The sequence below is a fragment of the Corvus moneduloides genome, chromosome 3 (genome assembly GCF_009650955.1).
Source record: "Corvus moneduloides isolate bCorMon1 chromosome 3, bCorMon1.pri, whole genome shotgun sequence".
Taxonomy (NCBI): domain Eukaryota; kingdom Metazoa; phylum Chordata; class Aves; order Passeriformes; family Corvidae; genus Corvus; species Corvus moneduloides.
This window is the reverse complement of record NC_045478.1, coordinates 102,001,306-102,073,394: the sequence shown is the minus strand read 5'-3', so window position 1 is coordinate 102,073,394 and position 72,089 is coordinate 102,001,306. Positions and strand designations below refer to the sequence as shown.

Sequence of the window (72,089 nt, the reverse complement as noted above, 5' to 3'; positions counted from 1 at the left end):
TAATTTATTTGCTTAGCAGAGGTGAAATCTGATTCAAAGATGCATTTGCCATTAGTAAGTGCTTGGCAGTGGTATTTAAAACATCTCTTTTCTATCTGTGGCAGCTTTTACCTTTGCTTAAGCCTCACAAACCCAAGATTTACAAGCTAATGAACCCTAACTGACAATACGTAGACGATACCCTGTGCACTGGCTCTTTGGTGTAGATAACTAAGGCTTGTGAGTTTACTCTCAAACTGACTGCCTAAGCCTGGATATCTGCTGAGATACTTTATCCTTTTATGAGGGTGAATCCAGAGTGCACTGAGTAATGCATAATAAAATTAGTTTGAGAGGGGAAAAAAGAGAGCAAAAAGATAAGCACAGTAAAATAAGCTCAAATGACTTCACTGTTCAGTAATGACTCCTACCAAATAACTGCATTGTAGTTTTATCTTTCCAACCAAGACTGTGTTAATGCTCTAAAATTAAATCTCTTGTGAAAGTTATCTGGAATTTCTCAAACAAGTTTTAAAGGGGTTTATTTTTTCATCAGAGGTCATGCCTCAAGAATTTGTAGGAATTCCGCCTGGAAAGTAATAATCAGTGGAAACTGGCAGTCAAAGCTAATTTATATTACTCTTCCAGATAAAAATTCCTTCCATCTTAGACCTGCATTTCAAAAAAGATGATTATCACTCTTGAGAGAATACATCAGCGAAAAAAGAGAAGGAATGACTTAAGAGATGTCTCTCCTGCATCTGTAGATTTGGGGTTTAGGGTGGCTTTTTCATAATCCTTCCTCCTGAAATGTGTGAAGGACAGACAAAAAGGCAGAAAAGCGAGAAGGAGAGGTATGTATGAGGAGACACCAACTCAAGCTTAAGAAATCAGCTGTCAGGTAATTCTCCAGGAATTTCAGAAGTGACTTCAAAGCAGATTCTAAGACACTTCACCAAATAGAGATGCTAGAGCCTATTTTTTTTTCTTATTCTGCTTGTGGTATCATACCTCGTCTGTCACTACTGTATCTGCCTTTCTGGCAGCACTCAGTTTGATAGGTTAACTGCTGCTAGAGGAAACATAAAACCATCTCTTCTTTACTTAAAAAAAGATTCCAACTTTGCATGCTGGTGGGACAGCAGTCATTCACTGGCTCTTGAACTCCTCCCCACACCACCAGCACCAGGTAGAGGCTGAAATGGCAAAGCTCCTGATGCATTTATAGAGCAGATCCTGGACCTGTGTGTTAAAGAGACTCAAAGGAGAGTGTGCTCACAAGGTCAGAAGAGCAGGAGGTGGGATGAAATCAAAATGAAGGCATCTTTGGCAATGGCACCTGAGGTGTGTGTCCCGTGCCTTCACATGCGCCTTTTCCATTTGTTGGCCCTGCTGGCAAACACTGCTGCCTTCAAAGTCCCAAACCATCATCAAAAGTGCCATCAGTGCCTTCTGGTGTTTGATGTTCATCATCTCCTGCAGGGCAGCACAGAGGGATGGGCAGAGCAGCTTGTGCTTGGTTTGTCAGCAGCCTTGCAGCTGAAGCACTGACCAGCTGACAGCAACACCAGCTCACAGGACCTGCTTGCAGAAAAGCATTTCAAACAACCCCACACAAAGCACGAGGCTGTTTGCTAACTGGATCTCAGCCTGAGATGCTGCCAAGTGCTACACAGCCCATATGCACATCACAAACCAACAGGGTTTTGCTGTTCTCCTGCACAGTTGTGCTAAATCAGATATTTTCCTGTTCAAGCACAAAGCAGATCATTGACAAATATAGGAAGCCTTCTATTTATTACAAATTTTATCTTTTTTTATTGTAATGTTTCAACAGGTTTTTTTCCTTAGATCTGCCAGTGTCACACACATGTCTGTGTGTGTGTATTTATTTTTTCCACAGAATTCCAAATCATAATTCTGGTGTAAGGCCATCTATAACCCCATGAGCTTCAGAGAGTAGGTAATCCTTTAGGAGTGGAAACAGAAGACAGATTTGCTTCCAATGGTGAGCTCATTCCTAGGTCACCATTGAAAGCAGAGAAAGAAACATGCTCCAAAATAAACAATGGTTTGAACTCGAAAGCATTTTTCTTTTAGGGTGCCCAGGTTTGCACAAAGGAATTCCTGAGAATTCGCCTCGACTGTTTTGAGGGCTCTTCTGGTTTCCCAGGTCATTAGTGTGCATTTTCAGGAAACACGGTGACAATGCACTGACTCTGTGATACACTTTGAAGAGCAGCATTTAAAAGAAACACGTAAACAGATCCTCACACTTGCAGCTACTTGGAGGACTGAAGAACAGTGGAGTGGACACAAAACCAGTTAGGAACAATGCAAATAAAGACCATGACTTAGTGAGTGAGACAAACCTCAGTGAGTGCCAAGCAGATTAATTTCTTCTAACGTAGAGTTTAACAGCAGCTATTGGCTAGCAGACAACTGTGTAGATGTGCATTTGTAGACACTTGGGATGCTTTTCCAATTAATAAAATATTAAATAAGCTGTATTAAATAAAATACAGTTCCAGGTAGGTGGCATAGACCTGATTAATGAAAATTCCAAATTGGTTGCCCTTAATAAAGCAAGAAAAGGCACCTGCTTGTGAGGGCCACGCATGTGAGGAGTACCAGGTCGTGCAGTACCTTGTGACAACTTCCTGGAGGGACTCCTTACCATATGGAGTGATTTCTGTGGCAAAGGAAATCCCAGACGTGAAAAATCCAGGCAGTTTTCCAGTGACCTGACTTTCATTCAAAGCACTATGCGCCTTTTGGAATTCCAGGTCAGCAGCTGGTAGGATATGTGTTGCCTCTGATTTTAAGGCAGCTAGTTGCCAACTGGAAGCAGCAGGAGAACCCCCCTGCCCCCAACAGAATGAAGTATTTGGTTTATAAAGAAGGAGAATAAACAGTTGGATGAGGTCAGATACTCCCAGTGGAGGACTCCAACACAGGAAATGGACGGACTCATCTGCAGTGACCAAGCAAACCCATCGTTGGTGAGGTTAGGCAGGAACCAGGATTCACCTCTAGACAAGCACATGGACAGTGATTGTGGTGGAGTTATGGTCCTTTCTCTGAAGGGACAGAGGATGGGAAGGAATTAACACACCTATTAACCGAGTACAAGGTTTTTCACTTGCATTTTTAGGTGTTTAAAAATCAGGGCACTTTGCTGCTGTTGGGAAACAGGCAGTCTTCAATTTTTCTTTAGAGTTGGATGCCAAATTATGGGAGAGTTCCTTTCAGAAAAAAAAAAGCAGAAGTTCAATATGACAGTGTCGCACTAATTTGTCTTGGCTTTATGAAATTGGTCTTGCTGATTTTTTTTCTGAAGTTGAAATTAGAGTATGTCTTTCCTGCATTTTTTGAATGCAAATGTTTTATTATTTGATAAGGAAAACTGCTTTTCATTTCAAATATCACCTACTTTTAATAAACTAAAAAAAAAGTGAATTTGAAACTATGGAAAAAGAAGAGGTCAGTGAATAAGAAAAGTTATTCATACATTTGTTTCAGAGACCTTAATCTCAAATTACCCTCCTGACTCACGCTCAGCTTTGTCCTGCTTAGGCTAAAGTATGCTTATGGGGTTGAAAGCTGGGTCCACTGGGGGCCTCTTTCCTCCCTCCTGAATGGAGGCACAGGAAACTTGTCTTAAATGTATTTCCTTCCATCCAGCCATCTGCCTCGGAGACAAGGAGTGGCCTCCATCCAACTCATTCAGCGATCTGCTCTCAAAGGTCTTTTAAAATATGCTGTCAAATAAACAGATTATTTAACTCCTGCTAATCAAATCAAATAACCCATAACTATCTTTAAAAAATAAATACTTTCTCACATAGTGATTTTTTCATTCTCAGCTCTCTAACTACACCTACCATCACTATCTAGGACTTTGTAACAATAACATCCTATTCTCTTTATAATAATAATTGCCATGATGGAGATTATTTTAACAAAATAATAGAGCTATGGAGAAGAAGTGAATCATAAAGGTGCATAAACATTAAATTTAACAGGTAAGTCCTCACTGGAGATATTCAAGCACCATCTGGACACAATCCTGTGCCATATGCTCTGGGATGACTCTTCTTGACCAGGGAGGTTGGACCAGTGACCCACTGTGGTCCCTTCCAACGTGACCCATTCCGTGAAAAATTGTTTAAGAAGAAAAATTGTTTAAGAAGATTTGTTTACATGCCCTCCCCCCCACCATATTAGAGTTTGGACGGAGTCATCACCTCAGAGAGATTACAGGGGATCTGCTGAGACCAGCCAGACACTCTTCCTGCAGAGGATGGCTTTCCTGGCTTGTGACTCCCTTGGTAGAGACAGCCTGAACTACTGGGAGGAGAATGGCTTGTCTTTGCAGTCACTGCTGGGAAGGGGAGATGTGTCACTGGTGTTGCGGCAGCCTGCTCTTTCCTGAATGGCTTGCCACCTTGTCCTAGACTTTTTGTTCTTCAGGGCTTCCTTTGTCACCAAGGTTCTACAAATTACTGTTGGTCATGATTAGTTACTTTTTAAATGCCTCAGTTTAAACTGCAATCAGTCTTCTTTGAATCATTCTGATCATGGGAGAAAAACCTGTCACAGCAGGACTGAGGAGAGACTCTGAATTTCCCAGTATATGATAATTGGTTGGGTTTTGTACCATTTGCTGTTCTAAGGGGTTAAACGAAGAGATCAACCATGACTAATGATCTTTGTAGGTTCTTTGTAGACCCTGGGACTGTGGGCTTGAAACCTGGGCTTCAACCCAAGCTCTCATTTCTCCTGCTGCTGTGCAGGTCTGGCCTGCACCCCAGTGGGAGTAGGCAGAGGCATAGCAGCTCCTCAGACAGGCAAATAAAAATACGGTTTTATGACATGTTTGAAAAAAGTTATTACTGCCACAATCTTTGGATGGTCATATAGAGAATTCAAGAAGCTTGGTAAGGCTAACAAGCAGTACAGACAACATCTTTGTGAACATTTTAAAGTCCATTTTAAGTCTGTTTCTGTGTTTTCAGAGCAGAAAGCATGTGGGATTTTTTTTTTTGCTTTCTAAACGTTTCTTTCTTCATTCTCTTCCCTGACTACTGCAAAAATACACTGAACTCTTACCTCTGTTTTCTCGTGCTGGCCTCCCACTCTCCAGGGCACCTTTGACATTTGTACCTGCCTTTCAGCAGAGAGCTGGACAGTCAGCTGAACAGCCCATGTTCTGTATTTATTACTGCCAGAGCGCTCCCGGCAAGGTCACCACTCAGGGTGAGGAGAGAGACGTTCACCCGGGAACCTCTGGCAAATGACTTTATGCGTGATATAATCCAGTCACAGATCCTGATTTATGGAAGGGAACTGGGCTGTGATGAGCAAATTACAGCTCCCACCACATATTCCAACTTCTGCGTTCAGGCAGGAGCTTTCAGGGATTAATTTGTACTTCCCTGAAAGCAGTAACATTTTCTCCATGGGGAATAGGACGGGAAGAAAGAATTTTCTCTCTTATGTTAAGATTTTTTTGAAAGACAGCAGGTAGGATGAAGAGAAGTCACTACAGTTCAACTCCGGGGGTTTTTTCTGTCCCACCAGTCTGTTATTTTCATTCCTCATTTCTGCCTGTTCCTGAACTGTTACTGTCTGCACCAGAAGGTGAATCAGGGTTTTCCTTTGTAATTATATCTCAATAAAGAGTCATGGGTACATTGTCTCATAGTGTCCAGCATCATTCTGAATCAACTGGCAAAAACTTCTGTAAAAACACCTGAGACACATCTAGGAAATTATGGCATTACAATGATAATAAGGTGATGATTATGTTCCAGTTCCATTCTGAATACCGGTGATACATAAGGGGAGGCAGATCAGATCCTGTTTTAATAATTTCTGCAATCTCAAGTTATTTTCACCATTTGTTTCTGTCTAGGTTCAGGACCAAAGATGCCATTACATCATTTAAAATGAATTTAAAGGTGTTTTAGTCAAGGGAAGCTACAAAAAGAAAAAAAAAATTATAGTCTATTTTTAGCTAAATTATACATATAGGATTAAGAGACCCATTCCAGAAGGCACCTGACTTAAAAGTAGTTTTAAAGGGATGACAGACATAGTGACTGCAATGGCACTTCACGTTAGGGGTAAGAGATTAAAAATGAGAATATTTTTTAAGATTAAAAAATCTCATACATTCACATAGAATAATACCCCTCTGAGAATTACTCAGCACTGGTTATAAGATCTACAACAACTTAATGAATTATTATTTTCTATAGAAATGTAAAAATATACTTAAAATTCAACAGTTATTTTCTGAAAGACAGAATTTGTAATGTGCTATTAAAAGCAGACAAATATAACCCAAACTGAAACAGCAGAACCAAAGGGTTTGTTATTTCCCAACTCACTGTAACTCTATATTTCAAAGCTTCAGCTTAGCCATTGTACCACAAGAAGGTCAATATCTGGATTACAAAAGAAAAGGAAAAAAAAATAATAGTAAACATGGCTTCTCGAATGAAATCTTCTTGCAGATAAGAAGTGATTGTGTATTTTTATAACATTTCTGTGCAGGAAGAAGTAAAATGATTACTGCAGTACTTAAAAATAGTCCATATGATACTGATTTTGGAAAAGAATCATAATTTGATTTGAGCAATTAAATTGTGGTGGTAGCTCTGCCTAAGGTTAGTACATGGAGCTGTAACAAGGCTCCTGGTTTATCTAATTCCTCCTGTGATTCACGGACAAGTCCCTTAATATTTTTATTCTCTCAGGAAATTTTGTAAAACTCCCCTTGCTAATAGCAGCACTGGTAGCTGAGTTACTGGTATTTCCCAGGAGGAGAGGCAGCATCTGTATCATATTTCCCTTGTCTGCAAATTATCATCTACCTCATGCAAAAGCTTTGAGACTCAGCAGATTAATGATGGAATACAAAAACGAAGCAAAACAATTTTAATCAAGGGTCAGATGAAAGCTACCACATGTGAGGTAGAAAGTGTTAATCATGTTTTATCATTAGTACTTTATGGCTGGCATTAAAGTTTTATGTACAGTCCCCTCTCTCAATCAAGGACACCATGAGGAGTTCAAACTGAGAAAGTCTTATTAAATATTGTTAAGGTATCATCTTTAAACAAATGGAAAGGTCTGCAGTGAGTGGCTAAACCAAGACACTCAGCTTGCCCTGCAGACTAGACAAACCCTCAGGAAATGACTAAAGTGGGACATTCATGCTCACAGAGGCTGGCAACAGGGACAGAAGTCAGTGGGCAAAGCTTCTGGGGTTTGGATGACTGGCTGTGGTCACTTCACGTTGTTTTCCATTGCACTCACCACTTACTTTCAAAATACCCCTTGGCACGCAATAAATAAATAAAAAATTAGGTTCAGAGCCTTTACAATAAATTCTAATGCTTAAACCAGTCTCATGAGAGTAGGAATTCAGTCACATAGTTGGGGGCTGAATAACTTCAAATGTCACTCTGTTTCTGTAATGTCTTTAGAATGAACAAGAAATTGCAGTTTCTGTAGGAAGAATGCAATGTTTTGTTTTTCATTAATGCATCCTTTGTCAATATTGTACCTGTTCACAGTAAACTATCCCTTTCACTCACTATCCTTAAAAAGTGCTGCTGAGAAGACAGAACAAACCAAAGAAAACAAATGTTATTTTTTAAACTTTTTTCCATTGTAAGAGAATTCATAGCTCTACATTATCCCTGGACAGTTTCAGCCTTTACTTTTTGAGAGTTTTTGAGAGTACTCCATGAGGTGGGTGTTTTACAATCTGCATCACCTAAATGGATTTTTCTTTTACCAGCAGCATCTTAGAATTAAACTCCTGCAAAGGCTGTCAGATTTTTGTGAAAGTGATGTTCCTTTCCTTTTTTATCAGACTTTGTAACAGCTCCAATATTTATTTGTGGCATTAAATACATGCTTGCAGCAAATATACTCCCTTTGGAACAAAACATGTCCTCTGAGGAAGGTGGCAATTTTCTGATCCTACAGGAAATCACTGCTACATTTTCATGGAAATATATAGTGTCTTTTGGAACTGGATTTTGAACATATTAGAATTACATTTCAATGGCTTTCAGGTGCTCTTCTAAGGATGCAGACATGTTGGAGCAGATTTTTCAAAAAGTGCCTAGACATATGGGAATCCTTTCTCTGAAAGAAAGCTTTATTAGGATAGCACTATTTCCATCTCTGTTGGTGATTAAACATAATATTTAATCCATAAAACCTTGATCAACTGGCTCTCCACATAAAAGATCTCAAAATATTCTGTAATATGTTAAACACCCTGTTCCCTTCCTCCACCAAAATTTCCTAGGTTCTGTGGACAGCAGGGTGAAATTTTAGGCTGAAAAATATTTTCATCTTTCTTTTATTTTATATTGACTGTGTAAAAATTCTGTTTTTATGAAAAAAAGGACAGTGACACTTAAAAACCTCAGCCTCACAGAAATCTTATGTGATCTCAGCCTCTAGGACCTAAGGGGATCAGAGAAGTGAGGTGTGGTCTTTTTGAAGTTTTTTTACTTCAAATCATTGAACTAAACATATGGGTGCCTGTCTTGAGACATTATGGATGCTTTAGAGATTTAATCAGGGAAAAAGGTTTATGGCAATAACCTAACTGGATCTACGACATGTTTTATCGTCTCTTCTTTGTCACTGTCTCACTCCTCCTTGGAGCTTAAGCGGCACTTTGTAGGGCTTTGTCAAAATCCCGGCTGCACAAAGGCAGCTATGTCCTGTTCACTGAGGGACTGCAGATCTGTTTTGTGTGGAGCTACTACTGAGCTAATGTGCTGTTGCTGCTTTGGAAAGCTGATATATGTGTCCTGACACAGCCTTCAGCTGAACAGGCAGGGGACTGAAGCTGCTTTATTGCCCTGAGCAGCGGTTTTCCCAGGAAGGAGGCAGGCACATAATGGGGATGCTGATCTACTGTACTTCTGATCTCCCCTGAATGACCTTACTGCTGCACACAAAACTCTGTGCTTATAAATCCTTGCCTGTGCACAAATAATGCTTGGTTTCAGCTAAACTGCTTTGAAGGGTGTAAATTAACATTTTGCTTATAACTGAGTTTGTGATCCTGCTATTTATCCAATGAGAAAGCAGATTAGGATAATTACACAGAATGCACCTGCAATACCAGATGGAAATGATCATCATTCTCAATGCAAATATAATTTTAGTAATTATAGAGTAGAAAGTATTCATTTCACACTCTGCAAAAAAGATGGATCATGGAAATATTTTTTTAAATTTCACCTTACTAAAAATTGAGAGCACTTCGCCAACAACACAGGCTCTTGGCAAGATAAAAAATATGCACAAGGAGCAGAAAAACTGAGAGCAAAGAAAGACAGCTCTACTGTCTTTTTTCCTCCTTCTTTCAACAAATAATTTTGTTCATTGTACCCTTACTCAAAGATTTTGACTGTATAGTATTTGAAATTAATTTGATTTTTTGTTTAATCAAAGACTAAAGATACACATGAAAAGCAATGAAAACACTGAAGAATGCAGTAGTCATCATCACCCCTGTTATGACGATGCTGTTGTTATTCTGCTCTCTGTAATACAGACTACAACCTGGGGAGGAACCTCCTGGGCTCTTGGGCCACTCAGTAACTACATTATACAAGCTCCTTTCTTAACTAACCATGATCCCACTGAAAGTAGGTCAGTGTTTCACCCATTTCTCCTGGCTAAGGGATTGTTCCAGACCCCATACTTAAGTGTCTTCTGAAAGCTTCGTTTGTTCATGAATTGTTCAAGCTCATTTGTTCACTGGCCAAGAATATCCTCTAAGTAATTCTTTCCTTTCCCCTTAATCCCCATGACTGGCTCACACAGACCAGCCATCACTCTCAATTTTCTGTGCTGGACAAACCAGGGCTTACCCTCCCCTCCCAGAACATGCATGCTGTAATTCAGTTAATCTTTCCAGAGCACAGATTACCAGAGCTCTGGAGTGCAATTTTGATGCCATCTCACCAGAAGCCTTCACAGTGGAGGTGTTCCTTCTGTTTTTTTTGAAATTCTGTGAAGCAAATAAGGTTGAAAGCTTCTCAGAAAAGTTTATCAACAAGGATATCAATATCAGCCAGCTCCTTACATTTTAGGGAATTTTAGAAATGTGAATCCCTACTTGATTGAAAATACCCTGTTGATGAAAGGGACACAGTCCTGACCAGACTTTTAACTGATTAACTACTCCCACTATAGGCAATTTAATGCTTTTTTCAATTTTAACTGTCATTTAGCTAGGGAGGCCAGGAGTTGGAAGGCAAGTTTTGCTCCTGATTCTGCAGTGCTCCAACAGCAGCATTGTTTGGAACAAGTTCAGGGATTCATCTGAAGGTAGTTACACAGTAATGGTCAAAAATCCATTCTGCATCAGCTCTCCTCTCAGGTCAGCCAGTGAACTTAAGGACAAAAAATGAGTTAAAAGGCAAATATATTCCAAACAAACAGTAAAAAAAATTCAAGAAAAGTATTAAATTAAAAATAAGATTCATAAAAATAATCCAATTTCATCTGAAAACATTTTGTCATAAGAAGCAATGTGTTGCTTCATTCTCTAGCTAAGTTTTTAAGACATTATTTTCCTCTAAAAGCTGAGACAATTTTTTAACAGAGCCTTGCTGATGAGGTAGTAATGAAAAGTGGCTAGCAACTTAAAATGGAAAGTAAAAATAAATTGCATTTCAAAAAGGCAAAGAAATGGGCATTTCTCGAAGGAAGTCTTGCATTTTAAAATTTCTCATTGTGAAGTACTTGGATGTTTTCTAAATCATTCCTGTCCTCTTTGGGATCCAAAGTGTGTGTAAAAAACACAGCTGCTCAGCTATACAAGAGCGCAGGACAATGCAACCCAACTTCAAGGTCATGGAATACACCACCTGACTTTAGGCACTGACTTTGCTGCCATATGAAGGCCTCTGCAGCTGGAGAAGTTTGCAAATGTGGTTACAAAGCCCCTGAGGCAGCTGCTTCTGCAGGCAGCCTGCACAGCTGGGGGGTTACCCAGAGAACATGGGAAAGCCACTTGTGTTCTGATCAGAGAACTGACTGCTCTGAGTCAGGATACGGCCTTTCTTCAAAGCCTGTAATTGTTAAAGAGCAAACTATTCTGTGCTGAGAGAGCCAGCAAACTTTCTCTCAAGTTTGAGTTCCTTTTGGGACTTTAAAAATATTTAGATGGATCTGAATAGAAATTAGGTAGAACCTCATCTGGAAGATAACTTGTTCTGTCGTGTCTTTTGGAAAAAAAATTGCATAATGTCCGTAAGTTAAATATGCACCCTCAAGTGCTGGAATCCTTTGTAAGCACTCTGCTAATAGCTGTATGATAAAAGCACCCCTAACCTGTTACAAGAAAAAACCCCACAAACAAACTACCCCCCAAAGTTTTCTACTTGGCTCTCTGGTGTTCATGAGCACAGGTTTTATGAAAACTGCTTGGTCAGTATGTAAGTCAGGTTTGATTGGGTGTTTGAATGAATAAATGGATCATGAACACATTTTTACACATGTAGAAATAGAAAATATTCACTGGCAAGACTTGTAATTGCAGTTGTGACTGTGCAAAAGGGGTTTAAATCATCTTTATTGGGTTTGGTTTATCTTTGTATTTACTCATCTCCATCTCAGAGGAGACTTAAAAATAGACAGAACTATATTTCTTGATATTTTTTTTTCTTTTTAAAGCCTCTTGCCCTTTGTTCTTCTCTTTCCTAATTTACTGCAACAAAGCCTCAGGAGTCATGGACTTCTACTCTGCTTATACCTCCATTATTTTCCTGGAGAGATGCATTTCAACACAGAAAACTTTTCATAAGTTTCAAAACTTCACATCTTCAACCAAGGTGTTGAAATACGTGCTAAATATTCCTTTGTGGTCCTACAAAGCACAGATTTTCAATCATAAACTGTGACACAAAGCAAGCGATCACAGATTAAAAATGGAAGAGGAAATGAAAGTCAAAATCAAACATGGTTAAGCACATGTCTAAGCTTGCCTCTTGATGAAATGAGGTAAAAGGACAAATGACAAATTAAAGTTAAGTCTTCCCTCACTGTTGTTAAAATGCAGGTCCTGATCACCCCTGGAATGAGGGGAAAATAATGAGATGCAGATTCTGTATGAGCACCATCACCATTATCATACAGCCTATGGTGATGCTTCTGTGGTTGCCAATGCTTTCTTTTAAATGCATATATTGCACCAGAGCTTAATGATAGAAGGGAGTGTGACTACTTTATCCAAACCAAAAAAGATCCTGTTCCACAGGCCTAAATGTTTTGAAGGGTTATTATAAATGGATGAGTGTGGTTTTGTTCTAAAATACTGTTCCACAGTAATCAATAGGTCAAAGTTGATTTTAGTCAAGAAATGAATCCTAGAATGGCTTGGTTTGGAAGGGACCTTAAATATCATCTACTTCCAAACCTCCTGCCATGGTCAGTGACTGCCTTCCACCACACCAGGTTGCTTAAAACCACGTCCAACCTGGCCTTGAACACTTATAGAGATGAAAGAAAGCACCCAAGCTTAGAGTTATCCCACTAGTTCTTACTGCTGGTGAAAGATTTTACCCCTGTAGATCTTTTTGGTAACATGGCTACTGCAATTAATTAGATTTCATTCTAATTTCTTTCTATGCTAGAGAAGTTCTATACTTCAACCATGTCTTTCGCTTATATTTTTAAGACCAATGACAAAGAGAACAAACAATTGCTTCATGCTGACCCAAAGCAATTAAGAAAGTGAGATTCCAGCAGTTAAGCAAGTGATGCAGGTAGAGAGAGCACGCAAAATATTCAGTACAGATGGGTGCACTACAAGGGAGAAAGGGAAATAATATGGAAAATCAAGGCATTTATAATCCCTGCTTTTCTAAAACTCTCAAAAAAATTTACTGTGTTTATTGTGATGTTTTCTAACTCTTATTTGAAATATTTTTTTCTCAACTTATCTTTAACTTGTGCGTAAATCTGTTTCAAAAACAGCCCTTAGCAATCATCAGTTTATTTCCTGTACTGCCCCATTCTAATTCAGGTTAATGCTGGTGGTGCCACTGTCAGATGAAGCCAGCCATAGTTTAACAGCTGTGAGCTTATTATACAGTCATTTGCTGAAGCAATGAGCTGGAAGCTTTTTTCTGCATCCTACCAAGAAGTTACAGAAGTATGGTAAGGTACAGTGGCAAATCTAATTAATGATTTTGAGGGAATATGTGGAGTTCAAAGACATAACCTTTTCAGGAGTTGGAAAGCAATGTGTGCAATCAGCTGGTTCCAAGGGGTTCAACACAAGATTATTTAGTCAAGAGAAGATATTTCTGATATTTCAGAAAAACAAAATGAAGGTGACTGATTTCTACCAACAGTAGAGACATCCACAGAGACTGAAAATTCTGGCAGGTTCCCAGATTTTTCTTTCTTTGGAGAAAGTAATTGAAGCTGCACCAAGCATAAAAATCAACAACTGTCTATCACATCCAGGATGAAGCAAAAGATCCCAAATATTAACCTAAGAAATGCTCAGAATTAGTCAAAGAGATTAAGGAGCTGATGAACATGTAAGCACCTTCTGAAGCATTACAGGATATCTTACACCCATCAGAGGGCTGAGTTTATCAGTAACTACTGCTGAGGATCCACTTCCAGAACGAACTTGTTTTCTGGTTCTTCTCTTGCTTTTTGCTCCCTATTGTCAAGAATGACTCCTCAAGCTCAGCTGCCGTGGTTTTTCTTCACTGGCCTTTGCAGTAAGTCATCCTGGATTTCTTCTTTTTCCACTGTGTCAAAGCCCCCCAGGTTTATTTGTTCTCGTTGTTCTTCATACTGTAGCTGAGGGCTCCACTGTGTGCAACATTTCAGCCTCTACAGCCACAATATTTCGCTTCCTCCCATGTAGAGCACCCATCTTTATCTCAACAGAGTTCGAAATCTGTTCCTTTCTTTAGATCATAAACTTTGTCCTTCCCTCATCATCCCTGGCATTTGGCTGTATGCTACCTAAATTCATTCCTTTCTCAGTGACTGGAATACATACCACTAATTACTGGGAGTAACCACAGCTTAAATAATTAACTGACGCCCCAGTCAGAGTTTGGGGCACCAGACTGCGAGTTAACAAAAAAAAATGTCTTGTCTGGTGGAGCTTGAGTCGAAGAGTTTAGTGAATGACATAAAGTAGCAAACCCTGCAGAGAATAGGTAAAAGCAGAAAAGTGTTTAGATTGTGATGCTGCATTAGAAGCAGTAACCCCAGAATTAACATTTCTGACATGGAAGGACAAATATTGCTCTTATAGTTATATCTTATCCCAGATTGATGAACTGAGAAATTTTTATGGGAAATTCTGTGGAAGAAGGTAGTAAAGTGTCCCAGACTAAGCTGGGTATCTCAGCAGAGAAGCTGAAATCACCACCACAGCTGAAATGGGAAATTATGACCCCAAACCACACAAAATAAGGAAGCCTAGACACAGACCAAGTTTTTTCTCTTTGGTCTGGGACAAATGCAACAAAGGGGATTATTTCCAAACTATCTTGCTGTCACCAGGCAAATTACTTTAAAGCCACAAGGTCATGCTTTGGAGAACATAAAGACAACAAAAAATAGAGAGGAAACTCTGCCAGCCCGTCCCACTGGTGTCCTAAGCTGACAAGAGGCATGCTACAAATACACACAAATCATACAAATACCACATTTTATAGATCAGCTTTTGCTGTCTAAGGGAAAAGTGAAATCACAGTGAGGATCCCCATCATGAATGAAGGGTATTGAAGTAGCCTACATGTGCCCTGGTATTGCCAGATGACATCATAGCATAGCTCAAGATGGATTTCCCATTGATGTAAAGCACTGTTTAATTTCAAAAGTGTAGGTATCTAACAGCTCTAAGACTTGCTTCATGGACATTAAAAGAAATGTTTACTTTTGCTAGCAATTACTTGACTTTCCCAATTATCCAGAAAAATGACCTCATTGTAGCACATAAATGTGCATTGGAGACTCTGTATGTAAGCTATAAAAAATACAGCTTTTAAAAATAGATATGCAACAGGACTGAGATACTTGAGCCCTAGACACATGCAGTAGTGAGAATAAAAGGAACTTTTCTGCAGTTGTTACCAATCAAACCACACAGAACGTTTACAAAAACATAAGAATATCACCTAAAATATTTATAATGGTATCTGGCTTATTTGAAGATAACCAGCCAGGAGGGAGGAAAATGACCAAGATTTTGCACTGTGTGAAAAACAAGACTTTAGCTCCAACTTCCTCCTACAGCCCTCAGACAGCTCTCACTGTCTGCTTTGTGCTGGCACTTTGTTTTGCTCCACCTTGCCAGCACATAGATAAGGTCATGGGATGAGACTTTATTGGATCAAAAAAAGAATCTGAGCTACTGCCTCCCTCAGGCTCTAAAACGAACATAGAGAAATCACCTGGGGCTTTCATTAATTCCACTTACCTTTAAAACTTTCTGTAGATGATATTTAGTCATTCCTTGCTACAGGTTTAGTAAGAAGACAGCAGCTATATGTTCTCCCGTGGAAAGGTATTTGGTGCCTCAGTTTGAAAGGTTGACAGGGCCTCTGTATTCACCATCAAGACAAGCACTATTTGAAAGTAATTTTTTGAACAAGAGGCTTGCTACAGAAACTACTATAAAGCTAAGTAAATGCCTGCCTGAAATAAAATGGACTTACCTGTGCATGAGCTGCCATAAAGTGAAGTTAACAGACATTTCCTAAAAAATGTTTTGTCCTTGCAACCCTCCATCCTCGTCCACTCAGCCATGGCCTGTCTTGTAAATCCTATGGATTCAATATGTGCAAATTAGGAAGGAGTAAGCAAAGGCTGAAAGACAGTCAGTGATCCCAGCTACAAAGTACTTCTCACAGTCTTCAGCAGCCTAAAAGAGCCACATAGGCAGTAGGTGCATGCACGTGCAATACGTGTTTGTGAAAAAAATGGGTTATGAATCAGCTTACAAAATAGTTATAGGGTTCAGATCAGTCCTGTAGGTATTCATTCTTGCATGAGACGTTGCATATATTTTCCCAAATAAAATAATACAGCGGAGACTGAAAGGATAAACTCAGGGGTGGCACTGAAAAGTATGATGCAAACATAAGCTTTCACTACTGTCACCTTCTAACGCCTCTCTGTAAAATATTAAAAGGAAAAATTCTCATCAAAAAAAGTTTGCATCCAAGGTTTTGACAGAGCTGGTTAATACGCACAGTTGTCCCAATAAATCATTAAATATGTTTGCAGCAAATTCGTAAATCACTATGTGAGGCATTGAAATAACTGGCACTACTGTTTTGGCTCACTTACCAGTATTACATCAGGGACTTATTTTCCAGTTTTTTTTCCTCTAAGTCGCTGTAATCATGTGCTGCAGTTGAATCTGAACTGAATGGCATGCACAATAAATATGCTCCCTCACTGAGATCATGCAAGCACTGTAAAATGTAAAAGAAAACAGTAGAAGGCACTGAAGCGGTTCACACTGTGACCTTTCATAAACCAAGAAGAGAAAAACAGCAGAAGAGCAAAATTTGTCAGATTTATCTGCCCCTTTTGGCTCAGTAACAGAGACTATGTTTGCTTGTCTTGTGAGGACATCTACGGTGCAGGAAGAAGCCTTACCTGAGCAGGAAAGAAATCCCAGCTCAAAGCCTTCTTTCATCCACTCACAGATGTAACCCTGCTGTGTGTTTTTTTACAGAATCTTCCACCTAAAGGGATGACCCTTTTCTGCAAAAGGAGACACTGGAGAGAGCAGACACTGACTTGCAAAGTAAGCAACTTCCTTGGAGCCTGAAGACTCATTCTGTACCTCAACAGCAATCCTGCCTGTCACAGCCCTGTTATTGTTTGATCTTATGCCATGTAAAACCCACAAATCTTCAGAAAACAAAATAGCTACAGATGCCAGAAGGGACATTAGCATCTCTCAGTCTCTTCCAAATGTAAACAGCTACAAATCAAAAGCTGGTCTTACAAAGTGCCCTTATCAGTGTTTAAAAACAATCAGGGTCCTATAACACAAGGTTATCTGCTTTCAGTTGAATTTAGTTTTTGTATTAACAACAAATATAGCGAGCAGGCCAGAGGAAAGTGAGTCAGACCAGCCCAGAGAAGACCTGGTTTCTGATCCCAGATATGCCTTTTGGCCTCCTGTACAAGATAGGCTCCACAATGGAGCAACAATTACTGTGTCCCTGGTTGTTCATTCATCTGGTCAAACCTGACTGTTTTACAGGACAGGTGATCTCTTTGGCAAGCTGTAGAGTAAAACCAATGCAAAGCATCAAGACTGATTGCTGTTGTGAGAAGGTACTAGCAAAAGTCCAGTTCTTCAAATTTCTTGCCCTCCACAACTGGCCTTCAGCTGAAGCAAATTAAAAAAGTCAGTATTAAGTGTAAACCACCTTAGCTGTTCATAATGCTATATAAAAATGTTCATAATCTTCTGAGAGTTCTATTTCCCAGAACATCCTATTTGACATCTCCATGCCCACGATTTTTAAAGTGCAGAATTATGTACATTGGTTGAAAATGTATAAATCAGTTTATATATATTTAACACACACATACACAAAAGCTGGCAGAATGTAATTTTTGTACTTTTCGATGTATATTAAGAAACATTACAATCGTTCTCTGTTTTGCAAAGGAAATATACTCTTCTTAAATAATGGTTTACTTCTGAAAAACAGGAGCTAAAAATATTAAGCTCTTCTGATTCAACTGTATTTCTCACTTTCAGACTCTAAACTATTGCTGATGTTATTTTCCAAAGGAACACTAAACCACTAAATTAAATAGCTGGAAACCTGTTTTTCTCATTTGGTCATATAGATAGATGCCCATTTCTCAAATCCTCAATTTTGCTACTTCTTTTTCTTCCATATTGATCCTACCTTTGGTAAAATGAATTCAGATTCGTGGAAAAAAAGTAGGTTGAAGGAACCTAACATCCAACTTCCTCAGAGCAGCACCAGCTTCAAAGTGGGGTCTGGTCTGGTTGAGGTTTGAAACCCCCCCCAAGGAGAGCTTGATTTTTCATGGTGCTCCTCCACTCTCATGATGAAGAATACACTTCTTGCATCCAAACACAACTTCCTTTGTTACAAACTGTGATCATCGCCTCTTGTCTGTCTGCCATGGTGTCCTTCAGAGAGCCTGATTACATCTCCAAAAACTCCCTTGGATAATGGAAGATGGCAACAGGATCCCCTCAACCACCCATAACTAAGCAAACCCTGTTCTGTCAGGAATTCCTAGAGCCTCTCATGCTCCAGCCTTCTAACCATTGCAACAGCTCTCCTCTGGACTTGCTCCAGTTTATTGCTTTCCTTACTGTGGGCCCAACACACAGCTACTGGAATTCACCTACAAAAATCAGCTGGAACAGCTCAGCTCCTCAGTGAAGGCTAAAGAACTTTTCCTGCAGCAGATTATGGAGCAGTCATATGCTTCCATCCAGGAAAGACCTATAGGTAGTGTAACTTCTGGAAAAAGGTAGGTACAACCTTCAGCCACACCTGGGAAGGAGTGTTTATCTCCTGATCTGGATCCTTTTAAAAGGGTATTTATCTATGACCTTAAGGGCTAATTTTCAGGCACCTGTCTCTCATATCTTGATTTGAAATCATTCCTATTACAGTCCAAGGAAGTTTACCTGCTGCCCAAGAACTCCAGAAGTCCCAGCTGCCCCAACAGCCTGGGGAGTTGTTACAGGGCTGAAGGCAAAACTGCCTGTAAAAAACAACTAAATACAAACCAGCTAGGAATATATCATGTCCCTGAGTTGTTCATGCCAGAAAGCACCACAAATCCATTGGGATGCAGTAAAAGAAATAATAATAAACAAAACATTTCATCTTCAAGGAGGGACCCAAACCAGAAAAGCAAGGTTATGTTATTTGCTTATGCCCTGGCTCCATAATTTGTAATAGCAATACCGTGGGGCCAAACGAGTGGCGTTGCAAGTCTTGCCCTAAGGACTGAAGTAGCTAAACAGATCATTTGCAGATGGCTATAAATAACCCACATGTTGATCTTCAGCTTCCTGCAGCCTGTGCCAGTATGAGAAATGACTCCAGGAATAATTCCAGAAAAAAGCCCTGTCCACTTGCTGACTTCCATTCTGCCTTTTGCTTTCATATCCACTTTCAGATAAAATTGCTCCTGTTGGAATACTCTAGCATATTGCAATGCTATGAAAAATCACATTGCTGCTCTGTTTCTCCTGCCTTGGGAAAGAAAAACAACCCTGATATTCCCATCTTGAAGTGCTTTTTCATCCATTTGGTCAATGGGTTTGGATGGTGTCCGAAAGAACTGTTCCTGTTCTGCAGAACAGTATTGTAAGAACCCTTATCACTTCACATGTTTTGTGACTCCCGTAACACTCATTCCAACCCCATTTGCTGTAAATTTCTTCCATAAATCTTCAGTGTAACTTTCCTCAAGCCAGCATTACATTCCCCAACACCCTCTGCCCCAGAAAACAACACTTTGTGTGAGCATCCCCATTGGTAAATCTACCAATTGAAGGAAACCAATTGCAGAGTCAACAGGAAAAAGTCCAATGGCAACATAGGAAGTCAGGAAACACTGGACAGATCCAGCAGAAATTACTGGGGGGAAAATCAAATGCCTGTACGGAAAGTGTTGTAATTTAGTTTTATTCCAGGTCTAAAAGTGGAAAAACTTAAGGCTTCATACTACTTTACAGCAGCGCCGTTCAGCGTCTGCCAATGTTTCCATTATGAACTGCAATTTTCAGGGGTTTATAACTCAGCCATAAAAATTTGCTTTGGTATGAAGCTAGAAATAAAAGCTCTCCACCCAAAAAAAAAATTCTCCTCCCTGCCCCCCCCCCCCCCGCCTTTTTTTTTTTGAAGGAGAGAGTTAAATTGAATTTGGTTATTTTTAAGACAACTCACTTTAAAAAAGGTAATTGTTTTTGTTACTTTTGTACTATCACAAAATAAAGATGAACTTGGGGGATTTGGAGTTACAGAATATGACAAACCACATACAATTCACTATCATTATGCTGAAAGAAGGCAAAGTTCTTTTTGGTTTGCATTAAAAATGTGAACAACATTCCTAAGAGATGGGCAGTAGTTATTCTGTGCAACTTTGCTGTTGCAAGGTCTCATCCAGAAGACTCTAACCAAGTTCAACATTGGCAATAAAAATTATATAGGCCTACAAAACATGACACAAGGCAAGGCTGAAGAACTTAGATTTCATCTAGGAACTGAATACCAAGGAATAAGTGACAACCACTTCCCCAGTATAAAAAAAAAGGAAAAAAAAATTAAGGAAGATGGTGATCAGATGCTTTCCAGGTTCACTTCAAAAAGAGTAAGGAAAAACAAATGTTTATCTGCAAGAATCAAGTTTTAAGTTACATATCTGTGAATTCACATGGCAGTGAAGTCATGCAGTGGAATCACCCTCATACTGACCTGGTCATATTACTTAGCAAATATTCCTCTTGAGGCTGGGTAGTGGCTTTGAAGTTGGAAGTGAAATGTAGCACTCAAATACAGGTTACTCACATATAACACCCACATATATACCCCAAGGTTTTACGACCAGCTGAAAAAATCCCTACGATATCTATTTTACTGAAGAACATTTGTTTGATTTTTTTTCTTTGCTTTGGATTTCTAGAGTTTTTAGAGCATATTTTCAATTCTCATGCAATTCAGAATATAAACTTGAAATACCAATAAGCAAAAATTCTCACAGATTCATGACTTTAAATGAGCTACAGCTTTATGAAATACATCACAAAATCATGCCATTTGCAATAGAATGACACAAGTTTTTAGCTCTGCATTTAGTCCATTATGAAGCTGGTTTACTTCCCACATCTTATTTGGGACAGAGAAATTAGTCTGAGCAGTTTCTTTTTTTTACAGTGTGTCTTTTGTTTCACTTTGCTAAACGAATATTAACTAACATTTCAAGAGTCTTTTAACCAGCAATCTTCTAATCTTTATCCAAGGAATTATACCCTATATATCCAAAGCAGCAGTTATCCACACCAGTTTGAACCGAATGTGGGAATCAATTTTTTCAGTCTTTTGGGAAAGAATTAAGGACTTCTTCTGACATTATTAGCAAGAAATATTTGCTGGCGTCTCGTCCTTTATCTGGTGGCTTATCACAGAGGCCAGGAGTTTATGGTAATTTCAATACAGTGTAAAAACACTGGTTTATAATTTAAAAGATTACAAAGCTTTGAAAAGCTTCTGACCACGTTTAAAATTTGGCTGAGGGATCAGCTGACAATGCACTTTATTTAATGCACATCACATAAATTTTAAATATTTCTGATTCTTTTCTAAAGAGACGTTTATCTCCAAGTGGTGGCTGGGAAACCTTCTGGCCCTCTCAAAGGCTTCTGACATTTCCTACTGCCCCTCTGGCCCCTTAAGTATTACATCTTCTCTGAAATGTGGTTATGTCCCTCAGAGTCTTTCCTCTGAAGGTTATTCACCATCTCTGCTGTCCTCCCTCACCCCCTCCAAGCATGTCTCATTGCATTGCATCACGCCTGTTATCTCTGATATCTGATTCCCAAGTACTGACTGCCAACTTCAAACACTATTCTGGCTCCCCATATCATTCATTGCTTTTGATATTAAAATAAAATAAAATAAAATAAAATAAAATCCCAAACCAACCCACAAAACAGAACAGCAGTACATGTCATTTTTCTTCCTAGAAGTTCATATCCTCTGGGATCCTGTTTCTCATCCATGCATACTGCTATGACAGCTCATCTCTCAGTGCACCTCAGGTCTCAGGTTGCAACACCAGATCCAAACACACTCAAGACCTAGAGGTTTTGTCTCTGCATCTGGACCGTGCAAGTAAAGCCCATCTTATCTCTGACTGAATGGGCAAGATCCCAACCTACTTGCAGCCACCCAACCTCAAAGCATGTTGACAGGCTCACGTTACTCTGATGCTGACCCCACATGTGATACCCTGGTCATCCATGTGCCAAATGTGCCCCTGCAGGCAGTAAGAATCTTCTTGAATATTTGATTCTTGCCCTTCCACTCTCACCTCTACTCTGAGTCCAAAACACTGCTTGCACAAAGCAGGCATGGAGAGAGCTGGGCTCCAAGCTGGAACACTTTGGGAAAGGGACTAAATAACTCTTCCCAGATAAGACCAAAGGGAACCTAGGGTGAGCAGCTGAACAATTCAGCTTAAGTGATCTTTGACAGGACAGACTACACTGAAAGTTTGGGTTTGCCGTGAAACACTTCAGTCACCTGGTCTGAGACACGAGCCAAAGTTCTCTAACAAGAGCGCGGGTTTAAGTGTAAGGTGGCAGACTTGGCGCACTTACCTGGTAAAGACAGTGCACAAAGTCCATGCGCCAGCAAACAGGTGATGACTGAGCTTGGATTTACACAGTGAAGTCCCAGAGCTGCATGGATCCCTCTGCTGTGGGTCCTGCTCTGGACGGTGCCCTACAGAGCACAGTGCTGCAGTACAGACACTGCTCCATGCTCCACACAGGACTCAATGTCCCCAGGCTGCCTCCACTCCTCATTATCCCCTTCCCACCAAGATTTTAACAAAACAGACAGCAGGCTGCAGTAGCTGCACAAAACTCTAATTTTCCAGTCTAATACTTGAGGTTCCCTAGACCACATCTCACCTTCAGCTGAGGAATTTTCAAGAGAAGTAACAAAATGAAGCAATACTATTATAAGCAGCCTTTGGGTGGGTTACAAGTCATGCTGCCGATGACTGAGTAATTTTAATCACCTTCAGAGCCCTGCAACTTCCCTGAAATAACGCAAAATGTTATTATGAAATGGAATTTGTACGCAGAAAGCAAGAAAACCAGACTTTTTAATTTACCAGACTTACAACTATGATTAGGACTATAATGGTGGGTCAGAACATTCCCATTACATCAGTGGGTCTATAATTAGCCCCTAACTCTGTTTTTGAGGGAGTAAGAACATCTTTCAGCTTGCCAGTGGTGGCTGTATCAATTCCAACACAAGTGCCCCCTCTCCAGCTGTCAGCATTATGCCACCATTTCACCTACATTTTCTTGAGGCTTCTAAGAAAATAATAATAAAAAATCGTACTACTGAACTGCCTCTTTGACATCCTCTACTACTTGATGTACTATCCAGGAGAAGCAGATCCTCAGATGGCACAGGCTCAAGCCCCCAGTAACTCCATTCATGTAAGGACGCTGTCTGATGTATTTTGGCACAGTTCAACTGGTCCTAAATGAGCTCCACCAATTTACAGATGGAACTGGCACAGACAACTCTGCTCTACTCTGTATAGCATTAGCAGGTCCTCCTAATTATTTATTGAAAGAACATTTTATTTTCCTGCTGCTCTCCCAAAGCCAAGTCCCTCCAAGGTGGTCTCCATCCAGTGCCTGGAGCTGGATGTTAAGCTGTTTTTGAATGCCTGAAAGTTCTGTGTGCCACCATCAGGTAACCTGACGAGGTCTGGCCAGCCACCCAGAAGCTAAATGTGTTCAAAGGTCTGGAGATGATGTTAGGCACAAATCTAGGAACACAGTTTGTGCCACTTAGTTGTCTCAGTAAGCCAAAATACAATTTTGACTACAAGAGACATCAGCACACACAGATCTACAAGTAAATCATTGTAACATGCTCACTTGTGGTTGCAGCATTGGAGGGAACTTGACAAAGTAAAATGAGGCCCATCATTTTTAGCACCACTTCAGCATTTGATTAAGTACAAAGGGAAGGTTTTAAAGAAACTGTAGTGAGTTAAATTTAAATGACTTGAGGTAATTACAGTAATTTTTAATGCCTACTTTAATAGTGACTGCTATGGAGGAACATTGTATTAAGCTTTGACACTTGAGTTTCACTACAAGAAGGGAATGACACTGGTTTCAAATACTACTACATCCAGCAAGCAAAGCACAACAGCAAAGACCACAGACAAGGATCTATGCGATTACTTCTGCTGCAAGTGTAATGTAACCTGTCGTGGCAGCCCATTAAAGTTCTGTGGTTAAAAATATGATGGCTGAAGTAGCTTTGTCAGTACTGCTTCCTGTCAAAGAACACAGACTGTCACAACTAAGAAAAAAAGGCAGTACTTTCTGAAAAATAATTTTTCAGAAATATATCTATTTCTATAGTAATAATTTTAATATTATAAAGAGGCAAAGGCAAGAATATTTAACTGTATTACCCTGTCTTTCATTTACCTCCCCTTATATAAATTTTTCCTGGTAAAAGACAAGAACTAGAAGAGAAATGAAGACAAGAATCCCCAAAGGAATCAAGAACCTCTGTGGCTTTTGAAGAAAAAATAAAACTCTTCTCCAGGGTGAAAGGAAGGTTCCTGGGGGTGGGGGGGTTGGGGAAGAGAGAAGAAAAGCTTTAGTGAAGCAAATTTTTTAAAAACCCCAAAACTAACAAAACAGAACTTGTTGCACCATTAGTCGCATTTCAAACCTCACACAATAAGGGCAGCCAGCCTGCAAATCTGGAAGGGAATTCGGCCCATGTTATTGGTGGATGATTTCAACATAGCCCCAAGGGGAATGCATTTAAAGATCCATATGTTTGCTTGGCACCAAACCAAGTTCCATTAAATAACACTGTATTGAGCTACACAACAAATTTACTTACCATACATTTCATATGAGAACTAATTTGTTTGATAGCAATATTGCTGATGTTTATATTGGTTTACTGTAATGAAAACAGTATTTTCCAAACTATGAACAAATGCATACCAGTAGTTTTACAGTGGCTTAACCAAAGTACTGGTAGTACTTCAAGAAGGGAGTTTATACAATACGTACGTTTCTCAGTGCTGCTCATGCCAAACATCGTAAGGGGGTTCCACTACGAGGATGGAACTTGCTTTTATCACCGGGAGAGCCGACCTAAGTCCCTTCATGGGCCATGGGGAGAGCTGCAGAGGCCAGCAGGACTACAGGCAATTCCAGGCTTGACAGCTTGCTGGGTCCAAAAATGCCTTCAGGAAAACCAAATATTCAGAGCTGGTGGAGTGGAGCATGACACAAGGCTCTCCCTTCTCATGACATTACAGAAATTATGAAGGCAATCACTTAACCACTGTTTCAACTGAATGTTAAACCCCTAATTGCAGATATGAAACCAAGGGCCTTTGTATAAAATGTGAAATTCACATACCATTGCCTGTCTGGTCAACAAAGCTGCCAAGTATTTTTATATACACAAAAACATTGACAACCGAGTTGTGCTATGAAAACACTAAAACATCTTGAGGATTTCACTCAGTAATTCCATGCAGTCTGGCATTAATCAATTGGACATCTTCAGAAAAAATATTATTTCCTTAGTGAGGAAAAAATCCAGTTCTTCCAAGAAAGTCACCTTCAGTGTTTCACATGTTTATATTTTTGCTTAGAGAAGCATCATTTAAAAAAAAAACAACTGAGAAGGAGCCAAGGATGATTTAATGAGGCACTTACTGAAACCTCTGCAAATTGTCTTTTTTGTCAGCTTTCAATATACAAAATCTGCCCTGGCACTTTTAAAATTAATATCCATTCTTTTCACCAGCACAGTTCTGACTTCTGGTTATGATTCACGCTAAATTATAAATACAAACAGAAACAGGGGCCACAGTGTTTCCAAAAAAACATATCAACATATTATTATAAATACTGGCAGCACCATCCTTCATTTGCCATCCAGTTCATTTCTCAGGAAATTATGTTAAATTAGCACATGGCACTCCACATCACCTCTGTACATGCTGTGGGTGGCCATAGTACAAAAGTCTGTATGGTTCTAAGTGTAAATCTAATTGATTTGTCATGGAATGAAGTGTTTCTCCACAGGCTGACTGGCCAAAAGGATAGGGAACCTACTTCGAAAGAAACTTCTCCCTTCCCAAACCAGTGGGGAAGGAAAGGTGGCAGTCAGATAGTCACCTGTAAGTCCTAACTGAAAAATACTCTTGCAAACCAAAGAAAGGTTTAATTCCATTTCTGAACCCTGAGTTCCTCACTGGGCATTTATTTAGCCAATTTGGAGAGTAACCTGTTCAGTGGAAACACTGAAAAACATTAATTTCTCTGTAAGGTACAGGATTGAGGCTTAAGTCAAAATGGCTCTATGGGTAAACCTGATTTAAATTATTGTGCATTTTGGAAAAATCCTAGCAATGAAAATGCCATACTTCTTTCCCAGAAGGTCATCAGTCAGCCATTACTATATTTCTGCAGTGCAAAGACAACAAAGGGAAATTCTGTTTTAAGTATAGATGAAGTTTGCTGCCTAAATCATGCATCACATTAACCTCCAAATTATTCCAACTTCCACTTCATAAAAAGGTAAACACAAAAGAGGAACTCTCCTCTGATATATAAGCATACCTTAAGTGGGCTACAAATTAGCACTGGAAGCTCTGGAAGGGGAGCATGGTGGAGCACTCAACCATTCTTACTACTCTGGAAGCATTAAATCACTGCCTTTGCAATTTTGGCATACTAGTGTGACTAAGATTCATAATTATTTTGGCTGCCCCTCACAAGACCTTGGCTACATTAAGAATGCCACCCCAAACCCTCCAAACTCAAACAAAACAAACTCCATCTTTGAAGCCAGACTTCCTACATAGATCCATCAGTGGGAACCATAGGCTCTAAGGCAGCAGAGATTGTTCACATGCTTGAATCAGTATTTGGCTGAAATGTGCCCCAGAAAGCATTTTTTCCACTAAGATCAATTATGACAACAGGTAATGCTTGCAGTCATTCATTTCTGCATATTTTAACGGCCAAGAAGCAGCAGAAGATATATTTTTTACAAATTTTCTACTGTATACGTGACATCTTGATGGCTTCCTTGATTGCAACTATGATCTGATCTGGGTACTTGATGTCTACCACTGTACACTCGTTGTGGTGACAAACACCTTTAGCTAACCAAGACAGTGCAAGCAAGCAATTAATTCTTCTATGCTTTTATTAGAGTTGCACACTATTAGTATATTACTGCTTCATGTGGCATTTAATTTAAAACAGTAACTACTTTTAAGAAGCCAGGGTAAAATATCCACTAACCACAAAGTACTGGCCTTATGAACTGGTGGAAAAGTTCTAAGTACACTCTCTGGTCAATTTTGAGAGTCTCCACTGTGTATTAAGGCACAGGTTACAAAGTCTCATTGACTTTGTTCTCAGGAATCATGACAAATGACAAATTCCTTGTCACTACCAACTAATGATCCAAGAGTAATGTTTAACACTCATTAAACGACTGTTTTCAAGCTCTTAATGAGGAGATACCAACTTTTCCTTGCATTTTTAAAAGAACCTACAGATTCACACACTGAACCCATGGAAGATTTTAGGTGCCTCCTCACCAAAGCAGTGCCTACAGCCGTCACATACTTAACAGAGGAGTGGAATTTCTGTACTTCAAACTCACAAAACTTACCTTGATGACAGCAGGTTAGTAGGCTCAACACTATGCCATGGGGAATAAGAGGCCTTGCTGGATCCACACCACTGGCTCTTCTAAATTATGATTTTTTAAATCTAACTGTTCTGTAAATACAATACTCACCCAAGGCACAGCCGGGTGCTAGATCCCAGTGCAGTGTGCAGAGAAACATTTGAACAGACAACCTGATATTGAAAATAGAATTGCTCGTTTCTCTTTCTTCTGAGTAGCCGTAACAGGTTCCCACAGTGGAAGAGGATTTGGAAAAGAAACAGAAGTAGGAAACTGAATTGGTAACTGTTACTTCCTTTCTCTAGAGTACTCTTAACCAGCTGCATCTCAAAGGAAGGTTAAGTCAAGCTGGAAAACTTACAGAACAAGTTTATTTTCTAAGATCTCCTGAACAATCTTCTCAGCTGTCCTAGAACGTGTCAACTGCAAAGTAAACTCATATCCACTTTCCTCCATCTATGTCCTAACAAATTCTGTTCTAACACTGTCCACTAGGTTCCCATTTCCATGTTTTGCCATCTGGATCTCATCTTTATAAATAGAAGTTACTTTCACCCACTTGGCTCACTTCATCTGTGGAGACTTGTTAAATGGCTTTAAAGATGATTTACTAAAAAAGCAGTGAAAGATCTAACATGAGAAGAGATTAATTTAAGCAGAGAATTTCTTGCTTTAATGTCAAAATTATGTTACCAATGACTTCTGGCTTACCACATTGCTCAGTGAATTTCTGCCTTATTCATATTTGTTCTCTGGCTTTATACATCTATACAAGCACATGAATAACTCAGAAGGCACCCACACTCACAGCAATGATCTAGTCACAAATTTCAAACATCTGAAATACAAATGTGAAGTATCAGAAAAGTAAAAAGAAAAAAAGAAGTCCAAACACTAGTGCTTTGTTTGTGAAGCAGTATGGAACACCTTAAGTGAGCCCAAGAGTTAAAAGTTTTTATTAAACTAGTTTTCTTTTGCCTACTGAATTGTGTTTCACCAAAACAGTACCAAGCTCCAAGAAAATAACATCAACTTGAATGGATTTACTCAGTCAGTTATTCCAATTGTATTTTTAAATGGTATTGTAAGTTTGGACTTTAAAGCCAGACTCTTATCTAACTTTGAAAGGAAAGAAAAAAATACCTCAAATGAATTACAGTAAAAACAGAAACCAGCATTGCCAACTAATTGCTCCTGCCTCTTCTGGAGCAGGATGGAGCTGCCCTCTTTCTAGTGTACGTTCTCATATCTTCAGTAGCTCAAGTGGTACAGATCCAGGCTTGGCACTTAAATTTTGCAATCTCTTCCTCAAAATGCTGTTCAGGACTGTATCTTTAGAACAGAAACAGGACAAAGCTCATGTACAGAGGAGAAAAAAAAAAAAAGGAAAGCATTTCAAGTTTGTTCCTCCTGAGTGAAGGGCATCTTCCTCCTTAACATTTTGGTATGATCAGGAGTGAAACATCAGGGATGAATGAGAAAGGTTGCATTCTTTTTCACTCTCTTCATCTGAATCTAAATTCAGCTGATAAGAGGTACCAGTTCAGGGCTCTGTACGCCCTGGTACCTGATACAGCAACTCTGTCCCAATAACATGCAACCATTTAGTCCAAAGGGAAGTCTTTTTGATCCTTAAGGACGCTAAGAAGCACTTTAAACTCTACCCAGAAATCAACAGGCAGGTCCTGGAGCTGCAGTGCCATAAGCATTGCAGAGATGCCCTTTTGGCAAATAAACCCCTACCCTATTTTCAGTATCAAATTAAAAATGAAATTTTTAAGTGTGGTAAAAAAGGGCCAGGCCAAAAAAAGAGGCCAGTCAAAAAGCTGTCTGAATTACTTCTGAAACATGCTGTCAAGCAGCTGGGCTAATTTTGATCATTAAGGTTTTCATTTGACTAGAGATCTAACAGCAGGCCCACTGTCTTCAAGGACTAATATTGCCTCTGGCTGCTTCTCAATACCAACCAGCAACCCAAATTTTTCTGGGCTAAACTTCAATCTGTTTGTCCAGTATGAGCTTGGCACCATCTGGGACACAGAGCCACACCAGCCCCAGCAAAAGGGACAGGCGAGTCCCACTGTCCTCACTACCTGAAAGACTGAAGGAAAACTATTGAGTTCTCCAACATCCCAAAAGTGACCTCGAAACCTCTGAGCTTTGGGATTCCATTACAGCATATATCTAATGGATTTCCAGTCTTATGTCACCATGCATCTCCGGGTTCCTTGGCATTTCACTCACAAGCCAAGAAGATGGGAGAAAACAGACGCAAACTGGGGACTTACTGTTTTCTAAGGACGTCATGACATTTTAATTGCTTTTCAACCTATATCATGGGAACGAAGCCAACCCTGTATGTATCCACTGTATTTGCAATTACTGACACTGCAAAAACAATCAAAAGAGCTGGTTTTGGCTTGGTAATATTTTCTATTCCCTCCATGATATTCCTTCAACTGTTTTATGCTCTTCTCTGACCTTGTTAAAAGCCACCTTGCCAGAAGCCTGCCACTTTCCCATCTGAATGCACTTGTCACCAAAATGAATTGCCACCTTGCATTAGTGGTTCAAAGAGCCTCCTGAGAGAAGCTCAGGAAGAGCAGAAAATGGGGTAAAAGTGATGTATTATCCCTAAAATGCTGCTACTTCACTTGTCAAGGATTGCAATTAGAGTTGGGCCAAGGCAATGTTAGCTCAGCTGCCTCTGAACACACCTGTTTCAATTTAATATGCAGTAATTAGGAAGCCTAGGGCACCAGGAAAAACTGCTGTTCACTTACTGTTTCTAATAGCTGAGTTTTCATGTGCCATTTAAAATGCTGTTTTTCAGAACAGACTGCTGACTTGCTAATGCTAGGAAAATGAAATAAAGCAAAATATTTTTAGCAGCAGGAAGTTGTTACTTGCTACTGCCAATTACATGCCTTGTACTTGAACAGTGACATTTTTTCCCCTTTGCTTACTCCTCAAGATAGGTAAAAGCTGGCGTGAAGATTCAAATAAAACTTAGTCCCTGGGAGCTGGCTGATACTTCTGGAGTCATAGTCAGTACTGGCAGCAATCTGCTGTGACAGAGCAAACAACAGTGTCCCAGATCCACTCCTCAAAAACGGGGAAAGGAGAGGATTAAGCAAGAGACTTGGATCTATTGGCTTTGGCAAAAGGCTGAATAACTTGTCACGCTAAAAAAATTACTGAAATTGGGGAGTAGAAAATGGGGCAGAGGGGAGAGAAATATAAAAAGCATTACAATTACATAAGAATAGATATTTATACTCTGAGTTAATTTATCAAACTGACAGAGAGATGAATCATCCACCATTAAAATAAGGGGATACAAGTTTTCTTTATATCACAATCATTATTTACAACTTCTAAATATTCATGGTGGAGTCAAGTATCCTCATCTTTTAATTTAAAATGTGGTCTTGCAGGCCAAAAGAAAGCTCTTGGCAAAAATAAGTTTCTACAGGAACAGGGCCCAAAGAATGATTTCTTCAAAAACAGGATAGATCTTAGCAATCATGATGGCACTTATTTTTTTTTAATCTACACTGCAAACCACAGGAGGGCTCAATAAACTCACACAAAGCTAGATGTCTGAGTAACAAAACAATGAGAAAGGGCAATAACAAGGGCCTGTGGTATACCTAGACACAGCTACTCAGGACTTTTTAAAATATAACACAAACCTGATATTTTTTGAGGTGACATACAACTCTGCTTTTAGGCAGGTTCATTCCCACATGCTGAGAATCCAACTGAAGCCAATACAGTTTTTCTCACCAAACTTGAATAGATGCATGCATTTCCACAAGTAATACTGCATTATTTTAATAACTGGCCTTTTTGTTGCTGTAATGCCATTAGAAACAGCCACGCTGCTGTCTATTTTTCTATCTCAGAACACCTCCCTGCCCACCCCCACTCTCCAAAAAAAAAAAATCTGGGACATTCAGAACAATGCTTCCTGAATATTGCTTTGATAATTTTGGAATGGTTTTAATATTATCAGTCATTATTTTTTGTAGACTGATGTGTGCTGAAAAACTGGACAAGAAAACAGAAAAAGAAACCCATACAATAAGGCGAGGTTTAGTGGTCAGCACCATCTTTTCACCACTTAGGTGAACTTTATGGAATATAAAAGTGTTTACTTGAAGCTGTGCTTACATAAGGGATATGGGACACCCACATATATATGTCACACATGATTTTAAAACTACAAAAATCAGACAGTATGAGGCCGAATCTTCATTTATTCATTTGCCTTTGGTGCTTCAACAGGCAATTTCTTTACAATCCAGGATTTTAGTTTCTCTATTTCAGTTCTGTTCAGCTCATGATTGAGGTTTGGAAAAGTATGAAGTGATGCTGATACTCCCAGGGACTTTAACATCTTGTTGGTCTCTTCACCCCATGAGTAGAGAACTAGTTCATCAGCAGTTCCATGGCACTGAAATAATTCTGGAAGAGCACTATCATTTCTTTTCAAAGCCTAGATGGAAAGGAGACACTGTCAGACATACTGCCAAAAATTTTAAAAGAATATTTACAATTACATGGTGACAACTTATATAGCATTGCACTTACTAATCTACATTTTAGGGGTCATATTGTACTATATGGAAGTAAACAAGGAAATACTGGAAAAAAAAGCCCTTCAAATTCCAATATGGTAACTCTTGACAAATGATAAGGTTTACCTTAAGGTCTATACCTGTCTCCAAGTAAGAGAAACAGAAAAAATTCTTGACAGCAAATGGAGCTCATGAGTATTATAATGCATCACAAATTTTCGAAGAATAGTTATGCTTACACAGACTCTTTAACAACTACGGAAAACTAGCAAAGCATTTCATTTGTTAATCTCCTTGTACACTTTAATAATTGTACTGTCTGTGCAAAAAAGCTCAACAAAACATCATTTAAAGACAGCTTTAAAGCCTCACTTCCCTGATTATTTATTTCCAGGAAATGGCATAAGTTTAGAATATGAATCAACTACCTCAGATGAATAAACATGTATATTGGATTTTAATCACCACATTTTCCATGTAGCTAAGCAGGTTTTCTATAACACCTACTACACACTCACCTGGTAAACAGCAGAGTCTTTATTGAGAAAACTAGATAAGGCAAAGACTCCTGCCAAATCCTGATGAAACCTATATGCCAAATGCATTGCCATTCCACCTCCCATCGAAAAGCCTCCTAGGGTGCAACAAAAGAAACAAAGATTGGATTTTTCTGTAAGTCTTTGTAAACCAGTGTTCAATTTATCATCTTCAGAGTTGTTTCTTGTATAAATAATACAGTAAAAAATGTATCTTAAAGGTTACAATGATCTTAGAATCACTGAATCGTTTAGGTTGGAGAAGACCTCTAAGACCATCAAGCCCAACCTATGACCCAATACCACCTTGTCAAGTAGACCATGGCACCACGTTCAGTTGTTTCTTGCACACCTCCAGGGACAGTGACTCCAGCACCTCCCTGGGAAATCCATTCCAATGTTTAACAACCTTTCTATGAAGAAATTCCTTCTGACGTCCAACCTGAACCTCGTGCGGCAGAGCTTGAGGTTTAATTCAAAGCATGATGCAATTAAGACAACTGGAAAGCTGAAGTAGTGCTGAAGATTCATTACTGAGAGAGGCGAAAAAGGAACAGCCAAAATGCCATTACTTGAGAAGCCATTTGTGTATGGTCCCTACCAGGCAGCTGAATACTGTGGCCATACATACTCTGACATTAAGGAAGTAAAACTTAGGAACAGGTAATTCTCACTGCTTTTGGTATTCAAGTTATTTCTCCCCTAGGCTAGCAGCACTCACACTAGATCATGAGATAGAAAGATCTCTATTGTACATAATCAATGAGCATTCACACTTAAACTAGGACTGAGGATATTTTTGATGTTACACCTTGGGATATTTTATAAATAGGGAACAAATGCAATGTACTCCCCCTGAGCTCTAACAGGATCTCTGAATTAATGGCCTTCTGTGATCCATATGTCTCTTCAACTGCACTAATTCCTTACATAAGATAATTCCTCAGGGATGATTTTTACATGACAAATACTTATTCATTAGGAAAGAAATCCAGACTACCACATTACTTCACAGGGACACAGTACACAGGCCATTATATTGACTGTATCCAGATAATGACTGGAGTGATGTTTCCTTTAGTTTCTTATGTGGAATCTGATCATTTATTTCATTTCCTTTTGATCACTCTGAAGAATGCTGTCATCCCAAACCCCAGAAGAAGCACTTCTACTCTAAGAGACCATTTTGCATTTGCTTACAAATAAATACAGACAATGCTTTGACAACATATAAAATGAAGTCCATTTTAAGTATTTCAGATTACAGGAAGAAAAGCTGCATTGAAAAGTCATTACTAGTTTGTAAATGATTTAATCTTAAAATTTTGTACCCAGTTAGTCACAATCTGGCACACTGTCTGCAATTACTCACCAGCAGTCTTTGACAGTGCAGTCACCTTCTGTTTAGAAGAATATTAGGTAATGGCTCTATTATGTGGCTCATACTACTACAAGAAAATGCAATACAAAGGCCTAGCTCTTGGAATTTGATTTGCATGGGAATACATGAAGTTTATCACCTGATACCACAACAATTTTCAAGTAAATGCTGTGTGGCAAATGCTTCAAAAACAACAATTTGAATAAGCATTTATAGCTGCAGACTATTCTTTTCAATTACAAGAAGCATTTCAATAAAAGTGTATGTTTGACTTAACACATAAAAGACATTCTCAGTCAAGAACTTCTACAAGAATTCAAATTTTGGATGAAGGAAAAATAAGAGGCAGGTACAGATACTACACAAAACAAAGGTATGAAATGACAGAATGTAAACAAAACACAAAAGTACATGTATACAGATGATCTCAGCACGAAGAATACATAAACTGTACAGCATTGCTAAGCAGATTGTGTCAGGAGTGTTAGACAAAATCAAAATGACACAGCAACATCTAATCCCTAGATGGGCAGAACACTGCAATCTCTTCACCCATCTACTTCCCTACTTGAGACCAATCTACTTCCAAGACACACAAAGACTGTGCACAGAAGTTCAGAGTTTGCCAGTAAGTTTTAAATAAAGAAGTATGTTCACTTGCAGTTTTCCCCTCATACATATTTTAATGAGAACTGTGATTAATGCTTCAAGACAGTTAAACAGGGTTAGCTCTACAATGCTCAGGATGCCAGCTCAGGAAAGTACCTAACTCTTTGTGTTAACTTCCCTGACTCACAAAGGAGGTTTATGTGCAGGCTAAAAGGGGAGCACACACAAAACAGACACAATTATGTAAAATACTTTCAGTTGCAGAGAAAACTCACTCAAGGATGCATTTATGACCTCAAATCTGCTTCAGTGTAGTGCTGATTTTTAGGTAATGCCCCTCTGCAATAAGAAGAAAGCTGCTTGCAACTCACTTTGCTAGTTCAGAAAGATCTGCTGAAATCACACAGTCATCACACTTCCAAATTAAAGAATTTGAATCAGAAGGAAACTCCCATGCAATACTTTACTAAAGCGAAAACATTCTTTTTTGGAATATAATCTGTAACTATGTTAAGGTAATCTCAGCCACAGGATGATGTAACACAGTGTGTGAACAGAAACTGAATTTCTCATAAGGAATTTATTCCTGATTGAATAAAACAGAAACCCTCATCACAGTTGCCATTTTTCAGTGATAAAGAATTCCTTTCAGAGCTTGCAAATGGCCTTAGGAGCCTTTTAAACAAACCTCCAGCTCACTTTTGCTAAAGAGCTTGCTTTGTATTAATTTGCTTCACATTTGTATTTGTCTGAAATGATAACCTGGTCCATGATGACACTTGAACATTATATGGGGTTCAGGAAACCAAGTATTTGCCTACTGTCAAACTTCAGCTTTGTTTGTATTTCATCCAACAATGTCTGTGTTTGCATCTCAGAAAAGACTATTCTCCAGCACAAGGGTTTCTTTATTTTTGTCTCTCCTGTCCTGTATACCTAAGAGGATGCTAAAAACTGCCTTCTCCCCCATGCTTCACTTTAGTGGCTGCATTGAGCTATTCCTGAATTCAGAAAGTTCTTTAGGTGCCCAATCTTCTTTACAGAAAAAACAGCTCTCTAACAAACACAGGTTTGACATTGCCAAGTGCATTCTGAGTCATACAGATATGACTGTAAAATGCCTTGGTCCATTTGCTATAATGATTATGGAAATAGGAAGCAACAAACATCACTTTTTCACTCTTTTTGGTAAAATTTTAACATGTGCTCAAAGCTGTTTGCCACACAAGAAATCACAGCCATGGGGACCAAAAATATTTATGAATCATACCTAGTGCACAAATTTTGAAGAAAAAAAAGAACAGGAGAAGCTAAATCCCAGACTTTGATGAGATTAGGATTTGGACTTGGGTGTAGTTTGGGGTGTTTATTTTAAGCAGTATTTCTTCTCTAGTCTCTCTGTAGTAGTTGTTCTTCAACTTTCCTGTATTTCTTCAAATTTGTCAGTACAGCTTTGGTAACCAAGTGGCAAGAAATGAATCCTACAGCACACAGTGCCTGTGCCAGCACAGCACAAGACAAACACTCTTCCATTGTATAAGGCTACACCAGCACAGTTAGAAATTGTCTTGGCCTGTTCTGTTGTTATCACAATACATTACACACTCTTGCCTCCTTTTCGTTCCACTCTCACAGCGTTTTTCATTCGCAGTTTCTCCTTTTTTAGTGTTTCAACTTAGAGTTGCTTTAATCAGTTTGTTATCAGGAATTTCTCCCCAAAGCTACATTTCAGTTTACTTTCCCGTTTCTCTGGGGACTTTGTGATTTACCTTCTATTAATGGTAACAGCACAACCTTGTTCTACACATCATCTACAAAGAAGCAGACTTTCTGTTTTGACCTTCCCTTTTCATCAATGAATGGAAGTATTATATACATTTAACAGTGGTCACAAATGAATATCAGCAAAGAGTACAAATGCCAGTGGAACAGCAAATTCCCTTCTCCACAGAACGCCCTGAACACTGCTTCTGTGTTAAGTGCTCAAACATGTACTTTGTCTCAAGTGAATTTCCTCACAGCTGTGATTTTCTCCTTTTAATCTCTTCATGAAACTTCACCAAACAAAAACCTTGCACACCAGCAATGAATGGTTTCCACCTTTGACAGCCTTGTTATTCTGTTTGTTACTTAGTCTTTACAAGAGCAACAAACTTGAGAGTCTTTACAAGAACAAAGGCAACTTCCCTTGAGTGGCTCAGCCACTTGCTCTTGTTGAGAACATGAATCAATTTGCTCCCCAACCTTCCTACCAGTCAAAACACATTTGGAAATGCACATTTAAGTGGTACGAGTTTTACCACTTTCTTGTAAAAACAAGTGTACAATTGTTTCTAACATATCAACTCGCAGTAAAACCAGAACCAGTTACACTTTTATTTTCAACTATTATGGGTAATAGAGGGGAACCCAACATGTGTACCAAAGGAGTCGTAATTTTTAGCTCTGGAAGGAAAATAAAATCCATGAAAAGTCTCAAATCAATTTTTATTAAGGTGTTACTCTGCCAATCTATTGCTTACTTCAGGTACCCAGTGTGTTTTCTTGGTTGCTTCTAGAGAGGATGACAGCACTGCCCCGCTGCAACACTCACCTGTCATTTTTACAGTTAGCATAACTGCACAACATGGGAAAAAGGAAGAGAACAACCTATCCTTTATGCTCACGGTATTTGTGATTCTAAACTGAATCACAGAAAGCAAAGTAGAAAATAGCTCTCTAAAGCAAATAGTGAAGCACAAAAACAGGTTGCTCTGCAGAGCTGTGAACCTACTGTTAGCAGAGGTCTTTTAGAAGAAGTCAGAAAAGCAATGATAAGGATTTGCTTAAATAGAGCTGAACCTGCACTGACACATGACAATGGAATAGCAAATGTTGTTAAGTCTCACTCTTCTATGATTCTTTTGGCACAACTGTGAAGAAAGTACAGGTTAATTTGTACCCTGTGGCATGTCTGCACAACTCTCAAGCATTCTAAAAGCCCATCCATCCATTTCATTTTGCACTGAATTCAGGCATTTATTAAAGATGAGTAAGGACATGTTTTCAACAGAATTCGTAGCAAGGCTGAAAAGATCAGAACTCGATTCACTTTATAATTATTTTCTTACCAAAGTCATTACCTTGTATGTGATGATAATATCATGATTGACTTATTTTTGAGTTTACTACTGCGAGTCTTACTTACTCCTAATCTTCACTACCATTTGCTAAACCTGTCATTCACCATACTGAGAATGTGCCACTTCTCAGAGTCTTTAGATACATTGACACCATCAAATGCTGGGAAACACAGTAACAAGTAATGGATCCCACTCCTAATTAAACTTGGCGTCATACCTCCTACTGAAAGAGTTATGAAGGAAATAGAATGATTAATTCGTTAATGTCTCTTTTTACTTCCTGATGTGTAAGCTTGAGTAGCAGAGATCCAAAAGGAAAACACATGGTCAGTTCAGATACAAAAAGAACCCCAAAAACCAAGAGGAACAAACATTTACCCCTAAGTATAAATGCAATGCAAATTTACATTGATGCACTGGAAATTAATGCAATGTTGCAGGTATTATGGGGAAGATGGACTAACAGTACTGCTTTGAGCCCAGCATCTCAGGCACAATTTGGATAAACCACAAAGCCACGTAGTGGGAGGTACAGAAAGAGAAATCTCATTTGAATTGCAGTGAAAAACAGCAAAACAAATCTACAAATTTACTCCATGAGAACAAGGCAGTAAGTACCTCTGAATGGAAGACAATGTCATCCTAATAAAGACACAAGATACAAGATAGGATGAGTGACAATGAAAGGCTTAGAAGCCAAAAACATAAATGCCAAGATTGTAGGTGAAATAGTTTGCTCAACACTTTAACGATTCATTGTTGGATGTTTTTATCTTCACATATTTACAGAATCCTCTCTCTGGGATGTCAAAGCCAAGATATTTTCCCCCCCACTCCCATACCTTTCTCACACACACTGAGAGAGAAGGAAATGCTAATATTTACAAGAAGCATGGAGCTTTCATGTTGCTTCCACCATGGTTCAGTAGCTATGTAAGAAGTCTAGCAAAAAACAAAAAGTGGTTGTGTGTCTTGTGTTATTGTTACAGTACAAGAGGTCGGGAATCATGCATGTGTTTTTTGGCATTTAGTCAAACCTACAGGACTGTTATGGAAAGTTTATTTTCACTGGCTGCGTACACAAGTGACTACAGGTGGCAGAGACCAACACGCTTGGATCAGCACTTCTGAGCTACACAAAAAGTGACCTGTGAAAGTAGAAAATTGGTGCTAAATTAAGAACAAAAAAAGAACAAAAAGACTGCCTTTCACTGACGTGCAGTTGACTACAGCGAGCTCTATCAAAATGCTCAGAAAACGAGAGAGCCATTTCTTTCAAGAGCTTCTGACATATTCTCGAATAAGATTGTTGAAATCTTTAACAATTTTCACCTAAGTGGAGTTTTTTTACAATGCAGTATCAATGTGGAAGCAGTTAAAAAAACTCAAAACAACAGAACAACCAACACAAGAAAACAAAAACCAAAACCACCACCACCTGAAAAACCAATTTAGCTTTAAATAGAAAAAGAAATTACTGTCCCACATTTTAAACTGTGGCTTGTTTGGCCAATTTAGCAATGAATTCAGGCATTTATAAAGAAGAAATACATCCTGTTTTTTAAGAAAGGATACTATCAAAGCTCCAAGTGTCAAAATTTGACTAAATTTATAACATTATTTTATCTCCAAAGTCAATAAAACCTACTTACAGCACTATTTGCAAGGAGTGCTTTAGCCAGGAAGACCAGTAAGAGTAACTCAACAAGAATGTCTGGTAAAAAACTAAGTACCATTATCAAATTCTGGGGATGATATAATTATTTTTTTGAATAATTATGTACTGCTGTTAGTCTCCCTTCCTTCCTCCTCCAAGGTCAGGGGAAATAAAGCTTAATCAGAAGCCTACTTCCTTCAAAAGACTTGTGTTAAAAGGAAAGCAACTCATGAAACTGTCAGGAGATAGGAAGGGGTAGATGAGCCATGTCACAAAATTAATATGGAAGCTTTAAAAATACGACTTCATTTACATCCAGTAAACTAAGCAATTTAATTCTTTAGCAGTAGATTCATAGAGCAGCTGTTAAAAGCAAGGCTGCACCAGCATTTTTCTTGATAAAGAAGAGAGGAGTGGCACCGTACAACCTGGACTCCATCCTTGGCTTTAGCTCTGCTTTACAAGCAGCCACTTGTGGATTTTGGAGCTATTGAAGCAAACAACGCAGGCTATCATTTCTTTCAGAGAAAATGCTCTTACTGCCCCACCATCCTGAGCCTCGTGGAAAGACTGAATGGTTCAAGAAGGGGAATCATCCCCCAGAACACCAGGTGTTGGGCTTCTCATTTTCCATGTTTGAGAGCCCACTGCTGCTTCCCATCTCTTCCCACTCGCTCACCTTTGCACAGTGCTCCCTCAGATCTTGCCTTCTTATCCCACATCTCTGAGCTGTCAGCAGCTGCCCACCTTCCTGCTTGCCTAACACCTCACTCGCCCTCATCCAGCAATATCTGACACTCACTCTCAGCCTGTAATTTCTACTCCTCTGTCCCATATAAAACCATAACCTTCAATCTTGTTATGCTGGTCATAGTCATTTTGTTTTCTTTCCAGTCATTAAAACTCCCACTTACTACAAAATGGTCACTCAACTCAGTTCTCCTTAACCCTTTAAGGAGCATTTCATTCCCTGTAAGTACCTTCATGCAACTGCTCTGCTCTTTGGTTTCTGTGACCTTCCCGAAAAGGCCCCCACTGTTCTTCACAGACTCCCAAGTTCTCCATTTGCTTCTCTCAATTATTTTGTCTCTATTTTCCATAATAAGATATGTACCAGTATTCCCATTATGGATCTCCAACATGAGTCAACATGCACTAGGAATTCATAGCAAAATTTCACCATGGTTTCTCCTGCTATAAATGTCTTATTTTTCCCTTTACCTCACAAAGGCTGCCTCCTCCAACTCTATGGTACCAGCAGTCACAAATCCACTGACTGCTTCCCACCTGTTACCTTAAGGCCCATCTTCCTGTACCAGATGGATATTCCTGACTTTTTTAAAGAGAAATCTAAAAAGATCTGACAGGACTTAGTTATCTGACATTCTAAGCAAGTAACCATACCTTCCATTATCTCCTGTACACCAATCTCCTAAACTCAGAAAAATTTCAGGCCACACATTTCTCCTTTCCCAGAGGACATTACAGTTTGATGCAGACATACTGACTTGGCCTCACATTTTCTTTTGATCAAAAGAACACAGAATGGCTTGAGTCAGAAGAAACTCTAAAGATTATTTGGTTCCAACCCCTGCCATAGGCAGGAAGTCCTTCCACTAGACCAGGTTCCTCAGGGCCCTGTCCAATCTGGCCTTGAACACTTCCAGGGATGGACATCCCCAACTTCTCTGGGCAATCTGTTCCAGTGTCTCAGCACCCTCAAAGTAAAGAATTTCTTTCTAATATCTAATCTAAAGCTATGCTCTTTCAGTCTAAAGCCATTCCCCCTTGTCCTATAATTACACAGCTTTGTAAAAAGTCCCTCCCCAGCTTTCTTGTAGGCCCCTAGGTATTGGAAGGTGCTGTAAGATCTCCCCAGAGCCTTCTCTTCTCCAGGCTGAATACTATAAAGCTGCAGAGTACGTTTACAGAGAAGTCCTAATCTCCTGTAAGAAACAATGGCAGAAGATGGGCAACTATTTGCACAAATTCCTAAGACAATTAATGTCACCTTTATGCATAGAGACCTTACACGATCTCTAAGCTTCACTCTTCACTGCATCACGTACTGGTTAATGACCAAAACCAGTGCAGAAAGGCACAAAGTTCTTGTGGAAGAACACTTCATTTTGTACAGCCACAAGTGACACAATTTTCCACTACCAAGTTTCTTATGCATCCACATGAGTCCCCTTCTGTACTTTGGACGAAGTAACTCAGGGCTGCCTTATTTTGCTTTTTGCATAAACATTGGGCTGAACCATGAGGATGTATGATTATAGTCTCTGTCAGGTGGGGAAACAGAGCTCTCAAGAGTGAAAAAACAAGTACAGTTATTTCTGATTTATATGTGAGGAATGCAAACACACTGAGACGGGGACTTCCAAAGAATCTACAGGATGAAACACTCAGTGCATGCCAACTTCCTTACTCTGCTTATGACTTGGAAAACAACGTTCATACTTTGCAGTCTGACTATTTTTAATTTTGAAGGCTTCAGAGGAAAGGAAAAAAGCCTAGTAGCACACTGGATCTGTACACAGAACATCTCCCAGCCTGCTCAACAGCAAAGCACCTGCACTTCTCCAGCTGCTTCCAAGTCAGCAGGTATAACACAGGAAAGACAGATCAAAGAGACTCTGTTGACAGCCATCCAAAACAATGCACTCTGCAGCCAGGGCAATGAGCCAGGAAGGGAAAGCAAGCACAGGCCTTCACAGAGCAACATGGGGCTGGACCAAGAAAACACACCAGGCTGAATGGTAGTGGCTCAACTATGCAAGATTTTGACGGCGTGACTCAGGTGGACATAAATTTATAAGATCCCACCTAAAGAGTTTTTCCCCCAACCTGGAATAGTCTGTGGTCTAGAGATGGGACAGGGAGCCAAAGACTTGTGAATTCTCACTCCCTCCCTGCCATAGGCGATTTCATCATCCTCAACTCCTGCGCCTCAATATCCTGCTATCTATTTCACCGAAGTACTGTGAAAGTTACTGGAAATTTGTGGAAAGAGAAATAAAGATAGACTCATATAAACTATTACAGCTAATACTTCATTTGTTATCAAGTGTTAACCTTTAGTGCTATGTAACATGCACATTTTTCCTGCATGAATTAATTTAACCCAAAATGATTAGAGCAGTAAGGAAAAGTTCATGATTATTTATATGCTACCTCTCCATTCTCCAAAACGCACGTCATTTTTGGAAAGTGTACTTTTCCATCCTTGAAAAGGGCTTAAAGGCAATAGTAAAATTATGTACTTCTCAAAGTAAATCACTGACCACTCTATTTTAAATAATGATTACAAATGACTGTTGACAATAAAGACAGTTTTACATTTTGAGGATACTGCTTACAGTTAGCCACATTCCCCACCTGATATGGGTTTAAATAAGAATTCAATATTGTTGAGGACTGGCTATTGAAAAGGCTGTTCAGCAGTTTCAAGCCATGCTCATGACCCTTCAGGATAGAGTAAATTCAAAGGAGATGATCTCTTAACCATTAAAAAAACATTAGAATAAACACATTATAAATAAATCTCTTACCTATGAGTATCCTATTCTTGGCAATGCCGTTCTTAACCTCATCGTTGATCAGCTCTGTAAGGCCCAAGCACATGGAATCGATGCTTTCAATGTGTTCAGGAACGTCATTACAGATCTTATACCTGTCAAACCACACATTGGAAAAGGCTCCTTTCATAGGTGTATATGGCCTGGAGTGGTGGAAGGAAAGAAAACAAATGATTAACCAAGCATAAGACCAAAAGCCTCAAGCATATGTAATAAATAAAAAAAAATTCAGTATATCTCCAGCAAAAGAGACCTCTTTGAGGTCTAACTCCTTTTACATCCGGTCACATTGCATTTCCTTGCACTCAAGTCATGGTCCTTCAAGAATGAAGCCAACATTTGGAAGCTATGTAAAATGCAATTTTCAGCCAGTTCAATGTTAATGTTGGTTAGGTCAGCTAAACATTTTAAATCTTAAGCCTGTCAAGAGGTTCTTAATCCTAAACAAAGCTAGGGTTGAAATCCACACTGGAATATGACAAACTGAAGTAACTTCTAAACCAGACAGCTTTGCAGGGGCTAACTTTATGGAATTCAATTGTCTAATTCTTGACAAAATTGACAGGGGATGGGTATTATGAACCTCTAGGTATTAAAAAAGCCTGGCAATTTCTCTTTTTGTCAAATAAATACAGCAATCCTCATCTTAATGGGGCAAGTATCTCATAAAAATAACTGAAAGAAATGCCATGTGCTTACTGGACTGGTGCACAAACAAGAGACATGATACTACCCACCATAACACCACATTGTCAGAATATTATTTTAAGTGCTTCAACAGGCTGCCCAAACCTTAGATAATCAAGAAACCTTCAATTCAAAGAAGCTTTTTTTTTGTTTTTAAATAAAGATGATTAATAGCGCCCTGAAAATCCCAAGAAAGGTGATCTAATTGCCTTGCAATGGCTCTACAATATATTACAAAACATACTGCTATGAGATCAATCATCTCAAACAAAGCCCCTTGAAACCCTTACTTGCTTTGTTCAACCAGAGCAAATTCTTCATTTTTACTTAAGCTTAGATCAGATTACAATCATCATCCACAAAAGGACAGCTTTTGATAGATTTCTGGATGGGAACACACTGAAAATGCTAAAGTTGACTTCTGTGCTGTCTCTGAAATTTTTTCAATACTAGGATTAAACAAAACCACAACTAACCTAAAATGAGAAAGCCACTAATTCAGTTATTCTTAATGAAGGAACAAGTTCTGCCTTTATTAACAAGGCTTCACATATGTAAACAGCTATTTCTAAACCAGTACTGCCACTGGGACAAGTGTTCAAGATAATACTATTTGCACTGTTCAGTCATAAAAGTAAAAAATGAGAGAACAAAGGTTTTTTTCTGCCTGTTGTCATGAACATGAAAAAAAAGTCCATGATTTAAAGGTAAGGAAAATATACAGAAAGAGGCAACAAACAGCAACAGATAGGTACAAACAGACACACTACAGGTTCATCTTTTTCATCAAAGCTTCAGGGTACCTCAAATGTACTGTGATTGAAAGTGCCATACAGTATGTGGTCAAGTGCCTTAGGTAACCCCTCATTTCCTTAATTCAAAACTAACTTGTTATTTCCAAATTACAAATTATTTCCTTAATACAAACTGTAGACTTAAGCACCAGAATTTTAAAAATAGACCTACTTTTTTTTCAAGGTAGCCTTTACTTGTCTATAAACAGTTAACTCCTAAATTGAAGGAAATTCAGTGGAAATATCTTGTATACCCAGCAACATAAAGCTACGTTTTAAAAACATTATTAAAATGCATTTGCCTTTTTTATTGTCTTCTCTTTAGAATCCTATCTCCAGGATTCTTCCCAAATGAATTTATCAACACCTAATAAGAAATAAGATTACAAATATCTAATTCACAGAAGTCAATTTCTAAGAAGAGATATTCCAGTCAAACCTATCAAGAGCAGAATCAGTGGAGTTTCTGGAAGTCACTTGGACAATGTGATGTACAATGGACTAAATGCCTGGGCAAACAGCATTTAATCCATGATTTTAGCTTCTCTCAAACACTTTTACCTCAATCCTGGTTAAAATGTGTAGCAGACAGAGTGCTTTATTTTCTAGTAAAGTCAGAGTACCTAATACTTGTGTAAGAAAAGATGTGAAAGGTTTTAGTATTTGTCATGGTTTAGCATAGTTTGGTTGAACCCACTACAGTATTATTATAGCAGGTTGACCCAGGATTTATATGGAACAAAGATACATACATATATTGCATTACAGCAATTTACTGTTATATTACATAAATATTAAAACAGGTTTCCCCACAACTAAATGACAAGATCATACCATTTATGAACAGGTCAAAATTCATCATGAGATTATAATACTTGATCAGATGTTGACACTCAGGATTTCTACTTGCTGTCTTTGCAAATTCTTCAGTAAGACAGATGAAAGACCAATGTCTTTTAAGCCCACAGGCAAAGACCCCCAAGCAAACAGACAAGTGGCTTTCAGCTGCCTCAAAAACATCCTTGCAAACACTTGATTTCTCAGAAATGCATTAAAAATAACCTTTACATAAAGCTGAGAAGTAAGATTCTTTTAATGGTTCACCCAACTGGCACATCTGTTTTAGTCATTCACCTTTTTCCTTAAATAATCCCTTTATTAGCTGGCACACTACAACTCAGACATTACCACGGTAAACAAATATGTTTGGCATGGAACCATCTGTGCAGCTCCAAGAATACAGCACCAAATTTTTTCATACAATTAAACCACACACAAAAAAAAAATCCCTATGTTAAACTGACATGAGAAGCTGGACTGAAATATGCAAAAGCAAAAAAAAAATATAGAGCAGAGTGGAAACTCCATCCAACAAGATCAACATGGTCAGTTAAGGACGAAGTCAGACCAAATAATCAGCTTTAAATTTGGGGGTTTTTTTGTTTTGTTAGGTTTAATCAAAATTCATGCCATTAGTCCACCTGTGCCTCACTTTCCTTCTTCTCTTTTAAAAACGATACTAGAAATAAAGCTCTGTGTCTCTAATACTGTGTGCTGTTGAAACTGGGAATGAAAATATATAGTCCCTCAAGATGTGTGGGCATTTTTTCTTACTGGGTTTTAAAGGGTGTGAGTGCTTATGTTTCGCTTGTTCTGGAGCACATAAAAGATTCATATCCATATAAGAAAACAAGAATCAAGAACCCTCTCTCTGGGTATATTCAGCTTCCAAACTTGTATGTATTTTTAAGAGACAGTTGAAAGTAAGTTCAATTTGTATGAATTTCTCTCTTAAAATTTAAAAGTCAGAAGAGACAGCAAAGGAGACATGGCTAATATCAAACAACATTTAAGAAACTGCAGGCATTAGGAGGATTAGAATCTTTAAAATGCTTCCCAACATCCCCAAATCACTCTAAATGATGTTTTCTGATTACTTTATAGCTTCTATTTGTAAAGGTGTCATCGTAGATCAACATACTTCTTGCATTAGAGTGCAGTCTCAAGATCCTACACAATACTTCCACTGTCTTAAAATGAAAATATGTCCTGTAATATCTTTGTAAGTAGTTATCATCATTTTAATCTCAAAAAGAAGTAATTTTCACTGTTGATTTCACTGTGAAGTTTCAAAGCAATACACCTCATTCCAGATTTTAAAAACTCAAGATAGATTAGCTTCTGCTAACCTGAGTTCTGTAGTAATGAAGAAAACATGATGAAAGTAGGTAGCAGCAACACCATCTATTTCCACCTTTCTGAAGCATGAACATATCCTCTAGACCTTCTTAATCATGTTTAGAATTGTGCCAGCTAGTCTGAAATTATCTTAACAGAAGTGGAGAGCAACCAAATGATGCTACACAAGGTTCAAATTCTGATCTCAAACTATGGCAAATCCCATCTCCAAAATGATGATATTAGCATAGTGATTCACATAAAACTACAGGTGGTTTTGTTCATTACCCAATAAATCACTGTCCCTATCCAACATTTTAAGTTAGAGGACAAGCCAGCAGTTATAGCTGCATTAAATAAGAGTAGAAGACAGCACATTGATAAATGGCAAATATTCTTCCCCCAGCTCTTTCTCCTGATGCACAATTGTATCACTGCTCAGCACTACGATCACCCTGCATTACATAAACCCAGACCACTGGTGCTGGCTCCAGGCTTCCAGACAGAACTTCCCGAAATGTCAGACAGAACTGGAAATTTATAGTGAAGTTGGGCTTCAAGATTGAAATAAAGACAAAGGAAGATCAAAATTTACAGAAATCCTCAATTTTTCTTGCTTCTCAAGCCCATCTCCTCTCAGTTAGGAGACAGGGACTCTCAAACTGTACTGCTGTCTTTTGGAAGACTGTGCACCCCTCTGAGAAAATCTACAGGGCACACTACCACAGTAGGTCTACATTGCTCTGATGAGACTCCACCTGGAGAACTATATCCAGTTCTGGAATCCTCAGAACAGGAAAGACATGGACCTGTTGGAGCAGGTCCAGAGGAGGGCGACAAAAATGATCAGAACACCTCTCCCACAAAGAAAGGCTGAGAGAGTTGGGTTTGTTCAGCCTGGAGGAGACAAGGCTTCAGGGAGACCTTACTGCAGCCTTCCAGTACTTAAAGGGGCCTATAAGAAAGATGGGAACAAACATTTTAGTGGGATCTGTTGCAACAGGACAAAGAGGAACGTTTCAACTTAAAATGGATACATTTAGACAAGATATAAGGAAGGCATATTTTACAACAAGGGTGCTGAAACAGCAGCACAAGGTTGCACAGAGGTGGTAGATGCCGCATACCTGGAAACATTTAAGGTCAGGCTGGATGGGATTCCAAGCAACACGATCTAGTTGAAGATCCTGCTCATTGTTGAGGGGCTTAAACTAGATGGTCTTCAAAGGTCCCTTCCAATCCAAAATATTGAGTGGTTCTAGAAGCAAGTCTTGACTCTCTTAAAGCTAATGGCTGGTTTTTTGAATGAAAACAAGTGACTCCCTAATCCCAAATTCTCTCATATCATAAAGTCACTGCTGAATTTCAGTACTACATTTTAATAGAAAATTTAGGTCAAAATTCTGCTTTTTAATTCCCCCTGTCTCTTGAGGCAGAAAGCAAATTTTAAAAGAAATGGGGAGGAAAGCAGAGAATCCAGCTAGTCAAATACGTAGTATAAATTGGAAACTCTAGTCCAAGGTACATCTTATGTTAAAACTGAGGGTGAACATATCTTAACAATGAAGCTTTGTGGTATGGTAACAGAGCATGTGATGTGTCCAAAATTCAAACAGCTTTAACTTAGAACTACACTTAAAAAAAAAAAAAAATTCTAAAAGGAAGGCAAGAGTCATCTCCGTAAGGAGCAATTTTGGCTGTTCTCCAGAAAAGGCTATGCCCTGTTCACTCAAACACATGCAAATGCTTTTGATAGAGCTGTTCTGGATGCACATTGTCTGAAATGAGAGCTGACTGAGCCGGTACAGAATGGTTACCTGAAGAAATACTATGCTGACAGCTTTTGTTACTTGAGACAAATCTTATTCATTCAAGACAAAGGGAGCTGCAATAGAATCTGGCATAAAACTCAGTGGGAGAAATTAAGTTTGTTTCTGTTTCTTTGCTTCTGTTGGTTTGCTGGGTTGGTTTTGTTGTTTGGGGGGGGGTTTTTTTGGAGACGGGAGAGTAAATTGCGGAGATTGGTACTAATCAGAGAACAGCAATAATTTTATGGTTGAAAAGACCATAAAAGACCTTTAATACACATTGCCAGCTCCTCAGCAACCAACTAATAGTGGCTGCTTTATACATTCACTGAAAGGAAGTAGCAAGAGGCAAACCAGGGTCCAATCTGCATCAGTTCTCCATTATGGGGTCTGAAAGGCACTCTGGGATTCAAAGTGGCATCTTTCACAAGCTGGTGGCAAACACTTAGGATGGATGAATGATACTAGCTAAGCACAGAAACCCTTGAAAAGGCTGGAAAGCAAGAGTACAGCATGGCACATAACTTAGAAATCCACAACAGCTTCCTGGAAGGGTGATATAAAAACCACTTCTCCAACTCTTCTGTACTGGAAAAGGGTTGAGAGAAGAAAAACAAGAGGCAGGATGCTTAGGAGCACAATGTAGTAAAAGGGATTAGAAATCCAAGATCATTTCCATGATATTTTAATTTGTTTTCCCCAAGCGTGACTACAGTTATCTCTGACAAGTGTTTACTGCATTCCACGTGCTATTTAGCATCTGATGTAAGTATTAGATATATGCATATCCGTAAAGTTTTCCTCACCTAATTCCAAAAAGGAAAATATAGAGTTTATCCAAGCATGCTTCGAGCATTATTATGCAGAACACGTTGAATTTCTACTTAAAGGAGATGAAAGAACCACCCTATGACACCAACCCAAACCTTTTCCATTTCTCCCTCAAGCTCCCACCTTTAAAAAAGACTCCTTTGTGTTAAATTTATGAATGAGGTTAGGGCTTACAAAAGTCAAGGATTAATAACATTTGCTTGAGCCAAAAACAGTACGATAGGCAGTGTGCACGCTCCCCTCCAATCCATCTCAAGTCCGAGCTGCAGTACCCCTGCTGCTTTTCCAATCCGAGGCCTCTCACAGGCAGAGGCTGCCAGTGGAGCTGAGTGGTGCCAAACTGTCTGGTGGTTTTGTGATAGAGCCAGATGGGGACTATGGTAAGATGAAGCTCATTTCCACCCACGAGCTGAGCAAAGATGTGAATTTAGGTGAAAAGATGGAGTACTGGGCCTTTTAGTCCTTACCAGCCACATAAAGATAATGGAAATTAGAATAAATTGGGAAAAAAACTCCAACCAGACAACAAGTTCTGCACAGAGACTTAAGTACCACAGAAAAGTTTGTTGAGTGAATGTCAAAAAGATCCACAAAATAGCCAAAGTAGTATTTACAGTTGATTTTCTGACTTGCGAAAGAGAAGGACTGTCAGAATGGAATGCAAGACAACGCAAGGAATCTTTGGCCCAGATTTTTTCAAGGAATTATAGAAGGCAAGGTATATGTATTAAAACAAGCAGAGCCTAAATGGTTTTAAATTTACCACGTTAGCTCCTGCAATGCCAATTTAAACTATCACTTTATATTAAAAAAAAAAAGGTTAAATTGGGTGGTATTCAGTTCTGATTTAGAAACTCAATAGAAACCTAATGTTTAAGTCACAGTTGTAGCAGCTGAAACAGTATTTAAAGTTGTAGCCATCCTGACCCAAATAAAAAGGGAAAAAGGAAACACTTTCCTTTAAAACTATTAGTGTAGACGTGGCTTTAGGGATTGCATCAGCTACTAGGGCTCCAGTTTGAGCTTGTTTTTTTTAAAGATATATATTAGCATTACAATTGAGAGAAAATAGAATTCTCTTGTGTTTAACAAGTTTAATCTATGTGCAGAAGCACTAATTTTGAAAGAATGCTGGATACAATTAAAACAAGTTCTTGACTCATTTTTAAGTATCCCAGTAGGCTACATTACCGAGAAAAAAACAAAACCTCCAAGCAATGCGTAAAACTTTTAATTTGTAAAGCAAAATTTGCATACCCCAGGTACATGCATTTAATTTCCAAACATATTCCAAATTCAGGTGTCACTACTCTCACTACATCACACCGAGCCTTCAAATCCACGTATTTTTTCCATTTTTATCTAAGCATGATTTTTACCACATGCATTTTACTTAGTATTTTTGCAAGTTTTTCTTTTTTAACTGTAAATTTCACTATCTATATTATGTTATTTTTGGTCAGGAAACAACCAAATATGAGACTCACTGCACTTTCCAATGTGATGGGGGATAAGTGAGACAAAATATTGCAAATACTGCCTGTCCAGGGTACATCAGGTGATCACTCTCTGTACAAACCCTGAATATTATAAAAATTATTAAAGAAAATATTTTTTAAAAAAAAGAAGTTTGATTTTTTTCTAGAGACCTATAGAGAAGAGTAAAAAACAGTTTCATAAAATGTAGTTCAGTAACATTCCATTGCTTTTACCCATAATTGTCTCTAGGGTTTGCGGAAATCAATGCTAGTGTAGACAAAGAACATATTTCTGAGTTCTTCCCAATTATATGCTGGACTGGTTTTCCAAAATAATTTTCAAATACATTGACTCTTGAATCAAAACATGTCTGAACCTCTGATGCTGTGCAAATTAAAAATGTGCGTGTTTCAGCACCTGGGATAAGAGCTAAACAAAACATAAATATAACCCAAACCCATCCTCTACCAAAAAAACCCCCAAAAACAATGTTGTGTTGAAAAATGTGAATTCCACTGCTTTTAAAAATTCGGTTCAACAGAGGTGAAGAATGTATAAGACCATCTCTATGGATCTATCAGCAGAATAACATCCATCAAAAATATGAGGAGGTATTCCTGACCTGCAGTTTATCCTGCCAAAGCCCCCAGCTTTGCAGTTAGATCATCAAACCTGCTTTTACTGGCATAACTACTTTGACAGAGAACATTCAATGTGCATGTGCAAAGTTCTCCTGGAAAAGACAGGAGCTTAGAGTATGAAGTACATCCACATTAACAGGATTTTGCCAGAAGAGCACATTAGCCAACCCTAGGAGGGTGTTGCCAAGCTTCAAGCTTTTCTTTGATTTCATCATCAGCACAAGGACCTGCAGTCAAGTTTTGCACTGACAGTGCAGTGGCAGGTTAGAGACCCACAGAGGCTCTCTCTCAGCAGCCTGACTTTCAGCCAGCACATTACTCAGCCTCTATGTGAGTAAAGAACCTGGTTTCAGAATCTTTCCAGCAGATCTGTGTGCCCATAACCACCCAGCTATAGGTCTCATAAGCAAGGATGCTGAATTCCTCCCCTGGTGCCAGAAACATTTTGAATTCTTATCAAAAGATATACGCATATATATATATATACGTGTGTATATATATATATATATACACACACATACATAAAACCAACATATACACTCAAGTTTAATTACTTTAATGTCTGCCATTCAAGTTTGGAAGTTCTAGGCCTTGCTTTTGTTTTCTGTGAAAGAAAGGAAGGCAACTGTTACAAAACCATTTCAAAAAAGCATAGTGTGGATTGTTCTTGAATACCAAAACAATATGAAATAGGTCTGTAAATGCTTTGTAATTGTGGTTTCACGAATGACACGTATCATCACCACTTCAGCATTGCTGCAAACAGTGGCAAACACTGCTGTACTTAGGAGCATCTGTTTTATTTTACTGTGTCAGCTAGGGCTGTTTATCAGCAACAGAAGGCTGTACACAAGAGTACTTCTCCAGTCAAAAACAAACAGTGTTTTACATTCTTTGAATACATAACTTTTCTGTTTTGCTAAAAGCCACTTCTGAATCAACTCATGCATGGCCCTACCTGCTCTAGAAAAGAACAAAAGTAATCTCAACTTAAAAAAGAAAAAAAAAAGAGAGAGAAATAAACTGTTTATTCATATCTTTTAATTACAACAGTATCTTTCTTCCCATCTGTTTACCAAAGTACTGAAATGCGAAGTCTTAAGATAAAAACAAATCCCTTCATTTGAGTCAGGAGACCTTGCTCATTAATTATTCATACATAGTTTACATCTGTAGTTACCCAAAGAAACCAGAACAAGTGAGAAAAGGACTGGACCTCAGAAGTGCAGTGGGGTGGAAAAGTAAAGCACTGGCCCAGCAGATGTGGTCTGAGGCGCTCTGGCTGCATATAGCATAGGGAAAAAAAACATTTCCCAGGGGAGCAACTCCTCCTGCATTTCCCCAGTATCTGGTGTGTTGGTAGGGAAGCAGTGGAGCCCATCAGCATGTGTGATGTGCCACTGGTAACTCTAGCATCACTTCAGCCTGTCATCAGTGAAGCAATGAGCACATTATTTACAGAAAATGGTATTCACTCCCTGCTAACCCAGAACACACAGCTTCAAAGGCTTCCACTCACGGGCTTGATTTTTCTGTAACACAGTGAGTACATTCACACTGCAATCTCTCAGTCGCTTTTCCTGCCTAAGTAGACCATAAAAAATACATGGTCAAGGAAAAGGTTGGGGTTTTTTTCATGTATTAGTGAGTGCCAGACAAAATCTGCTATTATACTTGTTTATACCTTCCAAGAATTTTTTTTCTGACTTTGAAACCTCTGTACCTCAAAAGTCTGTGTCACAATTTCCTTTTCCGTTCAGCATTCATCCACACTTATGCACAAATTCAGAAAGAAACTCAACCCGCTTACATTTCAAGGAAACATTTTCCTAACTTAGAGCCACAGACACCTTAAAAAAAAATGGTATTAAGAAAAATTAAACACCTCTGAAAATTAGTATTTAATATATGTTACATACATAATATATATAATTATATATTATATATTAAATATTATCTTTGGATACATTAGTATGGGGGTAGGTGTCCAACTTTTAGCCTCTAGATTTGACTTCACAAACTTTCAAAATCCTACAGGAAAAATTTTTTGTCTGTATTTCCATCTACTACTGAACATAGCATCATTTAATAACAAGACTTCAGCTTACAGCAAATGTTGAACTCAATTCTCTTTGAAATAGTTGGGCCAGGATTCAAACAAGAAGTAATGTGCATTTTTGAATTCCCAGCCCTTTTTCCAGGAGCTGAGGATCTTTGACATCCTACTTGCCAAAAAGACTGACCGCCTTCAGGACTGAAACCTGGCATTAAATACAACACAATATTTTAATGGTTAATATATGGGAGTTATTCCAGGTAGGATTGTGATCTGGATCATGGCTCTATAATGCCCTACAACACACATTGCAGTGTCATCTTCTATTTATATGAAGGAGATGGATAACTACTATGAGGACAATACCCAAATTTCAACTAGAGGCTATGACTTCTGTGAACCATTTAGAGTCTTAACCACTCAAAAACACAGCTCCTGGACAACAATGCATGGTTGAGCTTCAGTTTTGTCAAAAAGCATGTACATGAGAAAGAAGAAGAAATTGTTACAACAGTCTGTACCAATATTCACAGCCTATTTTACAGTTTTGGAACACAGTAATTTAACCCTACAGTTACAATCTATTAAATGATACCTGGCAGGAGCCGTTGGGTAAATTACTTTTATATGTTGGAATGCCATGTCTTGATTCAAAATTTGTTTTATCCATGCTCTTGCTCCTTGGCCAGTATCACCTGTGTCACACAGAAGAGTACAAAAAGAATTATTCTGTGCATTTAGCAAGAAAATTATGTAATAATATAATATATAATTATATCATTATTATAAAAGATATATTATGTCAAATATACTTCAGATTGACTTAAATTATTAAGTTAATACACTAAAATGCTAAAAAAGAACTTTCTAGAACAACTTCAATCCCCTTTCCAATGGACTCAAAACTTCCTAGAAAAAGACTGCTTAAGAGGTCTCACAACATAAGCTTAATCAATACTTCACTACATTCAATGACTTAAGTATCTCCCAAGCAGACACAAGGCTTTATCTCTTACTTGCCATTTACCTTATTTGCTGATAACTGATAAACAAAAAATCTCGATAAACATCTTGAAAGGTGAGATAAAATAACTGTTGCTCCCTGTTGGGGTCCCTCCCCCGCCGTGTAGCCCTGGGAGAGGGGCCCTGAGGGCACAGACACGGGGCTTCCCTGCCCCTGCTCAGCCTCGTTCCCATTGGTTGGTTTGTGTTCCCTGCGCGGGCAGAAGGACCCTTGGTCCCGTGACTGGAACAGTTCCTCAGCAGAGCTCCGGCCATGCGGCTGGAGAAATAAACATCTCTCTGAAACAGCTATCAAGAATCTGTCTGTCCATATATATTTCCTTTCCACGGGACTCCTGGTTTGATATATGCGTGTTGCAGGATCCCCACTGCAACATAATGGTGGAGAATTGTGAGCAGAACGATCCCTGATCCCTAAGCGACTGATTTGTGTGAGTAAACCCTGGAAACTTTGGATTCCTCTTCTTGGTTTTGCTTTGCTATTCCATATCTAAACTATGGAGGAACTGTGGGAAGACTCTTGGCTCTCAGAGCCGCATATGGACATTTATCTTAAACTTAAAATGATTCTTGAACAACGATTTGTAAATTTTAGCTTGATTCAAGCTCAAAAAGAACTGAAACACTTCCTGGCATGGTTGTTTAAGAACTTTTTCTATGTTTCTTGGGATTTAATTCTTACCAAGGGCTTTTGGAAAACCGTTTGGACACAGTTAATACTGGAGTCAAAATATATGCCGATGGAAGAATATTTTCGTGAATATTATTTAGTTACCGAGACTGTTGAGCAATGTCAGCTGTGTCCTGGCGAAGGGGGAAGCCTGGCACAGGGACCGTGCGGCCCAGGCCACGTGCGCCGAGCGCTCTCCGAGCAGCAGCGAGGCAGTTCCCGCGCGCGGGCGGAGCCAAGCGAGCCGCAGTGTTGGTGGCGGAGCGAGGCGCGGCGGGAGCGGCGGGACCCGGCGGTGCCCGCACGGCCCAGCACAGCGCATGGTGGAGCGAGCCCCGTGAACGCCCGGCCGAGAGGGGCGGTGCGCGGGCGGCGGCGGGCGGCAATGGCGGTGGAACGGAGCCGCGCCCAGCCGAGACGCGCGCTGGAGCGGAGCGTGGGGGGGTCGTTGCTCGGGGGCCCGGCCGAGATGTGGGTGCAGCGCCCGGCATCGGCAGCGAAGCTGCGACCAGAGGAGGCGACGCACGGAGAACTGAGCGGCGCGGCCCGGCCCGGCCCGCGCGGCCCCGAACGCGACCCCGGGAAGAGCGCGCAGGCACCAGCAGCCCCGACAATTCCAACACGGGAGCAACTGAAGGAGAGAGCAAAGACGCAGCGAGACAGAAAACAGCAGCCACTCGGAAAAAGGAAAAGATCATAGTAACTAAGATCTTAGGGATAGTAAAATGGTATAATGTTAAGCAAAATTATGGTTTTATAACAAGGTGTGACAACCAGCAAGACATATTCGTGCATAGAACTGCTATTAAAAAGAATAACCCTGAAAAATGCATCCCAAGCTTGGGAGATGGAGAGGTGGTGGAATTTAATATTGTACTAGGGAGAAAAGGGTTACAAGCATCGCAGGTCACTGGGCCTGATGGTGTTCCTGTAAAAGGCAGTATATATGCAAAAAATCGTAGTCATGTTAGACAGTATCTCCATTGTAAGTCCCCCCTACAGTTTCCCTTTCCTAATCCCACCTTTCCCTTTTACCCTATGTCCTATTACCCCCAGTGTATTCCCAATCCGTTTTTTCATCCATGGTTTCCCTCACAAAACCATGCTTTTGCCAATTGTTTCCCCAAAAATCCCTTTCCAATGCCGAGTGGGGGATGAAAAGGGGGAGGGAAGAAGTTAAACCCTCTCCTGCCTCAGTTTCCCCACAAAGCATGCTCAGAGAATTCTGTCTCCCTTCTGTCAGCCCTAAGATGTTCCACAGAATCTGATTGGACATTTAAAGACTCAGGAGGGTGGCTTGTTTTGTCTTGAAACGGTTCTTGTTATGTTTATCCAGTTGTTTTCATTCTCCTTTTATTAAAATAAAACGGGTGAGGTGTTGGGGTCCCTCCCCCGCCGTGTAGCCCTGGGAGAGGGGCCCTGAGGGCACAGACACGGGGCTTCCCTGCCCCTGCTCAGCCTCGTTCCCATGGGTTGGTTTGTGTTCCCTGCGCGGGCAGAAGGACCCTCGGTCCCGTGACTGGAACAGTTCCTCGGCAGAGCCCTGGCCATGCGGCTGGAGAAATAAACATCTCTGAAACAGCTATCAAGAATCTGTCTGTCCATATATATTTCCTTTCCACGGGACTCCTGGTTTGATATATGCGTGTTGCAGGATCCCCACTGCAACAGCTCCCCTTAGAAAAGATAATTACTTTTACTAGAGAATTTTATGTTAACCCAGTTCAGAACCCAGTAAAAAAGATCTTCACATTTAATTATGCTAATATTGCACATAGGCTTTAAGGGAAAAACACAATTTGTAAAGAGATAGGTTCAGTCTAAATATCTAGCAGACTCTTAAAGAAACCTTAGTCACACAGTTCTGCTTGGAAACTAGTTGAGATCCACTCCCAATCTGTTTTTCTTCTAGTTTTACCAACTCAGCCTACAGCCAAAACCCCTGCAGACTGAAGTGCTATGAACAGGATGAACTCTTCTGCAGATAGCACATGCTCCTTTTACACAAATACACATATATACACCAGTTTCTCCAGCTTGTCTTTGCACCACTGGTATCTTCAGCCATAACTTGACTGCCACCCCTCTGAAGAGCAGGCACACACAAGTCCTCAGTATCATACAATACTTCAATCTTGAGGAATCCAGTCCATCAAGGAATATAGTTTACAGTAGGAAGGATGTTCAACCTAAAAAATTTAGTGGGGGCTCAGCAAACTGGAATTTCACTACTGCCACTCATGCCATAGGACTTTAGTCTTGCTTGAAGTTGAGGTTCCCACATACTATCAATTCAAATTGCTAATATTCTCTATTCTCTATTCAGTTCAAGTTGTTTTGTTTGACTTCAGAACTCACCCCATTTTTTTCAATAAAATGGCCAAACCAAAAGAAAAAAATATCACTGTCCTTAGCCAGGCTTACTGCCACATTACATGGACTCATCTGAACGCTGTCACATGAATATACCAATTCATTGTTAAAATTATTGTAATTCCCCAATGGAGAAAAGCTGCTCTTGCTTTAGGACTCTAGCAAAATTTAGTGGCTTTTATTTATACACACATTAATGTATCTTCAAATTTAAAACAGAAGGCAAGAAGGATTCAAATCCTGCAATTTTTTCCCTGTTAAGCACAACTAGCATAACTAGAACTAACTGTTCTCTGACCTGAACACTCCACGTGACAAATAAAAAACAGGGTTGCAAAACTGACACAAACCTTACCCTGTGCTAAGTTAAACAGTAAAATCAAAGTTACCTCCTTAACTGGATGTTTCAGAACACACTCCCACAAGCACTTTGCTGATGCAAGCAGCATGGTCAGAAGCCCAAACACACCTCTGATTCTTCACAGACACTCTTGACGTACCAAGGGTTTCCTCAAGGCTATTGTCATCTCACTTATAAACAATGTATCTTAGAGAGGCTCAAACTAACATTTTTCTCCTTATAGAGTCCTTTTTTTTCAGTTAAAGAGCCAAGGCTTAGGCCTTGCAAATACATGCACAGAATGAACCCTCAGGTAAGTCAACCAGCTATATGAATGATTACAGAATTGGGACTTAGGTCTTTACAAACTCCTTAATGATGCAGGACAAATCATTATTCTACTATTTATATCCACCTCTTAAACTTCACAAAGGTCTGCAGAAACATTTACCGTCATTGAACACAACTTGTCCATGAAAAGGTCACAGAAAACTCAGTAAGAGAAAATTTAACTATGCCCTTCCATGTGTCAAGAACTGTCATGGTCCAAATGCTACTCAAACATGCAAGTGCTTGTATGCTCAGATAATGTAGTTTGACTTCCTAAGAACAGAACTTGAAGGAGAGGGAGAAAGAGAGGAGACTGTGACATCAAACAAAAACCAACAAACCTCCTGAAATATTAAGTCTTTCAGGCTCTTCTGAAATTTTAGCATTGTATGTTCTTCTGAACACTACAAAAGCAAGCAAATGATGGGTGACTCTGCTTTGAGTCAGTTTACAAACTGCAAAAGACTGATGGCAGCTATATTATCTTTTTCTCCCTCCTCAAGTAAAATATGAATTTCTTTCCTTTCAAATATATCTTGAATTTCCAAGTTTTCTTTCTGTGCAAAGTTTAAATTTAACAACATGTAACATGCAGATTGGATATTAGGAAAACTTTATTCACCGAAAAGGCTTTCAAGCACTGGAACAGGCTGCCCAGGAAAGTCACTGAGTCACCATCCCTGGAGGTATTTAAAAGATGTGTAGATGTGGCACTTAAGGACATGGTTTAGTGGTGGACTTGGCAGCGTTTGGTTAATGGTTGGACTCAATGTTCTAAAAGGTCTTTTCCAGCCTATGATTCTGTGCTTGTTACAACATGCAAAGTTGTAATCCTCAGCCTAAAAAGCTACTACATACTTGCTATGCCCATCTTCCTTGCCAAGCTACCAAATGGCACCTCTACCTCAATCTGATGTAGAGTACATCAGGATTTTTCTAATATTTTTCTATACCATTTTGCACTTACATTCTGCACTCATTACAGTTTGTCTAGAGCAAGCATTACGAACAAAATGGATTCATGCCATTTGACTGCCACTTTCCATCACAAGTGCTGTACAAAGGTTTACAACTCAGGTTTACAGGCCAGCCCACAGCAACAGCACTGTGGCTACTTCTGTTTTAAATTCTATTCTGTGGAACTCTTAGAAACCAAATAAAACCACCCCATTACAAACATTATGAACAAAATCATATAAAAAAAAAAGAAAAATTGTAGAGTACTTTAACCACATGCGGAATCAACCTCTAACCATAATCCTCCCTTACTCCTCCAACATTAGAGAATATTATTTCCTCAAGCATTAAAAAATTAGCATTATCAAGAGAGCTGAACACATAAACTCTTTCATTTTCATTCTTTTACTCACAGAATTTTTAAAAAGCAAAATTAAACTAGATGATAAAAATGAAACTATTAAGGACACACATCTTTGTTAAACTCAACAGAATCATCAGCTAAAAGCAAAAGTAAGCAAAACACAGGGAAAGTGTTGAGCGTATTGCCATATGCACATGGGCAGCTCAATAGTATTGATTCGCAAGGCCTTGATCTAATAAAGACCTAAGATTACTGGGGTTTTTATTTTCTTTTTACTGTCATGTGGACTTTAGTGTTGTTATTTAGCTCGTTAGAAATAACGTTTAAGGAAAAAAACCAACAAAACACACGCTCCCTTCCTGCCCCCAGCCCAGTCACTGATGTAGGTAAGTCCCCCCTGCAGAGAGTGGCCATGAAGCCAGCCCGGACAGGGACAGGGCTCTTTTGAACAGTCAGAGGTCTGTCAAGCCACACTGGCTTTTAAAAGGTGACAGTACTCTCATGCCAATCCTAAAACAGCAAGAGCCACTTTAATTGTGAAAATCATCCTTTGCATGTGGCTACCCTCTGAGAAGGGCAATTTAGGGCGTAACAGGACTCGGGGAAACGGTATGAAGTGTAAAGTCGGGTATTAGGAGAAGGTTGTTCACCCAGAGGGTGGTTGGGCACTGAACAGGCTCCCCAGGGCAGTGGTCACAGCACCAAGACTGACAAAAGTTCAAGAATGTTTGGACAATGCTCTTAGGCACACTGTGTGACTGCCGGGGTGTCCTGTGCAGGGCCAGGAGTCGGACTGTGATGATCCTGATGTGCCCCTTCCAACTGAGCATGTTCTGTGATCTCCCGCAACGCGGTGTTCTCACGGAAGCCGGGCTGCTGTGAGCCGGCGCCGCCCCTGCGGGACCCTCTCCGGGCACCCGCACACGGCTCTGCCGCCCACCGCCAGCTCCTCCTTCCCGGCCTGAGGAGGGCACGGCCGCGGGGACAGGGTCACCTCAAAGCCTTCCCCAGGCCTGGCGGCTGCCGCGGCCCCCCCGCCCCGCCGCCCTCTCCCGCAGCACCGGCGGGCCGACCCTGCCCTCTCCCCGGAGCGCCCCGTCCCCACGGGCAGCGGGGAGAGAAGGGAGGGAAAGCAGGCACCTGAGCCGTGCAGGAAGATGAGGGAGGCGGTGTGCCTGCCCGCGGGGGACACCACGCTCCGCTGCAGCGCTGCGGGCACCGCCATACCCAGCACTCTCTTCCTCTTCCTCCTCCTCCTCCTCCTCCTCCAGGCCGGCCCTGCCGGTTCCGGGGCTGCCGACGGCTTGTCTCCGCCCCCCGCGCCTCTGCTGAGACACCCCCAGCTCTCCTGGCACCGAGCTAAGAAAGCTCGGTTAGCAGAGCTTGTTTACGGGCAGCGCGGACTGCCTGCAGACGCCGTATTTAGCAGTGCCCTGTGCGGGGCCGAGCCGCCCCTTTGGTGTTGTCAGACGTGTGCGGGGAGGCGTCGGGCTGCAGCTCACCGCGGGCAGCGCTGCGAGGGCAGGGCCCGGCTGCGGGTGGCACTGGTAGCTCCTTCGGGGCGCTTCAGAAAATGAAGGGCCTGCAAGGAGCACCGTGAAGAAGGTCCCGCAGACATTTGAGAGCTTGTCCGGCCTTAATCCACGTCTAAGCACGACTATTCTGATGCTCTTGCTAGTTTCAACTGAACTGCCATAAGGGGATAAGGAGTAGGAGCTTACTTTTGCACTTTTAGGTAACTTATACACGTTCAAGGTCTTTTTTTTTTTTTTTTTTTTTTTACTTCCTCTAGTGCCGTGCAGATTAGCCAGCTGCCTTAGCGCTTTGAGGTCTGCGACAGTGGGACGAGGATGGCCGGCCATAAAGTGCGCTGTTGCCATTTCACTGGCCAGGTGCAGTGCGGCCCGGGGTGAGCCGCGAGTGAGCGGATTAGCTTTGCAGTTCATCACAACTCGTTCTGGCAAGCCCTAGGGGCGCACCTGCTAGTTCTTAAAAATGTAATGAAACCCTAGCCTCTTGAGGTAGCGCGTTATTACCTTCAGAATGGCCTGTGGGTTAAGTAGTTGAAACATCAGTGTGTGTGTAGTATGAGGAGCATGCTGTGCTTGTATTGCTGTTCGAATTACTGTCCTGACTACTCTATTCCTATTTATTTAGGCCGTGAAATCTTAGGGCACTGGTTAAATGTAGACTAACAAACCGCATGTTGTTTTGCCCCTTTAGTATGCAGCTGTATTTTTAATGTATCTGAAAGCGTTCTGCAATGAGTCCAAGAAGTAAGGAGAAGGAAGAAAATCTGATAGTTGGGGAAATGAATAAATTGCATGGCAGGAAGGGATGAAAGGTATATCTAAATTTGCTATACTGTCGGTTGCCCAGCTGAAGAATGCAAAATCTCAGCAATGTAGTGCCAAAAGGAAAAAGTCAGTATTGATGGTGTTTAGTAGCTAAGACACACCTTTCTTTTCCTGTCACTTTCAGTATACAAAAACAATTGTGGTATTTGAGCCATTAAGGCTCTTTTTTTTTTTTTATTAGCTTGGAAGGAAAATGTACTTGTTAGTATTATAGGACACAATTTCTCATTAATTATGCTTATTTGCAATATTTTAATTTATCTTGCCGTCTTTCATGAGCAGTATCATTTTTTGAGGGTTATTATATGTGAAGAGTTACTAAACAAAGGTGCATCAGTGGTGGGCGGCTTTGGACAAACTCTTCTGCACAGTTATGGCAACAAATCACAACCAATTTTTTTTAAAGCTTATGAATTGTCATTCTCTGCCTCTGAGTTACAAGGTTGGAGGTACAAGATTTCTTTGTGCCAACAAATAAAGCTTGATGCCAGGAACAAAACGAAGAATAAAATATCACACCGTGCAAAAATAGTACTCAAGGTTTGGAGGATTTTGTGTGTTGTTTTTTTTGGTTTTTTTTAAAAGAGAAACAGTCAAGGCATAAGATTTATCCTTTTTTTTCTGTCAGGAACCAAACAAAGAGCTAACTTTATCTTCCCCTGAACAGAGAGGACTACAGGGCTGGCTTCAGGGGAAAGACTAATATTTTTTTTAAAAGCGACAAAATAGACAGCTACATAGAAACTTGTGAGAGAATAGGAGCTCTGAACAAATATAAATTGAAAAGCGCTGTGTTACAATTTGAATGACAACAAATTTACTGTAATAACTTCTATTTATACCCAAGGAAAATGTTTCTTGGGCTGTTTTTGAGGTATATTAATTATCTTGAATATTAATTATATTAAATGACATTTATTGATTAATGAAATTTAATTAAATTTAAAAAAACCAAAACTCAGTCCCACAGCAAAAAACTCTTCATACTGTAGTGGGCCTGAAACAAGTTCTCAGACTTGGCCAGTAGATGATTCTATTGTTTCTGGTAGTTTTCTGTTGTTAGAGGAGTAAGAGGCCCCTTCCCTGCCAGTTTTGCCTTCTACCTAAAGGAGGGGAAGGATGAAACATGCTGGAGTAAGAACTAGAAGAGGGTTATAACTGTTTTCCTGGGCCAAAGCTGTAAAGCATGTGAAGCAGAGAGATGTAACCCATGGAAATCATGGCTTCTCCAAAAACCTAGCCTTACTATCTGAAAGGGGTCTTCTGAATGAATTAATAGTATGTTAATAACTGTAGAAGATTATAGGCAATATGGAAATACGTTGCAAATTTTGTTAAACTAACATGTGCTTAAGTTCTAATGCTTATGGTGTTTTACAAGTCTTTCACTGCTAACATGTAACATCTCCAAAAGGAATTTATTACATTTCACAGCCTTAATAAAATGTGATCCCACACCCTTAAAAACATATTCTGTTGCAATTGCTTCTCTTTTTATTTATTTATTTTTTTTGTCTTAATGAAACAAATGGATTACATTGTGACTTAAATGTGAAATGAATATTGAAATGTAAATATGTAGCCATATTTAAGTTTTCCAGAGAAGGTAAATGTTAAGTGTGAGCTTTGTTTTGTTCCTTAGGATAGGCCTTTGCTTGAAGTGCTTGCTGGTTGGGTTCTGTTCTCTCACACTGACTCAGAAAAAAACAGAAGACTTTAATTTACTTGCAAGCATTTTGATACTTTTTCTCATTTAAAATAGCTTTGCACTTTAAAATTGACTTTAGCTGAAAGTAGTATGTTGCAGAGTAATTTTTATGTTCAGCATGTGTAAATATATATAACATCCAGGAACACTGCTACAGCTGTATATGCAGAGCTAAGGCTCCTGCACCTGATATTGAAAAATAGTTTTCAGGTATTGTACAGTTACTCTTGGATTTTTGAGTAGGTGAGATAATCCACGGATGTTTCATTGGTGATTACAAAGAGTCATGTCTGTTTCCTAGTTGATTAGATTATTATATGATTATTATGATTATATAACTATCTAATTATTATATATCTAGATGATTTTGACAGAAGCAGGGATTTGGGCATGGAAATAAAAATATCAGCTATTTGAAACTTTCCACATCCCCCCTTTATTTCTTTCTCAGTATCGTGGCATTGCCATCATCACCATACCAGAGGATGGCAGAATTGAGGGAAGGTATTCTACACTTGTTTTCGTCATTATTGAGTGTTAAAATTAAATGCTGAATTTGACTCTTTTCTATATTTCTTCTCTCTCCTACCCTTCTTCCAGAGCTCAAGGGTCTGTTTTGTAGACCTTCATGCCAGTTACTGTGGTCTGATAAAAACAAAGCTGTCCTCTAATTTGCAGCTGGTTTCATATATTGGAATTCAATGGCAGCACTTTGACATAGAATTAATATTTTTATGTTTCTGCTTTCAGTATACATCTTGGCATCATTTATTATGAAAAGTTCTTGTCAAGAGCTGTCTGCACAACTGCCACAGTAGAGGTAGGAAGTGCCACAGAAATTGCTATTCAGGCACACAACCTAGTGGTCCATTTATCATGCAAAGCTAGTCATACTCTCACCAAGGCAAACAAAAAAATGTATTTCCCTTCCTACTTTTTAGTTGAACAGTTGAGTCTTTAGCAAATGATTAACTTTCAAAATATGTAGATTTTGAAAAGTTGTTTTCTCCCAGTCAGAAGTATGTTCTGGGGTGCATTCTTCTGTTCCTTAATAGAAAAAAAAAAGACCCCTGGCTAGGCTGCATCAGTAATATTGTGCATCATTGGTATGATTTAGTGTGGAGATGGATAAGGGAAATCAGTCTGCAAGAGAAAAGCAAACATGAGTACTGTCTGGCAGCATGGGATCTTCACCCAATGTTTCTAGTGACCAGAACAAGGTAAACAAGTAATAAATAAACAGATCATGTTCTTTTTGGCCTGAGAGATCATCAGTGTTTAGGGTCTTGTGAGACAATTTTGCTAGCAGGAGCCAGATATTTACTGCATGCCATCCAATTTGTTTAAAAAGAAATGAAGGCTCTGTCCATGGACAACAAGAGGCAGTTCCCTTCTTCAGGAATCAGAGCCTGTGCCTATCCAACAAGCTGCCAAAACAAATCCAGGCTTGGCTATGTTTCTGGTGCCTGTGTGTTTCTCCTGCTTGTTCTTTGCAGCAGGAACTATTTCTAGTCATTTGGATGTCCACTCAGCTGCTTCACCTGCAGGGACCTTCCAGGCAAGCTCCTTGGCCCATCTTGTTCAGCCTGCTGTAGCCTGGAGGGATGTTCCTTGACGCAGAACTCCCCAAAGAGTTCCACAAACGTGCTCAGGGCTTAGAAAAATCATACTAACAGTATTCTCAGTAGATAGAGAAGCTGCTTTCTATTAATATGTGGGCTAGTGGTGTCTGTCTTTCATTCAATGTGTTGGTGTGACTGGTTTCACATGGGTTTGACTGTTGCTAGCAGAGCTGCTTTATGTATCAGACAGTATTTCAAACATTCCCTTCCTGGGTAATGAACTCACCTGAGTGTGGGAGATCTTCTGCAGAAGATTAAAGTGGCTGTGGAAGGGTTTGGCTCCATTGGGAATGAAAGATCCTTCATCAATATAATCTGTTTATGTTGGTTACACCTCATGATTTTGTTGTGTTTTGGTATTTCTCTCAAGGACCAGTGTTCTTGCGTATATGTTACTGAATATGAATCTCAGGTTCTTGTTGCTTTAAAAGGACATAGGCACTATAAATGGAGAAAAAAGCTGTGAAAATATGAACCTTAAAATCCAGACATGCATGAAAATACTCCCAAGATTTCTATTTTAAAACTCTTACAATTTTCATCCAATTTTGTAAGTTCTGATTTACGACATAGAAATTCTTGAAATTCATAGGAACGTTCTAGTGAGGTTTCTGCACTGGAGTTCCTAAATGAGTGTGCACAGAGCTGTGCTGCCCCTTTCTTCTTTCATGTGTACGTGAATCGAGCATATTGAACATGCCAGACTCTCAAATAACATAGCTGCGCTAGCAAACTCTCTCGTTTTCTCCGTAGAAATACAGTCTATCCAACTGAAGCATCTTGTGCCAATGTGGAGCGCTTTGCCAGTATAAATTGGAAATCTGAAAGAGAGCTTTGCTCATATAAATATGTTGGCAAGACTTGATACAGTCACAACAAAATCTACATTTGCTTTCTTAATGCTAAAATCTGGTTTTGGTTACATTAGTGTCAGTCTAGAGTAACTCTCTGGTTGACCCAAAGGTAAGCTGAAGGCAACAAAAGAGTCTTGTGGACTCACAGTCTTGTGATACCACTGGAACATGGAAATGGCAGAAGGTGCTTTTTTAATATGCAAGTAGAAAGTATCTGTGTGCACGGTGGTTTTGGTGAACTTACCTCTTCTGAGCCTGAACAGGTAAAATGTAGAAATTTATATGAACACTGGGAACGTGTAATACAGAACTCCCCAACAGAACTGATTGTTGCTTTCTTCCCGCTTTCATACCAGTGGGACTTTGTATGGCTTCCACATTTTGGCTGTTATTTGTTGAGATTGGGGCGTAGGAGCAAGCAATTTTTTGTGCCAATTTACATGATGCCATAAAGCAGCGTTTTCCTTTTTTTCAACACTTATTAGCTCAGCTCCTCAGCTGTGCAGCACCACACCCTGGGGTGAATCTTATAGAGGGATAATTCTGACAGGTTTATATTGGCCTAAATTTATAGCATTTCATTTGGGAAAATTGATATTTTGTTCACATTTCCAGTACAGTGTTGTGACTATTTGACAAGCCCAACCACCAAGACCTTTGGAAGACTGGAGGTCAGAGGATATCCTAAAGATACAATTCCACTTTCAGACAGTGCATTAGCAGATACCCCATTTCTTTAAATTGAATGTGCTACATTTTAAATTACTTTAGTGTCACCACACCAAGTTCTTCCAAAACAGTGGTGCAGCTTGTTTATACATAAATATGTATATAATACTAAGGTAGGATGAAAAGTGTGATGTTGTACTCCAGGTTTTTAAGGTAGCGTTTATGGTGCCTTAGAGTAAAACACTCTGGTGATGCTTTTTCATCATAGACCAGAGGTGGCAGAAGGACATGCACTATGCATCAACACATTTTTCCTACTGATGATTTTATGCTTGAATATAAAAGCAGTGTGCAGAATGACTATGATATATACATTTATAATGTTTTATTTAATTTTGTAAAATTAAATATGTCCCCAAAAAGTAGTTCTGTAACCTCTGATAACAAGTTCTGTATGTACAGTTTTTTCAGTGTGCTGAGGATAAAATCTGTGTCTGGTCCTTACTGTTTTGTTTATTTAGACTTTAAGGACCTATGTATCTTTTTCTGAGTCTGTAACATTGTCCCTTTTCTGTAGTCAGTACAGGCAGTGAGTCTTCTCTGTGGTGTGTAAAGGATCCTGGTTTCAGCTATGGCCTTGAGCTCAGCTATATCCATCTGAAATCTGGATGTCTCAAGTTAGGTGAGTTTAAGCACATCCTAAGTTTCTGCTTTGGTTTTGTATTGTTGGATTCCAGGTCATGGGCATAGCATTATTAGCAGGCCACTCAAAATTATGTCACTCAGAAGTCTGATTGGGTCCCAGTTTGGATCTGTAAACTCTCTTGGTTGGAGTGTGGTGGCTGAGTGGCCACAAAATAGTTAAGAGCCAGTTCTGTCATATCTGAAATGTACCTACGTTTTTCAAATCAGCACCATCAAGCTAGCAATAACAAGGATTTGTTTTGTTTCCTGCAGTAGAGGAACTATGGAATTGGAGTATGAAAAATATGAACAGGTCACAGTAGAAGGGTTATCCAGCAGGTGTTGGATCAGCTCTAAACATATCTAGCTGTAGGGTGGATTTTCCATTACTTATCTGAATGAATTCTCACACGTGAAATCTGCAAAATCAGCCACCTCTGGATAACTGAATGACTCCATTCTAAGTCAATTAACACAGAGAGAATTATGTAGAAAGTTAAATAATTAGATTTTCAGACAATGGGAAACATTGTAGGTTGTGTTTGCATAACATAATCCTTGTTTTCAGAAACAATTGCAAAGGGACCTAGGCATGCAGTATATGAACAAATCTGGTGCAGAGTGTTCTGTGTTGCATGGGTGCAGATTGCTCACTGTTCTCTTGAAATGTGGACTGTATTAAATACCTGTGAATTACAATAAAATTTGATATATACATGACATTAGAACCACATTGGTTTATAAGAACTGACTCAGAAATAATGAAATGTTCTCATTAAGAAGTTCCTTGTTTGGGTTTCTGTGTTTTCCATCAGGCAAAATTTAGCCAATATTTTCAAATTAATTGTGTATTCTTTCAGATTCAAAGGGAATTACTCAGTTGAGTAAATCCTGCTGTAAGTAGATCCTGTCCAAATGAAAGCCAGTATTACGTGAGAACAATTACTTTTCATTGTCCTTTGCCTAAACCATGGGATGTTGGGAAGTTCTGAGTGTTTGAATATGCTAATTATTCTTCCCTTTGGTCTGTGGTAGATGCTGTTTTACTATATAAATTGGCCCAGGAATCTGCATGTTTTTGTGATGTGCTAGCTGCCATCTGCTTTGGAGATATTCCCATGCATTTCTGTTGATGCAACAGCTATAGTGTTTTCAAATGTTGATACTATGAAAATGTAATGTGATTGGGCTTGGACAGGTGCCTTAAACAGACCACCCATCATATTTACTTTGCTGCCAGTCAGAGCAGGCAAACTCTTGGGTAAAATGTTACAGTTCTTTGAACATCCCAGACAGATAGTGAATAATTTGTGACTCATATTTAAAGAGATTTTGATAGTCCTGAAAAAAGTCCTGCTTGAATAAATCCACCATTAGGATCCAAATTTTCAAAGCTTACTATTTAGTTTGATTTGATTTGATTCTTCAGTTTCATAACTATTTTAACAAAACAGTTCAAGTCAGATGCCTTATTTCTTGTGGTAGAGGAGAAAAAAAAACTTGTGAAAGAGTAAGATGGAACAGTATAAATTGATTAATATTAATACTCTAAGTCAAATGCAGAGCAAGGAGCTCTCTTTACACAATGACTGGATTTGGTGTACAAGGTACATCAAAGATTCTGTGTATGTATATGTATATAAACAAGAATGGTTAATGTGGACACAGATGCTTAGCTAAGACATGCTCACTGGATATTTTTATTTATATATTTTTATGTTACGAACATAGTTGAAAATCACTGGGTTTAAATCCAGTAAGAACATTTTACCACTGCCAGTTCTAGGAAAATAGCAAAGTCAGGGTTGAAGCCACTAATACAAACTACATACACAACAATACACACTCATGCATGCCGTAACCTATTTAATGTCTTGGTTTTACCTTAATGGTAAACAGAAGCAAAAACTTTGACTTTAAGCCTTAACTTTTCGAGCATTAATGACTGGAAGTGACTGATGGAAAATATTTGTAGAAATACAGGGTAAAATACTGGTAGTTGAAGGAGATTAAAATATGAGAGATCATAGTGAAATAGCATTTTGTCATTGCAGATCTGAAAAATTATCTAATATTGGATACAAAAAAAATGTATTTCACAACAGGAACGTTTCTTGTGGTAACTGATATCACAGTTACCAGAAATGGAATGGCACATAGGGAAAAAAAAAGATTGAGTGAAAACTAACATAGCAGACAGACAGGATCTTGTTCTCTGAAAGGTTAGATGCAATTAAAAGTAATTCACATAAATTGTGGCACTGGAAGATTGGCATAAATGAGAAGAGGATTTGTGCATGGTCACTCCAGCAAAAATATGAGCCTTGGAGTTTAATTTTGAGGGGACCTTATAAAAAGAGCATGCTTCCTTTCACACGAATGCTCAACAATAATTCTTAAAAAGAAAAAAGTGTGTGTAGAGAAGGGATTGTCTATGAAGATTCTCATAAGGGGCAAATGAATCTTTAAGGAGCCTCAGAACTGTAGCCACGTTTTGGACTTCATATTGGCTGGTGTTGTGCCAGACAGGAAGAGAAGACTTAGGTGTGGTTGTTTTTTTTCTGAAAAAGAGATAGTGTTGACAATTATTAATAGGAAAAATTAAATCTCAAGAGAGGATGGCCTAATGGCAGAGCTATTAGCTACATCCAAAAAGATGGTCTCACATCCTTGCTGAAACGTTCAAATTACATGAGAGCACAGTGTGCTTTCCCAGATGGGTGAAAGAGAAACAATCATCTCTGCCTTTAAAAATGATGACAGAAATAGCTGAGAAAATTATACCGCAATTATCTTGATCGATCTTGTAATAAACTCTGCACACAATCTATCTGTCTTTTCTAGGAAAAAGGTCAGGAAGAAAAAATACGCCTTTTTTTTTTTTTTTTAAGAAGAGGACCAAGATGAACTTGGGGTGAAGTTTTTTTCACATGAGTGTATCTATTTATTAGAGATACTGTGGAAGCAGATGTGGCTGTTATAAAATTTTAAGCTAAGCAAAAGTTCAGTATAGGATCAAATAAGAGATTTTTTCATAGTCTTGCTCAGTAATGAATAAAATCAGTATTCTGTGGTGAAGGGTCTCATCCAAAATACTGCGTAACATCTTGCACAAGCAAATACTGATTTACAATTGCTCAAACTCTGGTTTGAATGGGTAAGGATTTCAGTTTAGTTTTGGTTACTAATCATCATGTGGCTTTTATATTATATGTTATGCTATTCAAATGCAAAGAATGAAAAAGTCCTGAGGCCCATAAGGTGGGGCAAGCATTTATCATCTATACTCATTGGTACAGTTGTGTAGGCAAGACTGGTGCAACTCAGATTCTGGTGTATTTTGTACACATATTATGTACACGTAACACAGTGACTCTAAGTGCAAATTTCTCTTGTACGTCACTTAAAGAAGCACTGTAAGTTTTGAACTCTGTAATTTTGTCATAGGTGGTTGGTGGTAATTAGTTTATGAGTAGAGAAGTGGTCTAGAGACCTTCGGTGTGAAGACAGTGCTCTTCTCATGAAATAGGTGAATTGAAAAAATACTCCAGGAGAGTAAATAAGTACTAAGTACTGAAAGAATTTTACAAACCAGGTAAAAGCTGCAGAATGAGAACGAAGTGCCCTGTTATATCTCATCTAAATTGATGTTATAGGCAATGAGCTTGAGAAGATAGGATTTCACAGCAATGGAACATGGAAAAAATACCTTTCTCACGTCATCACTTTTGCTTACTTTTGTTCCATGAGATCATGTGTGAACTTAACTCTACTGACTGGATGCAGAAATTAAAGATTTAAATGTAATCTTTCTTTTTCAACAGAATGGGTTGTGAGACATTTCTGCAGAAAAGTACTGGAAACACTTTTCTCTCTCACCCTGATTCAATTAGCTCAGAATGCTGAAATTAGATTCTATTGTCCTGAAATGGGTAACTGAGAGATACAGAGTAGGGATCTCAGAGTACATGAAATCACTGTGTGTTATTCTTTTTAGCTGAAACAACAACTAAAGTCCCATTGGATAGGTTATGGAGTGACATTCTCTACTCTTCTGTGTCGTGGTCACTGCCATTCCGTATGGGAACTATTAGAAAAACAAAATGGGACTGTTTGGCAAAGGTTTTTTTGCTGATTCTCTTACATTGTATGACCCTTTGTAATTCTGAACTTCAGGTTTAGAAAGGCTCCAGAAATGTGGACCACTATTAATTTATTACTCTTTTGAATCAGCTGAAGTGTTCAATATTAGAGCCTTTTTGATAAAAATGTAGGAGAGTTACTGTTTTAGACACCCTGATTTCCAAGTTTTACCAGCACCTTTCAGCCTTTTGATACATGAAGATGGGCACAAAAATTTACTAAAGCTTTCCATTTTACTATGTTTTATTAAGGGAAAAGCCAGAGAACTGAGTGATGCTCAAATTCTCTGCTGCCTTCTCTTGTTAAAAAGATGGGGGAGGAAGGGGGAAAGAAACAGAATGGACTGTGAGTCAAAACTGTAGGTTATGGGGAATAAAAGTATAACTTTTTGATATGGTTTTGTTTCATAGTGGAATAGAAAACACCTATCGATGTTTTTAATATAAAAACAAAACCTTTGGTTAATGAAGTCCCACCCTCATATTTTATCAGAACGGGAAACCTGTAGTT

At 39.3% G+C, this 72,089-nt stretch overlaps 1 protein-coding gene across 1 annotated transcript; it reads right to left on the bottom strand.

Moving 5' to 3' along the window:
* Positions 1-31,639: 31,639 nt before the first annotated feature.
* Positions 31,640-60,966, bottom strand: LYPLAL1 (lysophospholipase like 1). The gene is made up of 5 exons (XM_032103014.1): positions 60,683-60,966; positions 54,081-54,180; positions 42,985-43,154; positions 32,644-32,759; positions 31,640-32,043 (listed from the first exon to the last, which is right to left on the bottom strand). The coding sequence occupies exons 1-5, from the start codon at positions 60,765-60,767 to the stop codon at positions 31,804-31,806; spliced, it is 711 nt and encodes a 236-aa protein (XP_031958905.1). The 5' UTR covers positions 60,768-60,966; the 3' UTR covers positions 31,640-31,803.
* Between the last annotated feature and the right edge of the window lie 11,123 nt (positions 60,967-72,089).

Bases quoted from the DNA above. Each gene is read 5' to 3' on its own strand.
- LYPLAL1 (XM_032103014.1), bottom strand. From the start codon at position 60,767: ATGGCGGTGCCCGCAGCGCTGCAGCGGAGCGTGGTGTCCCCCGCGGGC. The intron at 54,181-60,682 runs GTGCCTGCTTTC...TGTGTGACACAG, and splicing joins CATCTTCCTGCACGGCTCAG to GTGATACTGGCCAAGGAGCA. The intron at 43,155-54,080 runs GTATCATTTAAT...CCACCACTCCAG, and splicing joins TACCCAACGGCTCCTGCCAG to GCCATATACACCTATGAAAG.